General features: G+C 46.9%; 2 protein-coding genes across 2 annotated transcripts; both read right to left on the minus strand.

Moving 5' to 3' along the window:
- Positions 1-14,164: 14,164 nt before the first annotated feature.
- On the minus strand, positions 14,165-28,394 carry UBAP1L (ubiquitin associated protein 1 like; the record flags this gene model as incomplete). Its single annotated transcript, XM_080808837.1, has 5 exons — positions 14,165-14,675; positions 15,635-15,736; positions 20,493-20,699; positions 22,521-23,159; positions 28,275-28,394. The coding sequence occupies 5 exons, from the start codon at positions 28,392-28,394 to the stop codon at positions 14,541-14,543; spliced, it is 1,203 nt and encodes a 400-aa protein (XP_080664963.1). The 3' UTR covers positions 14,165-14,540.
- Positions 28,395-37,330: 8,936 nt separating this feature from the next.
- On the minus strand, positions 37,331-50,687 carry PDCD7 (programmed cell death 7). The gene is made up of 5 exons (XM_080808180.1): positions 49,690-50,687; positions 47,398-47,536; positions 40,555-40,791; positions 40,185-40,272; positions 37,331-38,463 (listed from the first exon to the last, which is right to left on the minus strand). Exons 1-5 carry the CDS (start codon positions 50,563-50,565, stop codon positions 38,340-38,342), a joined length of 1,464 nt encoding a protein of 487 aa, XP_080664306.1. The 5' UTR covers positions 50,566-50,687; the 3' UTR covers positions 37,331-38,339.
- Positions 50,688-56,835: the final 6,148 nt, after the last annotated feature.

Here is a 56,835-nt window from a genome sequence, read left to right on the forward strand (position 1 = left end):
CCTGAGTTCTCTTGCCTTAGGATCTAGCTGGGATTCTATTGGCTAGCTGCCTGAGGATGCTAATGACTTGTGAAGGCCCTGAGAGGGGGTTTTGCATTTTCACAGATTTCCCTCCCTCTCATGAAGTGTCGGGGAGGTTTTCATAATGCAGCCCACCCTCTCTGACCTTACAGGTCAGACTCTGTTGTTCCTCTCACAGTCCACCACCCTCGGCAAGCATGGTCACCATGTCTGTTTGTAGGTGAGAAACCAGCAGAAAGCTGAAATGAGTCACCCAAAGTCATGTAGCCCGTCAAGTGGAAGAGCGAGGACCCGGAAACAAAACTTGGGATTCTCAGCCTCTCATATCCTGGCACCTAGACGTGACCACTGAGTGAAGGTATGGTTTGGGAGGCCAAACCAGGTACGAGGCAGGTGCTGGGGAGGGGAGGGGAGGGGAGGGGAGGGGGCAAATATACAAATATACAGAGACACTTAGGGGTTACTAAACCCAGAAGGCAGGGTTTAAAAATCTCTCCATCCCAGCCCACTGGCCCACTCTGAGAAGTCTATCCTTCCAGAGAGATGCAGACACACACACACACACACACACACACACACACACAAACACACACACATTACTGCAACAAGGAGCATTTTCTTGAGCCTCCATGGCAGCCTTGTAGCCCAACTCTCTGGGCTCCCTCCAGTCCTCCACACAATTTCTCCTTGCCCCCTATTCTGGAAGCCTTGCACCCCAAGCTTCCCTCTTGCTGGAAACTATTCTGTTGTGGTTCGTTCTTTCTTTCTTTCTTTCTTTCTTTTTTTTAAAGATTTTATTTATTTATTTGACAGACAGAGATCATAAGTAGACAGAGAGGCGGGCAGAGAGAGAGATGGGGAAGCAGGCTCTCCGCTGAGCAGAGGGCACAATGTGGGGCTCAATCCCAGGACCCTGGGATCATGACCTGAGCTGAAGGCAGAGGCTTTAACCCACTGAACCACCCAGACACTCCTCTGTTGTGGTTCTATAGCTTGCCTGACAGAGACAGAAGGAGAAGCCAGAACTTCCCACACTCCACCCAGAGCCTACTTGCCTGCTTGCTTCCTTTCAGTCTGCTCATGTGGCAGCCAGAGCCATCGTAATGAAGAGCCCAGCCAGACCTCATCGCTTCTCCATTCAGAGACTTGGGTCGTTCATTGCACTTGAGTGAAAGCCTCAGTCCTTTCGGGATCCCCTGCCCCATTTCCTCCCTCAGTTCTTCTCTCACCACTCTCCCCCTGGGCTCATTGCTGTTCTTCAAACACACCATGCACACTCCAACCTCAGGACCTTTGCACAGGTACCTGTGTACCTGTGCCAGGCACACCTCCCTCACTTAGCCCCCTGGCTGACTGCCAACCTCCTACAGGCCTTTGCTCAGATGTCACCTTCATTCTGAGGACTTTCCTAACTGCCCCCCATCCCTTAAAATCTACCCTCCTCTTCTCTGCATTTCCTACTCCCTTATTTTCCTCCATAACATTTAGCATCATCTATCATGCTATACTTTTACTTCTTTAGTGTCTGTTTCCTCCTACTAAAACTTGAGCTCCACGAAGGCAGAGATTTTTGTTCACCAGGACCCAGAATAGTGACTAGAATATAGTAGGGGCTTACTTTTTTTTTTTTTTTTTTTAAGATTTTACTTATTTGACACAGAGAGAGCAAAAGCAGGGTGGAGTGGCAGGCAGAGGGAGCGAGAGAAGCAGGCTTCTCGCTAGGCAGAAAACCAGAGGAGATGGGACTCCATCCCAGGACCCTGGGATCATGACCTGAGCGGAAGGTAGACACTTAACCAACTGAGCCACTCAGGCACCCCAGGGCTTAATTATTTAATGAATGAATGGTGCTCAATGTATGTCAAAAGAAGGAATGAATGAATTGATCTACAGAGGAAAAACTCATGGGGCTGTCGGATTTAGAGGAGTTCAGGCAGGGGGTGGGGCTGCACAGGTGACCAGGGAAGACTTTCAGGGGGAGGTGATGAGCTGTGGGGTCCCTAGTACTTCTAGGGAAGAGTGGGATCTGAGAACAGCAGCTCACAGGTCACTTCTCTGCCTTCAGTAGAGGGGAGGAGACTGGAGTTGGAAGCGCTAATCATCCTGTGAAGAATCGCTCCTCTTGGTGGCTGAATACGCACAGGGCCCTCTGTTTATTTATCTTTGGGCTCAAGCAGCTGGGCCTCTTTTTCACCCTAATTGCTCTGCTTCAGGCTGCTGTCATTTGCCAGGAATAAGGGTGGCATGTTAATTGTGCTAGTAGGAGACACAGATGTCAGCAGAAAGGCCTCTTGTGAGCACCTGATCACAGCATGGAATGCAGGACCCCCAAGGAGGGGTCTCTCCGGGCTCATCCCCACACGATTCGGCCCCAGCTGGAGTGGGAAGCATGCAAAGGAGGAGCCCCTCTCTCTGGTGGCTCGCTTCAGCAACTAACAAAAGGTAAAGGAGGCCTTTCGTGGGTCTGCAGAGTCTTGGACCAGGGTATAAACATTCTGTGCAACCCCTCCTTTGCATGGCTGGAGGGGGGAGGGAAGTTCTGGGGGATTGGGGAGAGGGGAGGCAAGTAACTTACCTAGAGACACACAGCAATGCTACACACCACCCTGAGCTAAAGCCCACACCTCTGGAATCCTCTTCCTGGCACACCATGCTGCATCTCTGTGCTGCCCCTTAGGACACCGGGAGGGTGTTTCCCCACAATGACCTGCCCTCCCTGATTCCAGACCTCCAACCTTACTGTTCCCAATAAGTCTCCCCCTCTGGTGTCCCATTGTTTTCAGCACCCTGCTTTCATTCAGCTGACAGAGGCGAAGGAATTGAGCTCTAATGGTTGCATCTGGGCACCTGGGCCCTTCAAATCTCTGTCTCTCACACCATTTGATAACCCTAAGCGCAACCTGATACCATTGGCCCGGTATACTTCTCTTTTCAGTATCCTGTTTCCATTCTAACAGCAGCCTTCCGCAGATGTGCAGATGTGCGTAACCCCACAGTCCTGACTGTAGGGGCGCAGGGAGGGAGCTCGCTAGTGGGTCGGGGCAGAAGGAAGGGACCGAGGCTCTGCAGAGGGCCAGCTCTGTCTGCCAGGCAGCCAGCTCATCTTGGAGTCCAACCCGGGGCTCTGACACTAACTGCTCTGGGACCACAGCTAAGTAGCTTGAGCTTGCTGAAATGAAAGTGTCTCCAGTCCAGACAAGGAGGACAATCCCTGCCGCAGAGGATTGTTAGGAGAGCGAAGTAGGAACCTAGGGGCCAGCATGCAGTAAGCCCACCTTCCATGTTCCCTTCTCCACCCCCTTGCTTTCTTGGGACCCCGTCTGGGAGACAGGCAGGGTTGGGAAGAGCTGAGTACTGTCCAGCAGTCTGTGCACTTATCACTCAGTGAGGACGCAGGGCTGGTTTTGGCATCAGGGGACCTGGGTTAATCCTCCAGCTCCATCACCTGCCAGCTGAGTCCTCTGGGCAAAGTTGGTTTCTTTATAAAACGTTCATCATGGTAAGACTTACGGGATAGAGTTGCTGTGCAGACAGATTATGTGAGGTAGGCTAGTAGCTTTCGCATTAGGGAGGGAGGTTGGAACTTGAATGGAAAGAGCCTTGAATGCCGGGCTAACTTGGGCCTTATTCTGTAGGAAGTGTGGATCCACAGGAGGTGTTTGAGGTGGTGAATATGGAAGCCAGATATCCCATTTCTTGAATGCCAGTACCAAGCCCCTCATCCTGCCCTGTGCTTCAGGACTCCTGTCTGGCCTTGCAGATCCACTGTCCCTTTCTCATAGTCTATAGCCCAGGAGGCTGCCCTTGGGGGTCATATCCCTGAGCTCCCTTGACTCCAGGTCAGATGGGAGACACTAGCAGAAGGTAGGGGGTAGAGAGGAGTGGGTCGTCAGGGGGTTTTGTTCCTGGCTCCCTCCCTGCAGGGCTGCCCCTGACTGATCTTTTCCCCTCTGCTGATCAAAGTCACAGCTCCTCTTAGGTGACCACCTCCCCTCACTCTCCAGGCCTAGGAGCGGTGAGAGTGTCTGTGTCATTGACCTTGCACTCTCCCTGTAGTAGCCTTTCAGCCTTTGTAAATAGTCCTTGGTGACCCAATGTGAATGTGCCATCTCTTTCCTGTTGAGATACGTGCCCTGTCACCTCTGGCCCTCATCTCTCTGGGCATCCGTCATGGAGTGGCTACATTTGAGCACAGCAAAGCATACTGGAAAATGTCCATCTCAGTGCCTTGGCCTGATTACACAGTGATGGGAACCAGAAGAACATCTTACCAGAAGGGGTGGTGCCTCCAGGGTCCGGAAGCTAGGGCCTTGCCTCCTGAGCCACTTGAATTTGAGGGGAAAAAACTGACCTTTAGAAACTCTCTAAGGAGTGGCTGGGAACGGAAACAGAACCAGATGCATGAGCTTCAGAGCACAGCTTCTGCGGTCCCCTCCCAAGGGAGGAACCAGGCAAGTCCCCAGTGCCAGCCTCTAGGTAGAGTCTGGATCTCTATGGCCCTGGCCAGACCTGATCTTTACCAGGTTTAAACAAGGGGTCCTGCAGGATACAGAAGGGGAGCCCTGGAGATCCTCACCCCACACCCATCCCTGCCATCCATTTGCTGGGTGAGATTGTCTTGGTTGTATGACCTCTCTGAGTCCCACTTTGTATCTGTCATTGAAGATGTTAGTCCATCTGGTGTATGTGCTTGTTGTGTGGTGAGGTGAGGGAGTGTGTGTGCCAGGCCCACGGTGAGGAGAACCCAGATGCTCCAGCTTCCAGCTCAGACTTCCTGGATTCTAACTCTAGCACTAGTACCTTCTGACCACATGGCCCTGGGCAGCTGTTAACTTCTCTGAGCCTCAGACGGCGTCTGTTGATGAGGACTGTGGGGAGTTAAGTGAGATAGGACGCAGAAGGAGCTTAGGACGGTGTAAAGCCCCCAGCAAATGTCAATAAACCAGAAAGCCTTCTGCCCTTAGGCCAGGGCAGCAGATTGTTTTGCCAGTAGTAGTTGGTCTGGCTTCAGGTGGAAGAGGTAATCAACGACTACATGGTATGGTTGGGATTCCCAAAGAGGGGCTCTGGGCCTTGAGAGCATCTGCCACCATTGTCTCCGGGATATAATCCCTTGACCTGGAGTCATCTTGGGGACATAGGCTGGGAAAGGTGGAGGGGCAGGCATGTGAGACCTCTCAGCCACATTCTGAAATGTGTTAGCCCAACGATGCTTGGCCCAGCACCTGTAACTCGAGGTCCTGGACCCTGGGGAAGTCCACACACTTAGCTTCAGAAACAGTGACCTAGCTTGAACTCAGAAAACAGTCCTGGACTGCTGCTACATCATCCCCTTGGTCACCTGTCCCCACCTAGCCTGGAGTTGGGATGGAGAGACGGGGGTGGTGGCTTCCTTGACCTGTGCCCACTCCTCTCCTCAGAACACAGCCTGGTCTACCACAGAGAGTGCGGTCTCTGCTTCTGGCCTGTGGGATGGTGACCCATGCTTGTCTCTGCTTAGTTCTGCTGCCATCTAAAAGGGACCACGTGCTCCCCAAAAGAGGACATCAGGGGGTCACGAACCAACTTGGACCACTATTCCTTCCTGGGAGACTAGCAGGCCTTGCACAGATTAACACCGGCACCCTCCCAGCAGTTACCAGGCTCCACATGTGGTCCTTCCAGGCTCTGAGAAGCAGGGCACTGAGGAATGGGAACTGGCTGCCTTTGTCCCTTGAAATCACCACACTGACGGTGTTCTCCCAAGACCCAGAGCTTCCCTTAATACTGTCTGGGGAGCACTTCCCCTGGCACTTCAGTGAAACCAGTGTGGAAGTCAGTTACCTTTCAGCAGGGGCCACCCCTCTGTGGGCTTACTTTCATGGGTTTCCCTCCTTTCCTTCCTTCCTCTGTCTTCATTCAACAAATGCTTTGGAGCACGTTCCAGCTGGGCCAGGCATCCAGGTCAGAGAGACAAGCCAGGTTCAGGGCCGGTGCCCAGTTCTTCACAGAGGAATGAAGGAGGCAGCCCCTTCGGCAGTTACAGGACCACAAGGTAAGCCCCCTGATGGAGATAAGCCCCTCCATGAGAACCGTCCTCCCACTTTACAGTCTTAGACCTTTGATGAGGTTCCCTGAGCAACGGGACACTCTCTGCCCAGTGTGGCCGCTGCCTTTAATCAGGTTCTCTCGTTGCATCCATCAGGGTATTGTGGCCATCAGCAAGGGCAGCCACCCTCGACCAAGTTCAAGAGGACAGGATTCTATCAGGAGGTCTTGGGGCAGCCCCAGGCTCCATGGGAAGGCCAGAGCTCCTGGCTGGGGAGGGACAGGAGCTTAGCTGCGGCAAGGGTCCCTAGCAGAAGAAGCTGCTTATGGCCAGCCCTCTGGAGCTACAGCCCGAATGAGGATGCTCAGGCTTCCAAGGTCACACTGCAGACTCAGCCTGGCCCTGTGTGGGTGACATCCCCACCCTCTGGTCAGGGGAGGACAGGGCATCTCAACTGACAACACACTAAGAAGGCCCACAGCCAGGGGAGGAAAGTCTTCCAAGTCACAGGGGGTCACTTAAGAAAAATAGGGGGTGGCCTTGTGGCCTCAGAATAGAATGGAATAGGTGCAAGGAAATGGAGAAGGCGCCGTCCAGCACGCTGGAGCGACCACTGTGGTCTCAGTTGTGCTAGGTTGTGCCCCCTCCTACATACCTCAGCTAGGCTCATGCTCCTGCAGCCTGGGGGTCACCCCTCTGCCTGGAGGCTGCCCACACTGCCTCAGCACCAGTCTCCCGGAGGATCCCCATCTCCCTTCTCTTCCTTGTGCTCAGCACAAGGCCTGCTGAGGCTCATGGGATTGTTTGGCCGCTGAGGGTACTCAGAGTCTGGGATTAAGCCATGGCCTGGGGCTGGTCTGTCCTGGGTCCAGGGCCTCCTGGCTTCCATCCTTCCGCCTTCACCCAACACCCAGTTAATGTCTCTGCAAAGGCTTAAAACATCCCTTTAATGACAATAAATAAATAAATAAATAAATAAATAAAATCATAGGTTAAAAATCTTGAGCAATAAAACAGTGGATGACGCCGTGTGGGCAACTTCCCAGAGGACACAGAACACACACGTCTCCTGAGCGGGTGGCCTTATAAGGACAGGTTCAGGAAGAGAATGGGCAGGAGGCAGCGCCTCTCGCCAGGAGAGGAAGAGGCTGGGGTGGGGGTGATGCCCCACTGCTGGGTTGGGAGCAGAGACAGCAGGGGTACTGGCCAGGACCCAGTTCCACAGGGGGAGCTGGCAAAGTGCTATCTCCAGAGGCCTCCATTGGCCCAAAGCCTGCCCGTCCTGCCTTCACTGCCATTGTCACCAGCACAGGCGCTGGCCTGCTCTCAGCCAGCTGCCATGCTGACTGGCCAGCTCAGCAGGGTGACCCTCCTGCCCCAGGAGAGGCCATTTCTCATTCTTCTTCCCACCTTCCCTGACCCGTGGGTCCAGCAGGCCTGACACCCAGCTGGTATGCAACAAAGTTTTGTTGGATGAAATAATTAGTAAGTGAATGGTTCCTTGGTGGTAGCTTGAGCTCATCAGCTGGATGTAGCACCTAGAAATGGGGGCTGTGTCTTCTCAGAGGCTAGCACAGGGCTAAATGCATGGGAGACACTTCACGGATTTGGTGGTTGAGTGGGCCCTCTCTTAAGTAGAATCGAGTGATCAGTTCTTGCCCTACTCAGGATCACCCTTGTCCCCAGCACGCAGACATACACACCCCACACATCCTCCATATGATGCCTCTGGCAGGGGTTTCACTGCCCCCGAGGACAGTGGGTGCGTGCGTGTAAGAGAGAGTTTCTGGGAGGGTCTGGCAACAAAGCCCCGGCCCTTAGGATGGAGAGTGAGGAGAGGCGTGGACCAGGAGGTCCCATGCTGGGTGTGGGGGGCTCTGGAAACCTACCCATCCTTCATTAGCTCATTTCCAGAGCTCCCTAAAGCCCCATATGCTCCTTGCAGCCAGAGTCATACAAGTGACCTGAGTTGATGGTCAGATGAGGTGAAGAGCTGGGAGGGTCACCCCTTCCGTTTGCCAGCTTTTACTGGGCCTATAACCCCATCATTCAAGAGCCACTGTTCATGAGTTAAGCCTTACCCTCTCCCCAGCTCGTCTTTTAACAGGCAAAGAGTGTTCCCTGCGGGGGTCGACAAAGAAATCCTCTAATCACCAGGTAAGATGGGAGGACAGGGCAGCTAGAGGTCAGCCTGGGGAAAGGGGCCGGGAGGAAGTGTGGAGGGAAAGGGACTAAGAGTGGAGCACCCTCCACTTGACCCTTGGAGGCCAACTGTCACCTGAGGGTGCATCCCCTCCCCCACACCCCCGCCCTGCCCAGAGCTGAAGGGTCAGGGCTGAGAGGAGGCTCTGGCAGCCCCTCAGCTGACACCGTTCCTGGTGCCAGGAGAATGTTGTCAGCTGCAGAAGGCTGAGTCCAGTTGAAGCAAGAGCCCCAGAGGCTCCTACCAGAGGTGGGAGAGGACTGGAGCCAGCTGTCTCAGCTTGAGCCCGGTGAGCCCCCGGCCTTGCCCGAGACCCTGACCTCTGGGGAAGGCTTGGTCCGTGGTCATTCTGTTCCAAAATAGAAATGTCCCTTGTATTAAGAGTAATGCAAAACACAACAGAACTTCTTTATGTGACTGCTTGAAATTCCACCATTAGTCATGTATTATTTTGGGTTACGCATTGCCCCTCTGTGGTACGTTGAATAATGGTCCCCTGAAGACATCCATGTCCTAATCCTTGGAATTATGTTACCTTACATGGTAAAAAGGACTTTGCACATGTGCTTAAGTTAAGGATTTTTAGATGGGAGATTATCCTGGATTAGCCAGGTGGGTCTGATGTAATCACAAAAGGTCCTTTTAAGAAGGAGGCTGAGGGTCAGCCAGCTAGAGGGCAACGTGCACATCCCCCTGGAATGAGAGCAAAGAACTTGAGATTTCAGCCTGAAAGTTTATGAGACCCCACCTCCCTATCCCCTCCACTCCCATCAGAGTCAGGACGCCTTCAATCTGTTGGCACTGAGCCTCTGAAGGAACATGGTGGGGACATAGAAGAGACAGGATATAGGGCAAAGAAGTGACAGCAAGAACCAAGGCAGAACTTGCTTCCTTCTGCATCCCTGGGCCAGGCCTCGGTCTGCCCCCTGGTGCCCTGGCTTCACCATCCTCCTGGCCTCCTCTTCGAGGGCCACCTTGTTTAGACCCTGCCTTCAGGTAGCTAAGTGTGTCATTGCTTCTGTTTCAGGGGACCACCAATACAGTCACCTGACCCTTAGTATTAGCTGTAATGATTGTCCTTTTCTCAGGATACTCCCAGAAGCCTCTGTTGTGGCTTCCTTAAACCCTGCTGACCACAGAGGCTGAGTTACAGGGATGGGAGGGTGGGGAGGAAGGGGGAGATTCTCCCATTTTTTCAGAGTTTGATTATAAACGCTAGAGCTTTGTTAACCTTAACAACGATGAGGGGGATGAGAGGATGATCAGAGGAAAGGTAGCAGTGTTTATAGGACCAAGGCAGGGTATAAATCTATATAAATAAACACCATACCACAAGCATCCTGTGTGCTAGCTCATTCAGTCATCCCTTTTGGGAAGTTTCAGTATCCATGTGTTATAGATAAGGAACTGAGGCACAGAGAGAGGATGTGACCTTCAAAAGGTTACACACACACACACACACACACACACACACACACAGGTCACACAGCTAGTTAATGATAAGGCTATAGTTTCAGCTCGGATCTAACTTCAGATCCCGGGCCTTTAACTACCACACTGTTCTATGACCTAAAAATATTTTAAATTTACACCGTGTCCATTGATGTCCCATTTCATTTTTGTTATTTTTTAAAGATTTATTTATTTATTTGACAGAGGGAGATCACAAGTAGGCAGAGAAGCAGGCAGAGAGAGAGAGAGGAGGAAGCAGGCTCCCCGCTAAGCAAAGAGCCTGAAGCGGGGCTCCATCCCAGGACGCTGGGATCACGACCTGAGCCGAAAGCAGAGGCTTTAACCCACTGAGCCACCCAGGCACCCCAATGCCCCATTTTAAATCAAGCAATAGTTTCCTAGGAATGGGAAGTTAGGTGCAGGTGGGAGAGGAATGGGAAGAGCCGCATGGGGAAGAAGCCTCCCAGCTGGTCACCTCTGATCAAGGGGACTTACTAAGTGGCCGACCAAGGCCAGATTACCTTAATCAAAACACACAGAGCTTTGGATTTAATGTTGCTTTTTAGAAATTGAACTTGAATTTTATTCTTTTTCAAATGCAGTTTTATTTTTGACCGACTTTATGCCGCCTTGCCAATGTTCTCAAATAGTTTTGCATTGCCTGCAAGTTACTCAAAGCAAGTTTTAGGGCCAAAGCATATTTTTTATGTGATTTCAAGTTGGCAGGCATCGAGGCTTAGTGGAAGGCAGCCAGGGGCTGGACAGACCTGAGGAATCCTAGGTTCTGGTCCCAAACTTGCTGTTTAGGTCAGGATAGGCCTGCAGAAGTCCTCACTAAACATTCAAGCAACATGTCTGGTTTGAAGCCATGAAAAACATGGAAGATTTTAGTCTTCTCAAGGCCTCAGGTCCAGGTCCAGTCCTGCTCGCTGGGTAGAGAAGGTTGAGCAGTCTTGATTCTGTGGTAATTGCTCTAGGTCTTTGCATAAGGCCAGCTGGGAAGGGCAAGGGCACTGGTGTCTTGGCTCTGCCTCTGCTTACCTGAGTCACGGGCAGCTCCAGCAACTGGTCTCCTCAATCTCTGGGGTCCTCCAGAGGACAGGCTTACAGTGACTGGAGACAACTCTGGTCCCAAACTGCCTGCTCCACAAATGAGGAAAGACTGACAGGCTGTCAGAGCAGGAGGCCCTGAGGGTTACACATACTGGCTGTGGGCCCAATATATTGAACAAGAATCTCCAGAGGGGGCACCTGGGTGGCTCAGTGGGTTAGGCCGCTGCCTTCGGCTCGGGTCATGATCTCGGCATCCTGGGATCGAGTCCCACATCGGGCTCCTTGCTTGGCGGGGAGCCTGCTTCTCCCTCTGCCTCTGCCTATGCTCGCTCACTCTCTCTCCCTCTCTCTCTCTGACAAATAAGTAAATTAAAAAAAAAAAAAAAAAAAGAATCTCCAGAGGATGGGGCATCTGGGTGGCTCAGTCAGTTAAGCATCAGCCTTTGGCTGGGAGTTATGATCACAGGGTCCTGGGATGGAGCCCCACATTGGGTTCCCTGTCAGTGGGGAGTCTTCTTCTCCCTCTGTCCCTTTCTCCTAATCCTCCGCCGCACCAGCCCTGCGCATGAGCATACTTTCTCTCTCTCAAAAAATAAATAAAATCTTAAAAAAAAAAAAAAAAGAATCCCCAGAGGTACTGGCATAAAAACAGACACACAGATCAACTGAACAGAAGAGAGAGCCCAGAAATAAACCCACACATATATAGTCAATTAATTTATAATAAAGGAGCCAAGAATATACAATGGGCGAAGGACAGTCTCTTTAATAAATAGTGTTAGGAAAACGGGACTGCCACATACAGAAGAATGAAACTCATCTGCCTTCTTACAGCATACACAAACATTAACTGAAAACGGGTTGAACAGAGAATGGAAGACCTGAAGCCATAAACCTCCTAGAAGACAAAATAGGTGGTGGGCTCCTTGACATAGGTCTTGGCGATGATTTTTTGAATCTGACACCAAAAGCAAAAGCAACAAAAGCAAAACAAAACAAAACAAAACAAAACAACAAGTGGAAAATAAGAAGATTCTTCATAGCAAAAGAAATCATCAACAAAATGAAAAGGCAACTACTGAATGGGAGAAATATTTGTGAATCATATATCTGATAAGGGGCTAATATCCAAAATATATAAGGAACTCATATAACCCAACAACAACAACAACAGATTAATAGACACTTTTATTTTTTCTTTCTTTTTTAAGACTTTATTTTATTTATTTGAGAGTCAGTGTGTGTGCATGCGCACACAGGTGGGGGGAAGGGCAGAAGGAGGGGACAAGCAGACTCCCCGCCAAGCTGGGAGCCCTATGCAGGACTCCATTCCAGGACCCCAAGATCACGACCTGAACTGAAGTCAGAGGCTTAATCAACTGAGCCACCCAGGTGCCCTGAATAGACATTTTTTCAAAGAAGACATATAGATAGCCAACAGGTACATGAAAATACGCTCAAGAGCATTATTCCTCAGGGAAATGCAAATCAAAACCACAAGGAATATGACCTCCACCTGTCAGAATGGCTATCATCAAAAAGACAAGAGATAACAAGTATTGGCGAGGATGTGGAGAAAAATCCTTGTGCACTGTTGGTGGGAATGTAAATTGGTGCGGCCACTGTGGAAAACCATAGGGAGGTTCCTTAAACAATTAAAAATAGACCTAACAGATGATGTAGCAATTCCACTCTGAGTGTTTATTTAAAAGAAAACAAAAACACTCACTCAGAATAATAGATGCTCCCCCAAGTTCACTGCAGCATTATCTACAATAGCCAAGACATGGAAACAACCTAAATGTCAACAGATGGATGAATCAATAAAGAAACTGTGGTTTCCATATGCAATGGAATATTATCCTGCCATAAAAGGAATGAAACTTTGCCATTTCAGACAACATGGATGGACCTCAAGGGTGTTATGCTAAGTGAAATAAGTCAGACAGAGAAAGACAAATGCCATATGATTTCTCTTAAATGTGGAATCTGAAAAAAACAAAAAAGGCAAAAACCCAAGCTGATAGATAGCAGAGACCAGATTAGTGGTTGGGAGAAATGGGTGGATGTGAACAACAACAAAACCAGTTAAAAAACGAGATTTTTAAAAATCCCCAGAGAGCTCCTTATAAAAACAAAATAGATCCCTGGGGCTGCCAAGCTGGACTTTCTAAATCAGATCACCCCGGAGGAGGGCCTGGGCCTCTTTAACAAACTGTCAGGGGATTCTTATCGATAGTAGCCAAGTCCAGTCTCTCCACTTTTCTCAGGGAAACTGAGTCCCAAAGAGGCCTTGAGCCAGTCAGCAGCAGAAACAAAATAAGAAATTAGGTCTTCTGAACCACAGTTAGATGTTCTTTCCACACTAACTAGGAGCCCACAGGACTGAAAAGAACGGCCCACCACTTATTTTAATATTCTTAAAATCAAAGTTACTCATGCCTATAGTTTAAAGAGTCAAATACAGGTAGTTTTACAAGGGTTTTATGAAAAAACACAGTTCCTTGTCTATGCTTCCCCATATGCCCCTCCACAGAGGCAATGACTTTCAACTCTTTCCGCTAATTGTTTTCATATTGAAAGAGACCAGAATGTCACCCCAAAATATGCCTCTTTGACATAAAAATCATTTTGAGTTGAAGGTGATTAAGAAGCAACAAATGCAGGAAAAAAATCTCCTTCTACCCTCCCCCACATTTTGCCTAAAGGCAAGGTATAAACTCTCCTTTTCTGGAGACAGGTTCTTATCAGCCCACACAAGCTCCAGAGGAATCTGCCAACAAACCTACTCAGCTGGTTCTCTTCCTTGTATTTACACCGCCCCCCACCCCAACAGCTTCCATCTCTGGAACCTCAAAACCAGTTTCCTTTGTCCTGTCATTTCTGTACAAATTGACTGTTCTTTGTTGAAGATACTATACAAGCCAGAGTTCTAACTGCTGCTTTGAGTTACTTTTCATTGAGGTTTCCCCCACATGATGTAGAAATGCCACATGCCTTAATAAACTGTTTTTCTCGGGGCACCTGGGTGGCTCAGTCATTAAACATTTGCCTTCTGCTCAGGTCATGATCCTAGTGTCCTGAAATTGAGCCCCGCATCGGGCTCCCTGTTCAGCGGGAAGCCTGCTTCTCCCTCACCCCCTGCTTGTTATTCCCTCTCTCACTGTGTCTCTCTCTGTCAAATAAATAAAATAAAAACCTAAAAAAATAAAATAAAATGTTTTTCTCTTCTTAATTGGTCTTTTCCATGAGGAGCCCCAGCTGCAAACCTACAATGGGTGAAGTCTGGCCTCCCCTACAGTATTTACCTCCACCTTTGGCATTGTTTGTATGAGCGTGTGTCACTCTTGTGTGATCTTTTTTTTTTTTTTTCAAAGTTTATTTATGTATTTAAAAAAAATTTTTTTAAGATTTTATTTATCTATTTGAAGAGATCACAAGTAAGCAGAGAAGCAGGCAGAGAGAGAGGGGGAAGCAGGCTCCCTGCTGAGCAGAGAGCCCAATGCGGGGCTCGATCCCTGGACCCTGAGATCATGACCTGAGCCGAAGGCAGAGGCTTAACGCACTGAGCCACCCAGGCGCCCCTATTTGTGTATTTTTTTTAAGTAATCTCAACACCCAACGTGGGGCTCAAATTCACAAACCTGAGATCAAGAGCCACATACTCCTCCAACTTAGCCAGCCAGGTTTCCCCTCTTATGTAGTTTTACTAATCCAGTTACTATGGATTGCTAGGTCTGGCCCAGGACTGGGATGCACAGGCATTGTGGAATGTGCCAGTGCTCATTGGGCACAGGCCACCAGCTCCTCCAGCGCTTGCTCACTGCGGTTGCCGTGGACCAGCAGCACTTCCTTGATCCGGTCCTGCTGGAAGCCCATGTCACTGAATTGTTCCCAGAGGCGCAGGAACTCCCCTGCCTGAGGAAGGGGAATAAGAGAGAGTGCTGGGGACACTGCCAGGCCAGTCACCTCCTGTGGAGTGTTCTCCCTGGTACCTACTGTATCTACTCCCACAAAGCTATGGACTCCCCAAGCCAGGTAAGCCTGGTCCTGGGAAGCACCTGCTTTTTCTTCCTATACCTTGGGGTGACATGAGCCTGGACCTCCCTTCCTGTGCCAAGGAAGGAGGCTCTGGCCTGACAACTGGCTCCATCCTGGCTTTACTCCTCCACTCCAGCTCATTCCTGACTCACTGTGCTTGGAGACTGGGGCAGAAAACAGGAGGCTGCATACTGGTGCCCAGAGGAAGCACAGCCTGGGGTCTCTACCCAAGCCCCAAACCCTGCCAAAGTTTCACACCATGCAGCCTCTGCCTTCCTTCCTCCTCTGGTCCCAATACCTGAGAAGTCCCTGCTTCTCCTCCCTTCTTCCCAACCCCTTGGCATCCCCTGCAGCCCTCTGTCCTTGCCTCAGCCTCTGTGGAGAAGCACTCAGCAGAGCCACAGCCAGCAGCACCCCGAGGACAGGTCATGTGCGCTGGGCACTCAGAATATACCACTGGGTCCACAGCTGCCTGCCTTCTGGGTTTCCAGGTAGCCAGCAAACTGCCTGAGCAGAGTTTATGCATCTTTGTGCTGTACGTGGCTCCTCTCTAGTTGTCTGACAGAGTGGGCCTTCAACAATATTTGTGTATTAATTTGGCTAAATAATGTGAAAGTCTTGCCACCTGTTTCCCTCCCCATCCCATCTTCTCCCCTTTCCCACGCTTCACCTCCCTGGGCTGTCTCCTCCTCCCCAGGGCTCAGCAAGCAGGCTGTCTCCTGATGGCCCCAAGGCTCTGGCTCTAGCACAAGTGTGCCCCTGCACACTAGGCTTATGTGTGGACCCCTGCCCTTCTCCTCCCCCCACCCCGGGCCTGGGCAGGTGGCCCTGCTGACCTGGCTCTCGGAGAACTGGAACATCTCCATAGCCTCTTCCACCAGCCCCTCCTCGTAGCCTTGCCGCAGCAGCCGGTCACAGGCACTAAGATAGCTGAGAAACTGTGGGGGGTGGAGGGAATGGTGCAGTAAGAGCAGTGGCAGGGGCAGCAGGCATGGGATAAAGAAAGCACCCTGGCAACCTCAGCCAGGCCTGAGCTCAGACCAGGCTGACAAGTCAACCGCCACACACTCACGAAATGGCCCCAGAGACCCTGTGAGCCAACAGAAGAGGGACAGAGGTCTCCCCTGGAGACCCAGGGGTGGGTGGACAGCAAGTTCTTAACCAATTGTCCCCAACCAGGGGCTGTAATCTAGGAAAAGGGTTGTCAGGGTGAGATAAGCATTCCCAGACCCTAAGCAGGAAGTGGGACTGGCTGGAAGCACGGGGGCCTCACCCACCACCCATCCCAGTCTGTTCACCCTCCCTAGTGAGCACCCACCTGTGAGAAGCAGCCTCCTCAGCATCCACACCTGGGCAGCCCCACCCCATCCCTAGACACATACATGTCTGCTCTTCAGGCCCACATTAGCTCTGGTGCCAGAGAGGGGAGGAGGACAGAGGAAATACCGCAGGGCTGGGAAACCTGTTCAGGTCACTCTGTGCTTAGTCACCAGGAGCTGCTTTTGCCCTCAGGATGAAGTACTGCCTCCTTACCAGAGCCCAAAGGCCTGCCCCTCTGCCCGTGTCAGCGGGCTCAGCTCCCCTCTCAGCAATCCCAGGCCTCTGCCCATCTCGCTCCCTTGGTCAAGGCCAGCCTCAGCCCTCTTCCCTGGGGAGCCTCTGCCCTGGTCTCCACTGGGGGCCTTGCCTGCTGTTTCCATAGCCCTGTGCTTCCCCCGTCACAGCGTGTCCAACTCCAGTTATTCTCCTCTCTCAGCGAGGGAAGGGTTGTTTCAGTCTTGATCACCACTGTGTCCCCAGCACCCAGCATGGCAGGCAGAAGGACCTCAATAATATATGCCATGTTTCTAAGATGAATTAAGAACTACCTTCAAGGGGCGCCTGGGTGGCTCAGTGGGTTAAAGCCTCTGCCTTCGGCTCAGGTCATGATCTCAGGGTCCTGGGATCGAGCCCCGCATCGGGCTCTCCGCTCGGCGGGGAGCCTGCTTCCTCCTCTCTCTCTCTCTGCCTGCCTCTCTGCCTGCTTGTGATCTCTCCCTGTCAGATAAATAAATAAAATCTTTAAAAAAAAAAAAAAAAAAAAAAAAAAAGAACTACCTTCAAGGAGCTCACTGCTTGGGGGGGGGGGCGGGAGAGGGGGGTGAACCAGATAGAGGAAATCTTGAGTGCCAGGCAAATCAAAGCAACACTTATAGAAAGCCACTGCCAAAGGAAGGTTCCAGACCATAAGAATTATGGATATAGGTGGAGAAGAACAGGGAGGTTTCTGCAGACCTTCAGAGATGGATCATACGGATGAGTGCTTTCTAACTGCTTTAGCTTCTAAGCTGTCCAAGCATCAGGAGACGTCAACAATAATGAGAAGATCAAGCTGCTCTTGGAGAACTGGGGGCAGGAGCAAGGGAGCCAGGAGTCTGGTGCTCCCGCCTCAGGATGCCTGGACCTTGCTCTGAGCATGTTTTGTAAATCACCCAGCCAAGCTCTCCTTGTTCAGTGCAAGAAGCAGGCCCAAGCAGGGTGGGCAGGTTGCCCAGGGACCCAGGACTAAGACCTAGATCACCTGACCTCTTGGTTTTGTCCGTCAGGGGCCCAGTGCTAGAGGAGGTTTTCTGAGCTGCCTTGAAAGTGAACAGGATTTCCGAAGGTGAAAAGAAGAGCAAGTCAAGCATGGATGGTGGCTGCTCCTTGGTCCCTTGGTTCAAAAACAGCAAAGGTTCTTGGCCTTGGTGCTGACTGCAGCTACCTGGGAGCTCTAACATGACTACCCATAAGCCACGGATGGTTGTCTCCAGAGGCTCAGATGTAATTGGTCTGGGAGGCAATCTGCGCACTGGGATTTGTATGGCTCCCCAGCTAATTCTGTGCAGCCATGGCTGAGAACCACTGACTCAAGGGACAGCTGACCTCAACCCATACCAGCAGACCCCGTGGCAGGCTGGATATCAGAACCACCTTCAGATCCTTAACACAATAGGCCTTTCGGTGCACTCCGGATCCGCCGACTGGGATTCTCCAGAGTAGGTCCTGGGAATCTACAGTTATAGAGATTCTGCTGCTTGGTCAGCTTTTGGGCCTATGAGACTATAGAAGCCACCAGGTCTGCCTCAGGCCCCAGGATGGGTAAGGATGTCACTTCACACCCCAGGATGGGGGCCTCAGCACTCATTGAGTATAAATGCATATCCCCCTCCTCCATTCTGTAAAGAGGGGAAGCACCCTGAGGTGCCTGGAGTCCCATACCAAGTCTGGGCCTGGCCTGTGGATGCTCACACATGCCACCTACGTTGTCCTATAGGCAGCCAGTGGGCACACCAGTCTTCATGGAAGGAAGGAAGGACAAAGCTTATCTTTTATATCTCCTCCTTTCTCCCTAGCTCTTCTAACTGCTCTGTCTCTGTCACCTGATGCTTGCCTTCCTGGGCCATCTGTCAATAATTTCTAGCCAAAAAGGTTTATTATAGTGTATATCCTTTAAGGGGGGAAGGACTCTGAACCCAAGGAGTTGCTCAGTTAGTGGTGGGACTTCACAGAATAGAGGGAAATTATCACTTGGTGGGGGAGGACAGATGGAGTCATCCAGTGGCCCTTCAGGCCCACACCTTAGGGCTTGGCTTCTGACTGACGACCACGGAAGAAGGCCACCCAGAGATCTGGCTGGCCAGGCAGGTGGTCAGTGCATATCTGGAAACACAATGTTCCTGATGCAATGGGATTCTTTTAGCCCAGCCATGGGGAAGCCAGTGCCTCCTGCTGGCTCCGACTCTTCCTCAGACCCCCCACAGTGATGGTCTGAGGCCTCAGCCTTGTCACAGGAGCTAAAGGGACTGGGCGACATGTCAGAGCCCCCACCGTGGCCATGGTCCCTCAGAGTCCTCCTGGCCAGCTTCTTGGCCCAGGTCCTAGCTTTCAGCAGTGGCTAAAGGTGGGGGCAATCTTAGATCTACTCTTAAATCTCAGATCAGTCTTGGGTGCTTCCCTGGAAGGTTCTCGCCCAGTAAATGAGAGGAAAGTACCAGACAACAAAGATTCAGAGTCAAACCAGCCTGGCCTCAACCCGGGCTCTTCCACCGATCGGTTATATGAACTTCCCTGGCCTCAGTTTCCTCATCTGCAAAGTGGGGAGGGACAGTAGTAGCAACCTTGCAGAACTGAGAAGACCTAATCAAATATTCTCAGATTGAGGGCCTGGCACAAAGAAGGTGTTGGATGAATGTCAGCAGCCACATTGGAAGTTTTCCTCCAGGACAAGGCATGGACTGATGAAGCCAGAGGAGAACAGAAGCAGGGGTGGGTGGGGAAGGTGGCCACGTGCATTCGCCCACCTCCTCAACCTGGCAGCACCACGTCCAGCTTCAGCTCCGGTCTGAGAGTCACTCTCCTTCCATCCCTCCCTTATCCAGGAACAGGCAGCTCTGGACCTCAGGGACCCAACATATGACAGCCGTCAGACATTACGGAGAGAGTATCCAAACCCTCTGATGGTGACGGAGCAGAGATAGAAGAAAGGAAGAAGTGCCAACTTCCCTGGGACCTTTTGGTATGTGCAGCTCAGCTTTCCAACCGAAAGAGTTCCCATGTGCAGAAAACAATGGGAAGCAAGATGTGACCTTCAGGTGGGAGAAGGGGGGATCAGGGAGTGGCGTTCCATGTCACCTCCTGCCCCTACTCATAATCCTTCCATGCCTCCCTTTTGTTAGTGGGTCATTTATAAACTTCTCAGCTCAGCCTTCAAGGCACCCTCAATCTGCCCTCACTCTCCCTTCCCTGTCCTGTCTCTCACCAGCCTGCATCATGCACTCTGTACTCCAGAGAGACCGGCTGGATCAGGGCCTCCCAAACCCTGCCCCGTTGCCTCCACTCCTTTGCTCAAACTGTTCCTCCTGCCTGGAATATCCTCCCTTCTGCTTCCTTCAGATTCAGAGCTTATTCATCCTTAAAGTCCAGCTCAAGATGTGGTACCTCCGTGAGCCTTTGCTGATCACTGGAACCTCCTTGTGCTCGATTAAGGATGGACATAAATTCTTTGCAGCCCCTTCACCAAGAGGAGGTTCCCCCCATAGCTGCTAGCTCCATCTGAACACCTAGGAGGTACCCAGTAAATACTGTGGACTAGATGGAGTGGATGGATGGGTAGATCAAAAGAGAAAGCAATGGATATGAATATGGATAAACTGCTCATTGAGGGAAGTGGTTAGAGCTCTGCCATCCCTATGGTAGCCAGCAGCCACATCTAGCTATTTTAATTTAAATTAATTACAATTAAGTAAAACAAAAAGTTCAGTTTCTTAGTCACACTAGCCATATTTCAAGTAGCCACATAAGGCCAGTGTCTACTGTATTGAACAACCCAGGTATAAAACATCTGTCTCATTGCAGAAAGTTCTACTGGGTATCTCTGGAGAGATTACTGGCTGCCCAAAGCTTCAGCCCCCTGTGCTTGGGGCAGAGACTGGGACAGGAGAAGAATATTAAAACTCTCCAAACGGGCATGGGGACTCCTGATAAACCCTTATGGAGAAAATGGCATCAGGGTCCAGAAACTTGCTCATAACCCTCAACAACTAATGCCAGGCTAAGGTTCTGCTTCTAAAGAAAAGGAAACAAAACTTTTTCAAGTTAAAGATAAAAACTACTTGGCCACACACCTGGCTCCAGACCCACAGCCCCCCAGCTCAGGGGCCCTCCTTCACCTACCTGGCTCAGGCTCTGCCGCCCTGTCTTCTGCAGAGCCGTGATGGCCCTATGCAGGGGATACCCCAGGGTGACCACGGGCCCGATGAGGTCTTGCTCCTCCTGGCTCAGGGCAGACAGCAGGTCAGCAGAAGTGGGGTGTGATCTGCGGGTGCTGAGATGCTCAGGCACTCCGCCAAGAGGCGGCAGGCAGGTGTAGGGGCTGAGGGACTGAAATAGAGACAGGCTGGGTGTGTCAGTTGCCTCTGGAGGTGATACCTGGCACGGCAGGACGTTCTCCCGCAGGAGAAATATGATAGGTCCATCCCTATTATCCCATCTCACAGACATTGAAATTGAGGTTCAGAGAAGTTAATGACTGGGGAAGCAACACACATTTGGGTGGAACCTGAGCCCTGCTCAGAATCACACTCAGGGTTCTTTACCCCACACCTTAGTGAGGGGAAGCAGGGCTGGATCTTCTTCCTTCTTCAGGTTGGCTGGGGTGAGGTTTGGCAGGGCGTGGAGCAGGGTAGGGACTGGGCACACTGGCCCTAGAGCAAGGAGGGTGGCTTGAAGGCATTTCAGTGGGTTTGGCCAGCATCACCCTTCACCCATTCCCCATGAAGAAGCACCCACCTGCCCACCCTAACCAGACTGCCCTGTCCCCTTCTCCCCAGGGAAAGACCAGCTGCTGCCCTGGCTCCTGGGAAAGATCGTATATGTGTGACATGAATTGTCCACCCATCCCTAACTTTTAAGGGGTTCTCCTGCCATGAGCTTTCCCTAGGGTCTGCATTTGACCCCCAAACTGGAAGACATCCAAATCTTAAGGTCACTCTTGTGACCTTAAAAATGATTCTTAGCTGTTCTCTGCCTCAGTTTTCTCCTCTGCAGAACAAGGACGTTTGTGGATAGAGTTACATTTAATCTGGACCAGGAAAGAGCCATCCTGGTATCAACGTCTCGTCCTTGATATGGCGCTGCCTGTCCAGTTTACAGAGCCTGTGCTCTGCGTTTGCTCTAAGTAACTGTGTGTGGTAAAGTGGCCCAGGGAGAGCTCAGGGCAGTTCAGTGACTCTCCAGAGGTCACACACCCATGAGTGGGAAGAGTCAGACCTCTCGTCTGTCTTTTGGATTTAAATTTCACCTGGGCCTTATTCTGTTGCATCTCTCGGCCCGACAGTAGGGCAGCTAGGGGACAGAAAGCTGTGTCCCATTGTGCCCTTTAGCTCTCATTCCTGACCCACTCCATCTGCTCCAGATCCAGGCTTTATGGAGTTTGGTACTTAACATAATTTGGGCCTCTTAAAAAAGGCACATTAGATATAAAGCCTTGGAAGAGGCAAAGTGAGGGGTTTGAGGCTTAAGCTTCACTGGTTTCACTTTAAATTCACTTCTACTCCTGGTTCTTTCAGGAGCACATCCTCTGTCCTGAAGCCTTCCCAGTCGTCAAAAACTGTCCCCTCTCTCTCAGCACCTGATCCCTCCCACTACACAGAGCGGCCTTGTCCCACCTCTCTCTGGCCAGCTCTCCCTCAGTCAAGGTCTCTTCCAAGTCCGTGCGCAGCAGGAAGTAACTGCTCGGGGAGTAACCTTTGATTGAGCCTCCAGCTTACCCATCCCACCGGAAGCCTCACTGGGCGGGAAGCCTTAGATTTGAGTCACATTCATTCATTCAACGGACATCCCCGGAGCACCCCCTAGGGGCCAATCTGCTGCTGGGTGCCCTGGAAACAAAAATGAAGGCCCTCCAATCCCTGCCCTAAAAAAATTCATACTGCATGGGAAGAGACAGATACTGGATGATTACAATTATTGTGACGTGGGTCCCAACAGAAGGAAAACAGACACAGCAGAAAACAGGGACTGGGGGCTTCTGAGCAGGGACTCGTCTAGGCCAAGGGCCACAGGAAGGACAGCATGGTACTGGGCCAGATGAGAACAGGTAAAGGCAGGAAGAAGGAGAGCAGAGAGGAGGGAATGAGGGCTGCGGACCAGGCTGGGACCCCAGACTACTGGGGGCCTTGCTGCTGAGCTGGGGTTCCTTACCGCGACCGTGGGCTTGTGGCTCCGCAATGGGGGCATGGCGCCGGCCGTGGAGGGCCGCGGGGGCGGTGCGGGGGCGCTGGGGAGCGTGGGCGCAGGGCCCGCGGGCAGCACCGGGCCCGGACTCGGCGCGGGGCTGGGGCAGAGGCTCAGCGCCCGGTGGCGGATGCGGTGCAGGAGGGCGCGGGGGCGAGCGGACAGCCGGCCCTCTGAGAACCGCCGCCGTGCCCCGGCCAGCTCCGACTTCACGCCCCGCAGCAAGTCCAGCGAGCACCGGGGATGGCCCGGGCCAGCGCTCGCCGGGGAGCTGGACAGGGGGGTGCAGGAACCTGGCTCTTCCTCGTTGGCAGAGGCGGCTTCTTCCTCTACGTGGGCTTCCCCCTGGTTCTCTTCCACCTCCTCCTCTTCCTCCTCTTCCTTGACCTCCTTCTTCTCCTCCTCCTGATCTAGCTGCAGCTGGGGTCTGGCCTCCGGGCCGGTGTCTGCATCTGGTGCGGGCACTGGCTCAGATTCTGAGCCGACCAGCAAGAGCCAGGCCGGAGGGGCCGATGCCATTCCCAGGGCGTCGCATTGGACCCGGCAGGGTCCCCGGATGACAGCCTCCACCCAGAAGAGCACCCTCCTCTCCAGGCTGAAGTCGTGCTGCAAGAAGAAGGGGAGGTGAGGCTCTTGGGCCCAAAGCAAGGCCAAGGGCCCACCCCTACCCTGCCTGCTTTGTGCAGCCAAAAATTTGCCAGGCCTGGGCAGCTTCTGGTTCTGAACTCCAGGCACTTATTACCACCCACCCTCAGCCCCAGTTTTAGCAAGCACTGGGGTTGATGGATAGCAGTAACAATTGAATGGGTTAACTCTGCCTGAAGGACATAATGAGGAATTAGGTTAGCACAATGAAACAGTCCCTTTGCCATTAGGTAATTGAAACCCCAAATCCCAAGTCCCTTAGCCATTCAGTATGTAATTGAACAATAGCAAATTTAAAAAAAAATTCTCCAAAAAACCTTGTTTTTAGCAAAGAAACTTTCACTTGAACCCAGCACCATTTGCCAGTGAGCACTCAGCCCTGGAGGCCCACTCAGCACACAAACCTCTCTATGGATAATACCTGCCCCTTCCCCTTTGTTGCCATCAGAGGTTACTCTGAAGCCCGGGAAACATAAAAATCACTAATCTCTGTTAAACTCCACTAAGTATGTTATAGTGTTATTTCTCTTTGCAGAATACGAAAATGAGGCTCAGAATCTTTAAATTGCTAGAGGTCAGATTGGTGTCGAGCAGTTTGAGCTGGGATTCCTCTGTCCACCTGACAGTAGTGTTTTCTCGACTACATATCAGGCTACCTGAATAAGCAGTCTGGAGTTCACATAAATAATCTAACTTGAGAATTTAGAAATGAGTCAAAAATAAATTATTTATCTGCTGCCTACCTTTAAAAATAAGAGCCAGAAATACAAAATTCCGTTAAAAAATGTAAAATTGTTCAAAAGGCTCTTTCAGTGCTCTGCGATGGTCAATGAAGGAAGAACGAAGCTGGGGGAAGTGGTATTTGTGGGGGGAAGGAGAGGCAGAAAGACAGGTACTCAGACACATAGATCACAGGTACTGTCCCCTTCTCTCCTGACATGACTCCAGGTTGAGGAGAGGAGCCTAACTAGGCTGTTCTAGCATTGCTCCCTGACTGAGGTAAGGGATTGTGTCTTATTCCTCTCTGCATCGCCAGGGCCCAGGCAGGCCTGACACAGGGTGGACATTTGTAAGTATGTGTGGAATAAACAGTTGGATGAAGAGATTGTAGCAAAACAGGCAGGTTGTGAAGGACAGAGGAGGGAAAAAGACCACGTGAAGGGTGATGAGGCAGACGTGGAGAGAAAGAGACTAAGGCGGTTTCAAGACAGCTGACGGGACTCGGGATGAAACGATACCAAGACCCAACATCAATACCAACACTTAATGATTTATGGAACTAAGCAAGATGATTCTGAAGTTCATATGAAAAACAAAGAATGGAAGTGCCAGAAGACTCTGGGCACAAAGTGGTAAATAGGGGGAGGGAACTGGCTCTACTGGCTGTTTAATCATATTATAAAATGTCAATAATTGAAACTATGGTATTGGTACAGATGCAGGCATAATATAGGAAGTCCAGAAATAGACCTTAATATCCATGGGGCTTTAGTAAGCAATAAAGGTGGCATCTCAAACAATGGGAAAAAGAGGGACTAGCCAATAAATTATGTTGGCTGGCTTGAAGAAAATAAAGTTGGATCCATTCTCACATTATACAAAAGAATTAATTCCAAAAGGACCAAAAATTCAAATGTATATATGAAACTATTAAAGTACTAGGAAAAAACAGAAGAGACGTCCTCAAGTGGGGAAAGCCTTTCCCGAAGCCATAAAAGTACAGATACACACATGTGCAAAATCTGCATGCAAATATACCGCAAGCAAGGTCAAAGACAAATGGCAAAGTAGGGGAAAAACAGCACTCACATAAGAGACAAAGGGCTAAATTTACGAATATAGGAAGTGTTAGAAATAGATTGGAAAAAGATCAACAGTTCAATGGGAAAGGAACAAAAGATATGGATAGTCCACGGAAAAAAGCCACACAGATGTCTTCTAAACACATGAAGAATTGCTTAACCTCACTCATGATAAGAGAAAGGCAAATCACAACTACCCTGAGATACCATCCGCCTACCCCTCAGCAAAGACCCGAAGTCTGAGGACACTCTGTTGGAGAGTGTGGGGGGCATGTGGCCTCCTGTAGAGTGCTGGCTGGGATGGAAATCAGTATGACTCCTATGGAGGGAAATTTGGAAAAATGCTTAAAGAAATTCAAAAGGACACATGCATATCGTCATTCCCGACAGCACTGTTTATCATGGCAAGAGACTGGGAAGAACCCAAGTGTCCATCAAGAGGGCACCCATTCAAGAAAGTAGGATATAGCCACGTAATGCAATGCTACACAGTGAAAAATGAAACTGAAGAAGCTTTTTATGTACCGATACAGAAAGATCTTAAAATATATGCGGCACAAAAGTCAAGAAGAACAGTGTATTTAAAATGCTACCGTTGGTGTAAAAAGGGAGGAAATAGCTGTACTTGCTTGTCTCTATACACATAAACATCCCCGGAAGAATACAGAGAAAATGAGGAACAGATATCCCCAGTGCGGGTGTGGAGCAGGGGAACTGGGTCAATGGGAAGGTGTCAGTGGGCGGCTGTTTGCTCTCCCAAGGCCTTCAAGCTTCCTGTGGGCCATGCTGCCCACACCCCCTGCTTCTGTGGGTAAACTGTTATTTGAACACAGCTGTACCCACCCACTCCTTTCCAGAATTATGGCTTTTTCCCTACAGCAGCAGAGTTGAGTAATTGCCAGTTTTTACTACCTGGTCTTTTATAGAAAATGTTTGTTAACCCCTGCTCTATACAATTTTGTAATCTTTTTCTTTTTCTTTTTTTTCATTTTTAAACTATGTGGATGTATTTTTTCACTAAGAATATATATATATATATAGATTTATTTATTTATTTATTTATTTATATTTTATAATATTTATAATATTTATTATTTAATATTTATTATTTATATTTTATATATTTTATATTTATTTATATTTTATTTATTTATTTATATTTATAGATTTTTTTTTTTGGTTAGGGCAATTCACTCTAATTAAAGGGAAAACTGCGAAACAATAAAAACACAGAGTTGCCAAGGCTTTAAGTATGGAAGGAAGGGTGAAGGCAGCAGGGAGTTGGGGCGGACATGGGCTTTGGGGTCTGACAGACAAGTGTTGGAATCCTGGCTGTGTCACTCGCAAGTACATCAGTTGGGTGGGAGCTTTGGTTCCCTGTGCCATGGAGTAGGAACACATGCCTGCTAAAAGGGTTATCATAAATATAAGAGAGAAGAGTGAATGTACACAGAGCACCTAAGCAGGGGCTAATGGTAGCTGTGGTGGTTACTTTTTCCCTTTAGACCACTGTAGGCTCACCTGGTAATCCAAGCACTACCTAGACCATTGTTGTTATGGGAAATTGTATTCCAGGTTCTAAACACTGGGAATATAGCCCGATGAACTCAAGAGGACTTAGCAGGAGAGGCTATAAACCATACCTGGAGTCTTCGTGCTTCTCGGTATGTTAGATTGGCCCGACAGTGGAAGACATGGAGGCCCAGGAAGGGAGATAGGCTCCGGGGAGCACAGATACCCTCGCTGAGAGTAGGGGGCAGAGCCAGGCTCAGCACCTGGGCGAGGACACCAGACATGGACTCGGCACGGCAGAAAGTTTCCCAGTTCTGCTTCTAAGAGAAGTAACTTTCAGGATAGCCTCTTCTCGGCTTGGTCTGAGCTCAGCAGGGAGGGGAAAGCTGTGATAATCCACCTTGGCTGGAGCTTCATCAAGCGAATTCCTCTTCCCTATGACACAGGCCCACAGGGCAGGCTGCCTGGGAAAAGTCAGAGCTCCCGCCCCATAGACTATTGGTCCCCGGATACTGGGCTCTGGGTTTTACAGAGTGTATTTCCCCTCTGGAGACCTTGGTCCTAAGGTAAAGCAAAACGGCACCAAGTCTCCTGCTCCTGGGCCCCCGAGCCACTCAAGCCCCTTCCTCCTTCGTGGATGGTACTTTCTGCACCTGACTTCCTACAACCCAGTTTTCTGCCTCAGAACATCACCTGTCCAGCGTCTCATGCTCCAATCCTGCTCTGAGCTAATACGCAATGATTCGGAGTTAAGACCTGGGTTTTAGTCTTGCCATCACCACTAACTTTGGACAAATGACTTTCCTTCTCTGGACTTCAGGTTCCTCATGTGCAAAATGAGTGAGGGCCGCCCTAGAGCCTCTGAGTTTTTTTTACCAAGTACCCTGCAGACAGTGAAGAAGGCACACAAGACTCTGAGAGGCCCAACACCAGTTCCGCAGTTTTGGGCAATCTCATTCTTCCATTTGTAAAAATTCATGTGAATTCTGCATCCTCTCTCGTGATCTGTCTTATAATACAAATGCAATAGGTTTCCCCCTAAACCTTCAAGTAAATGGGACTCTCCTGGAAGTTAGATCCTCGTGTTTCTCTTGAGGGTGTGCGATACCACCGCATACACTGGGTGCATATCCCCACGTGTGAGCTGTGGGGCGTGGGGCTTTATAGGGCACCTCCGGGGGAGAGGTGCTTTGGGTCTATGGAATAGTAACCCCTTTTAATGTGTCCCATGTAACTGTTTGCATTTTAACAGAGGATTCTGGAGATAGTGTCTTGTCCACAGGAGTGATTCTAAATGGTAGAATTTTGACCATGGCAGCAGGCCGCCAGGGAAAAGAGGAATTGGAATATCTTTGCAAAGACTCTCAGTCACTTCCTATTGGCAGTTTCCTGTTATTCTAAGCTTAAAATAAAACCCAGCAAATAATCCCTATCATCAGGCCACTAGCCTTCTTCGTGAAAAACCTTTTCCCCTTGGGTTTTTTCCCAAACTTTCTAGAACATACCAGAGATGGGCTTGCTGCCATTTATGTATGTATGTATGTATGTATGTATGTAGGCTCCACACCTAGGGTGAAGTCCAACGAGGGACTTGAACTCACACCCCTGAGATCAAGACCTGAGCTGAGATCAAGAGTTGGAGACTTAACTGACTGAGCCACCCAGGTTCCCTGGCCTTGCTGCCCTTTAAAATCAAGGAACAAGGCCCATGAGTCTCAGCATCAGATCTAGAGGAGCAGAATGGACAGACAGATACACTTACCATAGAACCCAGCAGAAGCTCCCTGCAGGCTGGGACGCTGAGCTCTGGCCCAGGAAGGGACTTTGTGCCTATCACAAAGCCATTGGGCACCTTGAAGGGGACGCTGTCAAGGGCATTCATTCTGTCAGAGGAGTGTGGCGATGGCTGAGCAGGGCTGGGGCAGGCTGCCTGGTGGCAGGGAGAGAGCACAGTCCCGAGGCTTGGTCTCAGATGACCTCACCACTCTCTTGAGTGCTGACTTAGGTGAGCCCCACACAGCGGGGAAAGAAAAGGTAAAGTGGCTGGTACTGCACAGGGAGGAAATAAATAAAAGCGAGAGTATTCAAACTGACAGGAATTGACTATTTCATGCTTAAGTTTTGTTCTAAACCATTGTTTCCCAAAATGTGGCCTACAAAACTGGTTCTAAAGTGTGTCATCAAAAGAGTTTCCAGTCAAACATGTAAGGAAAAAAATGTCAAATTACACAAACTCTTCCAGAAAAGAATTATTTCCTGACTCATTTTGATTTCAGCACCACCTTGATACCAAATCTGATAAAATTAAAGGCCAATCTCTCAGGAACATAACTGCAAAAATCTCAACAAAAATAATTATGGATAGGAAAATACAACACTGCCAGCTTGAGGATTGAGTTTATTTCAGGAATGAGAGACTGGCTTAATATTCTAAAATCAATCAGTGGGAATAAAGATAAATGTCAATAAAGATGAAAAAATATATGATTATCTTTGTAGAGGCAGAAAAAGCACTTCATAAAACCAATACCCGTTCATGATTTTAAGAAAAAAAAAATTAGCAACTTAGGAAGAGAAAGGACTCTCCCTAACTTAATCAAGAATATTACCAAAATATCTAAAGCAAACATCCCACTTAATGGTGAAATACTGAAAGATATCCCCAAGATCGGAATTGAGACAAGGATGTCCCCATCATCTCTTCTGTTCAACATTGCACTGGAGGTACTAGCCTGTGCAAAAGGAGAAGGAAAAAAAAACAAGGACTGGAAAGAAATAAAACTACCATTATCTATGGATGGCATATGTGGAAAATTCAAAGGAATCTATGAATAAAACTCTTAGAATTAATAAGTGGATTTAGCAATGTCCTTGGATTACAAGATCAATATATGAGAACCAATTATATATACAAAGTATGTAAATGTTGTCTTTTAAAAATGTCATTAGAGGGGGCGCCTGGGTGGCTCAGTTGGTTAAGCAACTGCCTTCGACTCGGGTCATGATCCCAAGTCCTGGGATCAAGCCCCACATCGGGCTCCCTGTTCAGTGGGGAGCCTGCTTCTCCTTCTCCCTCTGCTGTTCTGCCTGCTTGTGCTCTCTCGCTCTCTGTCAAATAAATAAATTAAAAAAAATAACTTTAAAAAATGTCATTAGAGAATGAAATTTTAAATAAGATACCATTTCATATTATTAATCAACCATCTAGGACACGACCTAACATAAGATATATAAAACCTCTACACAGAAAACTATAAAATATGATATTTAATGGAGGAACATGCCACGTTCATGGGTTATTAAGACTCAATATAACAAAGATAGCAATTCTCCCTGAATTGATTTATAGATTCCATGTATCAAAATTCCATCATGTTTTTTAGGATCAATTGGCAAACTAACTCTAAAATTTAAATGAAATTCAAAGGACCAAGAAAAGCCAAGACAATCTTGAAGAAGAAGCAACACAATTGGAAGATTTATACTATCAGATAGCAACACTTACTTTAAAGTTACAGGGATTAAGTCAGTGTGGTACTAACACGAGGACTTACAAAAAGTCCAGTAAAACAGAAAAGAAAGTCCAGAAACAGATCCATACATATACAGATCCTTAACTTGTGACAAAATTGGTCCTGCAGAGCATAAGGAAAATAAGGGTCTTTTCAGTAAATGGCACACTGGATATCCACCTAGAAAAAAAAAATCATGACCTGTACTTCACATCATACATATAAATCAGTTCCAGGTAGACTGTAGATCTAAATGTGAAAGGTAAAATAAAGCTTGAAGATAAGACAGGAGAATATATTCATGGCTTTAGGTAAACATTTCTTAGGCAGGTTGCAGAAAAGACAACCATGAAGCAAAACACTGATAAATTGGGTTACATTAAAGAACTTCCACTCACCAGAAGATGTCAGTAAGAGAGTAAAACAACAATGAAACAAAACAGAAACAAAAACAAAGACACACAAGCAAACAACATAAATCAGAATGGGAAGAGATATTTGCAGCATGTATATCTGACCAAGGATTCATACCTGATAGACACAAAGCAATAAAGAAAAAAAAAAAGACCTAGTACAAAAATAGGCAAGAGATGTTAAGAGGCACATCATGAAAGAAGACATCCAAATAAACCTCAAAGTTGTTTAACATCATTAGCCATTGGGGAAATGCAAAACAAAACAATGAGATACCAACACACACACACACACACACACACACACACACACACACACACACATACACACATTATTAAAATAAAAAAAAGAAGAAAAAGCCTGACAATATCAAGGGTTGATGAGGATGTGGACATCTGGAACTCTCCTGCACTGTTGGTGAGAAAGTCAATTAGCATTAGTCAACAGTATCTACTACTAAAGCTGAAATCTAAGAATTAAAAATTCATTCACACATAGACTCTGGGCCTTTAGTCTAAGATCAAGTACGTGTCTGCTAGTTTAATAATGTTCACAACCACCAGGGATTTGTAATGTATTCTAAATCAGATTAAATAAAGATTCTGACCACAGTCTGGCATTTTGCAAACAATCAGGGTTTATCAGGGAGCCACACCAGGGAGTATCTCTGGCTTAACACAATGTCATCCCTACCAGGATGTTGCAAAGCCCTGTTGCGAGGGGTCACTGGGTCATCCCCATGCCCACAGGGGAACATCATGTGAGGAGGCAGAGTAAGTAATCTGAGTGCAGAGAGGTCAAATGAGGCCAGATGGGCAAATACTTTAATTCCCTCATCTCCGCTGTCTGCCCACTCTTGTCTGGGTCTTACCGTATGTTAAGCCTCAAGCCCCATGCCAGGAGACAGTTTCCCAGCACACTGGGAGCAGTTCTTTATGCTACAGGATCAGACAAGTCGCAGAGTGATCAGTAAGTTATCTGCCCCATCAGCCTGTTCCAACTGGAGACCTCTAAGGATAGGGAGTTGTAGGGGACATAGGAAAGTTAGCAAGTTTTGGCATTCTCAGATTGACAGTCATCTCTACTAAACAGAAAATGAGAGGTACAGATCGTGAAGTGATGATAGTCTTCAAAGCAAAGAAAGTATTCTAGGTCTTATCGGGGTCAGGGGAGCTTCAGCAAGGATGGGACCTTCAGGGTAGGGCAGGAAAAGGTAGAGTGGAGAGGGTAACTCCAGCTTGAGACAGGGAACAGAGGCAGGGCAGAGTGAGGGGGAGACCACCCGTGTGACTCAAGTAGATAGTTTTGCTGGGAAGCAGCCTGCAGTTACTGAAGACTGGGGTAGAGCTGGGAAGGGCCCTGAATACTGACTCCATTCAGTAGACAGTGGAGAAAGCCCTGAAGGCTCTAAAGGTGTGGGCTGAAGGTAGGGGAGCAGGGATGCTGGCAAAGCCAGTCTGTGCATGCTTCAGCAGGCTGCATAATCCAGGACCTCTCCGTGGGTCTGTGCTCATTGGGCTGAGTCAGAGCTAGAAGCGAGAGGCAGGGCAAGTGGAGGCTGTGGTAACTGGTCTATGTGGAGCCCAGGCGCTGACATTGTTACTATTTTTTAAAGATCTCCACTGTACTCTCTAAATGACTTCATCCTGGTCCATAGTGTCAATAACCTATGTGCCGATGACTCACATATTAAATTCTCCAGTTGTTCTCCGAGATCGAACTCATAATAACTGCCTACAAGGCATCTCTTCCAAGACTGTCCTCAAGGATGCCTCAGACTCTACATACCCAAAGTGAACTCCTGATTTTCCCCTCCTCCAAACTGTTCCTCCTCCTCCAGGTTTCCTTGTCTCAAGGGATGTCGAAGGTATACAAACTGAGAACTCATGCCTGACACTTTCTTCTTCACCACAACCCATCTCAATTCCCTGCCATGTTTTCTCCCTTAAATCTCTGGAATCCAGCCATTTCATGCTATCTCCACTGCTAACAAGGGAGTCCAAGCCCCCATTATCTCTCACTTGGTTAACCGGTGTCCATGTATCCTCTTATGCCCTAATATTATAAGTCTGTTTCATATACTGGGACAAAAGTGATCATTTCAAAACAGAACACTAAGCCAGTTTCCTGCTTAAAAGTTCCCAGCTGCTCTCAGAATAAAACCCAAACTCCTGATACGGGCTTCCAAAGCCCTGCAGTGTCTGGCCGCTACTACCTCCCCTCCTTACTCTTGCTATGCTAATCTTCAATTGTTTTGGTCTCTTGGCCCAACACAGGCCTTTTGCATATGTTATTCCAAATCTCTGTCTTCTTCTTGTCTCCTCTGTACTAGTTTATAGCTGTTCATTCTTCATAGCTCAGCTGAAACATCATTTCCTCAAAAGCTTTTCCTGATCCAACCCCCAAACTTGGATAGGATCTACCCAGTACAGTGGCTTTTAAGATTTTTTATTGTGACCCATAGTATGAAATACATTTGGCTTTGTGACCCAGCATAGACATATGTAAACTGAGTAACAATTCCTATTGCTACTGTATATTTTCTATTTCACCTAAATGCATTACAAAACTCAATTTGAAAAAAACGGGGGGCGGGGGCTACTCTTACAGGACCATACCTTTCCTTCAGAGCACTCAGCACATTTTTTACGATAGTTGGATCAATTAACTGGATATTAATCTACCCCCCTCAAAACCAGTATGGGGTCTTGGTATTTTGCTCACTTTGTAGTACATATCACAATTATAACTAATCATCTGTATAGTTAAGCATCTCTACTCTAGATTCTAACTCCAAGAGAGCAGGAATTCTGTCTTTTTGCTCTTTTTTGTCTTCAGCATTTAATGTCGTTCCTGGCAAACGGTAAAAACGGTTTCCCAAGTACACAGTTCAAGTCCTGGTATCCATATTCTGGCAAGCACTGAGCTGAGAGGAGCCTACCGCTCTGCAAAGTTATGCACCCTAGCACCAACTGCCTTAGAAACGGATCCTTGCTTCAGAGACTATGAGAAACTCAGTTTATTCCAACAGGCAAATGTAACCTACATTGGAAACAGATTCTTCATAGGTAGCCAGATGCGCTAAGTCAGGAACTACTGAATGGGCGTACCCAAAAGTTAATAGTTAGGCATATATGCCTGGCTCAGAAGAGCACGTGGCTCTTGTTGGTCCAGGGGCATGAGTTTGAGCCCCAGGTTGGTGTAGTGATTACTCAAATAATAAACTTAAAAAAAAAAGTTAACAGTTATGGGGCACCTGGGTGGCTCAGTGGTTATGCATCTGCCTTGGGTTTGGGTCATGATCACAGGGTCCTGAGATCGAGCCCTGCATCAGGCTCCCTGCTCAGCGGGAAGCCTACTTCTCTCTCTCCCACTCCCCATGCTCGTCCCTCTCTCGCTGTCTCTGTCAAATAAGTATTTAAAAAAAAAAAAAAAGTTAACATTATACAGGAATAGTTTATTGGTTGTTAAGCGTTAAAAGAAAAAAAAGATTTAGTTGGGAATGCCTCATGTAATCTCTAGTCCCTAAAATATATCACTGCTAGTACTTCGTAGCACTCACATTCCTTCTATAAATTCTATGTTATTATTTGAATGGAAGAAGACATACTTTGTACTTACCTTGTGATTCCCAGGATAACTTCCCTGTGGATAAAACAGGTAGAAGTGAACTGCTACAACAGAGGATGTAATCCCCAGCTAAGCTTCCTGATACACCCTTGCACAAGTCACGTGGACACAGGAACATGAATGGGTTTAGTGATTACATTCCTTGGCTTGTAGCAAATCCTTTGACGTCATAAACTCAGCCACTAGGGCCGAACACTCTTAGTATTTTACATATAACTAATCTCTTTATTTTCTAATGTTCCTTGTATTTTTTTTTAAAGATTTTATTTATTTATTTATTTGACAGACAGAGATCACAAGTAGGCAGAGAGGCAGGCAGGGGGTGGGGGCGGGGACCAGGCTCCCCGCTGAGCAGAGAGCCCGATACGGAGCTCGATACGGAGCTCGATCCCAGAACCCTGAGATCATGACCTGAGCCAAAGGCAGAGGTTTAACCCACTGAGCCTCCCAGGCACCCCTAATGTTCCTTGTATTTCTTAAAAACAAATGGTTTTTGTTAAGAGTATCTCACAAATCCAGGGTCTCCTCTACCGGGAAAGAAGACAAAATATTCTTATATACAGGACATAATGAATCAACACATTTCTTGTTAATCTTTGAATGAGTTTATTTCTCTATTTTCATTAATTTATGTTCAATATAAAAAGAATATAGGTATAAAAAAGAGGCAGGATTTAGAAAAAGTCTGCCAGCCCAACAGGACTGTAATTCCTAGTTCTGGCTGATAAGCAAAAAAACCAACTAACAAGAATCAGCAAGAACTTGGCGTACAAATACCTTCTCCACTTAACAGGAACCAGGGGTCACTAGAGAAATGACTGCTTCCTGGTTTGGGAAAGGAAATGTGCAAGACAGACTGGGAACAGAACACTGGAATTGAGTGGGAATTTAGGAACTGAGTTAAAAGGGCTGCCACTGACCAAAGGTGAGGCAATTAATGAAGAAAATAGTAACAATGGGTTGGAAGACAAATTATGTTTAGATCTGAGTTTATAATACTTTAAATTCACTGGTCACCTTTGAAGGATGCTAGGGGACCAGCTCGTTACTTTGAAAATTAGTTTAAAAAAAAAAGTACTTATTTGCCTTTCCTGTACAGATTGTATCCTAGGGTAACCGAATGGTTGATGAGGGGATGTTTCTCTTTTTTAGAAGCATTCCAGCGGGGGTGTCTGGGTGGCTCAGCTCTGCCTTTGGCTCAGGTCATGGTCCGGGGATGGAGCCCCACATGAGGCTTCTTGCTCAGCCATGAGCCTGCTTCTCCCTCTGCCTGCAGCTCCTCATGCTGTGCTGACAAATAAATAAGGTCTTTAAAAAAAGTATTTCGGGGCACCTGGGTGGCTCAGTGGGTTAAAGCCTCTACCTTCGGCTCAGGTCATGATCCCAGGGTCCTGGGATCAAGCCCCACATCGGGCTCTTTGCTCAGCGGGGAGCTTGCTTCCCTTCCTCTCTCTCTGCCTGCCTCTCTGCCTACTTGTGATCTGTCTGTCGAATAAATAAAATATTTTTTAAAAAAGGTATTTCATAGGCCCTAGGAAATATTCTTTTCAGAAAATTCCAATCTATATGTGGTCAAGAAATGTGTACACTCTTGAACAGTGCTTTCCAGTACAAATATGTCATCCATATATGTAACTGTACATCTCAATTCAAACTCTCAATTTCAAGTGCCCAATAGTCATACATGTCTGCCCTATTGGACAGGACATCTCTCACCACTAAATTATAGGAAATATGGAAACGGAGGAACATGCTGTCACAAGGATGCAATTAGCAAAATCTGACTGGAAACTCTTCAGGAAAAAAATGACCCAATTTCTTCAAGTAATTGCAAGGGATGGGGTGCCTGAGTGGCTCAGTGGGTTAAAGCCTCTGCCTTCAGCTCGGGTCATGGTCCCAGGGTCCTGGGATCGAGCCCTGAGTCAGGCTCTCTGCTCGGCGGGGAACCTGCTTCCTGCCCGCCCCCTCTCTGCCTGCCTCTCTGCCTACTTGTGATCTCAAGTAAATAAATATAATATTTTAAAAAAAATTGCAAGAGAGAGACAGAGAGTACAAGAATACACAGGAAGACAGACAGACCAAAGGATTATCAGAAACTTAGGAGACATCATCAACCAGTAACAACATATGGATTGCACCTAGATCTTAATTTGAACAAAATGTAAATCACATTAGGAGATCTGAATACTGACTGGGTATTTGATGATATTAAGGAGTCATTCATTTCTTCTAGTGCAATAATGGCACTATGGTTAAGTTTTAAAAAATACCTTTTAGAGCTACACATACTAAATACTTATGACTATGTCTGGGATTTGCTTCAAAATAATCCAGAGTGGTGGGGATATAGATAAAACAAGATTGGCTACAAGTTAGAAGGTATTTGAAGCCATATGAGGGGTAGATAGAAAAAATAATACTATTCTCTTTACTACTGAATGTTGGAAATTTTCCACGATAAATTAAAAAACACTGTGGTTAAAGATTACCATGACACTGTCCATATTTTCAGAAGTATAATTCGTTAAAGACACTATTATCTTTCTTTCTAAACCCATTTAGAACCAGAGGCTGTAGCCACTACCACCACACAAGGCGATAAGCCAGGAAGAACTTACAAAACAAAACCAACCAAAAGACAGAAATAACGTTTACTTTATTAAAACTTTGAGGAAGCTGAATGAGGAAGGAGGAGATGGTTTTTTCCACCTGGGGTTAAATGCCCCTTGGGTTCTGCTGAGTTTTCCTGAATCTCTGCCTCACGCTTGTGCGCCTCTCAATGTAGATGTTTTAGTGACAAGGCTGCCTGGACACTGAACACATCATACAATTCATCTTTTATTTCTACTCTTTCTGCATCTCATCAGAGAGCAAAAGGACACACAGGCCTATGGGGTTATGTGAGGCTAATCGCATTAGATTTTAAGGTTTATGAGCTTAGGCATACACTTGGATGGCCTTCAAATCCTACCTGTTAACTCTGAAATGCAAAATATATAAATTTAACAGTGCAGATTTAACCAAAACGAACAAAGGTGTCAGCATCTTGCACCCCAGAGCTTCCAACTACATGAAACCATTTCCTAAGCTGGTGTCCTTTCCTGCTTACCCTGAGTTGGATTCCACTAAGTTTGGTGCTTGAGGTTCACCTCCCTATACCAAATGTCTATTTCACAAATTTGCATTTTGGGGAGAGAATGTGTTTTGTCAATGTGAAAGTGCATGTAGTGATTTGGTAGGCAACAAATCTGGGGGCAAAGGCTCAAACTAAAAAATAAAAATGGTATTTATTCAGCTTTTTGGAAATATAAATAACACAATAGATGACAAAGAACAAAATGAAATAAACCCTTGACATGTTATATGATCGATCATTTCCAGGCACAACAGTATTTATTAATGACTATCATAAAATTAATTTGATTTTTATCTGTTTTCCTCCCAGCTTTAACTACATGGGTGCTTCTGGAAGCTTGAGTTTCTAAGAAAACTCCACAGCTATACCAGCCCCTATAATGTGACTGAGTGAGGTTATGGTCCCACTCCCATAGGGAAATAAATGTCTATCATTGGGGATACCAAACCTCTAGACCTCCGGAAACTTAAAAACCAGGTGTTTTTATTAGGATCCTTCTAACATAGGAAAATGCAGCCGTTATCCATTAAAACACAATCCGATATGGGTAGAGGTTTTCCAAGTTCTCCGCAGGACCACCAGACGATTCCACCAAGCTTTTCTGGCAGCTTCGCCTGCAGCCTGCGGCCTCTCTAGAGTCACAAACCAAAGATAAGGCATTTCTGACCTTTCTTCCTAGAAGTCAGAGAGTTCTCTGGGTAGGGAGATTACGGAGGTTTTGCATCAAGCCTGCCTTCACACTCAGTACCGGGGGAAAGGCTGCTGAGTCTACCCAGTGCATGCCTGTGTTGAGCGTACTTACCCATCACACACAAGGCAGTTGAGAGTAAATGAACAAGTCACTCTGGACCAAGCCCCTTCAAAACAGAGGCAAATTTGGTGAACCAAGGCCACTGCCTGTTGTAATAACCCCAGTTCACCTAGGTCCTTTCCTGAAGAACCATATTAATCTCCTGATTCAAGAGGCATCTCTGGCCAAGACAGAGCACACAAGGAAAACGTAACTTCTGGGTAGGGCAATGCCATATGGAGTTTGGAGGTTGTGGTTTAGTCTACAGCACAAGAAGATGGTGGCATCACTCGTTTTTAGAGCTGGAAAGAGCCATGACTGGACCACAATCCTGGAGCATCTTTACTAATGCAGCTTAATGGCCGTTGCCCAGATGTCGTTGCTGGGGAGCGGGGGAAGGACCCATCCTTGGGGAACGGAGTTGCCTTTGGGATGATCAGATGGCACCAGGTACTGATCCCAATCATGCCTTAATAAGAACATTGTAGAACAACAGTTTATTTCTGTTTTATTCCAAGCAACATGTTCAGCAACTAAATACTGTATTTCAGGACTTAGCTTTCAAATGACTGATGTACTAGTCTGCTAAAGAACTTGATTTCTAGGCATTATGCAAAAGATCATATTTCTTAAATGTACATATAAAGGACAAAAAACTGCAAAGAACTTACAATCTTATGGATAACCAAATAATGAATATACAGTTGATCCTCATTATTTGCAGGTTCCGTATCTGCAAATTTGCCCATTCACAAAAATTCATTTGCAACCACACAATCGTTACTCATGGGGCTTTCGTGGTCACTTGCCAACATGCACAGAGCAGTGAAAAATCTGAGTCCCTGACAGGCACATTCCCAACTGAAGTTGAACAAGGTGACGCCATCTTCTTGTTTTCAACCTCACACTGTAAAGAAGTATCCTTTCTGCAGTCTCTTTAGTACCACATTTTCCACATATTTGTGCTTTTACTGGTGCCTTTGCTATTTAAGATGGCCCCCAGGTACACTGCTACAGTGCTAGCTAGCGTGAGAAAGCTGGGGTATGCCTTACGGAGAATACGTGTGTGCTAGAGAAGCTATGTTGAGGCAGGAGTTACAATGCTGCTAGCTAGGAGTTCAATGTTAATGAATTGACAATATATATTAAATAACATGTTTTTAAAAAGAAATCCACATAAAATGATGTTATGTATTGACTGGTTGATGGAAAAGGTTGTGGCTTCAGGCTGACAGGAACCTAACCCCGTATTTCCCCGAGGGGTAGCAGTCTAGTATTCTCTAATTCACTACCTGCAGCTTTACAGAACATAACTACCGTGAATAATGAGAATCAACTATACTTATGTTCAGAAGCTAAAACTTGTATGTTAACCAGAAATACGCTTTTCCCAGAACACGAACTTGGTATGCTCCAAAGCATCATTAAAGCTCTGGAAGGAACCTGAGAGATCACTTAGTTCAGTGATTTTTAAATCAGGCTTTCAAGACTGCAAGGCCCCCAAGCAGGTGTTCTGGGGAATCTAGACAACAACAAAGCGCCTCCAGTCAATAACAGATTTGAACTGCCTAAGGAACCCGCTCATTCCAACTATTTTACAAATGGATTTCTCAGAAGACTGTCTCTGTGAAGGCACTACTGCTCAAGTCTGAAGGCCACATTCTAGTCCACCATTTGCATTTTGTAGGTGAGGAAAGTGAGACCCAAGAGCGCTGAAAACTTGACCCAGCTCATTAGTAACTGCAGATTAAGATGCGACTCCTTCTTCCTAGCTCTCCTGGCTCTGACCTGTGGAACTCACAGGCCGGTATGGCACTTAAACAGTCTCCACAGGCAAGTGGGCAGGTAGGGTTTCCTGCCCTTGGTCTACTTAGCAGCAGCAGAGAATTAGGAAAAGGAAGCCAATGCTTTAATACAACAGTTACAGCATGAGACAATACTTGTTGGGCAAATTACAACCTGAGTTTCAGTTTCTTCACCTGTTAAAACAGAGACATCTACTTCTCAAGAACTGAGGACTAAAGGCATGTGTGGCATCCTTAGAACCCGGAAACTTTACATAAACCCATAAGGAATTAAAAAAAAAAGAGAGAGCCAGCAAGCGATATAGCAACAGACCTCGACAACACAAGCACCTCAAGGGCTACTTGCTACCCAGGGGGAAGGCAACATGGAGAGTGTCCCTCTGACCTTATCTGGATGAGGGCTGGCAGGGAGTGCTCTGCTTGGAGGTAATACTGTCGGAAGGGCTGCAAGAGGTGAGCGAGTGGGAACTCATCTGCAAAAGAAAGGCATGTTACCGCATCATCATACTTCATATTCACAGTGTATTTCTCCATGCAAGCTGACTGAGCCTGTGACTATGACAGTACGACAATGTGGTTGAATATTTCATCTTTATCCGTGATTTCCAGTACACAGTTTAGGATTTCAAATCTTGCAGGTGCCATTAGCTGTCTACAACTTCTTAGCTTACATTGAATTCATCCATGAGGAAAAAAAAGAAAAAAGGTGCCAATCGAGTATTTTCCTTTTCTCCTCTGGTTACAGAGGAACTTACCTGGATCCCCAAATAACTTGGACTCAATTTCACGCTTCTGAAGTAAAATCTTCTCTTTTTCTTTCCTCTGTTTCTTTTCTAGTTCTCTTTTCCTCTCTTCCTCTTGTTCTCCTTCCAACATGACTCTGAGGGCTCTCTCTTCAGCTTCATACAATTCAGAGCGTTTTTTAATTAGTTTTCTTAGTCGCTGAAGATGATGCTCGAAAGTCTCATCTGCTGAGGCTGGGGGACAGACACCTAGGCAGAGATCCAAATAGTATTTTAGAGATAACTGTTTATCCCCAAATCAGCATTCCAATGAGCAGACTCAAAGCCCCATTTAGGTTGCCATCTGCAACGACCTGGATGGAACTAGAGGGCATTATGCTAAGCGAAATAAGTCTATCTGAGATAGACAATTATCGTGTGACCTCACTGATACGAGGAATTTGAGAAACAAGACAGAGGATCCTAGGGGAAGGGAGGGAAAAAAGGAACAAGATGAAACCAGAGAGGGAGACAAACCATAAGAGACTCTTAATCTCAGGAAACAAACTGAGGGTCGCTGGAGTGGAGGGGGTGGCTGGGTGATGGACAATGCGGAGGCTATGTGCTATGGTGAGTGCTGTGAATTGTGTAAGACTCATGAACAACAGACCTGTACCCCTGAAACAAATAATACATTATGTGTTAATAATTAAAAAAAAAAAAGCCCTACTTACACTATGAATTTGCTCAGAATCTGTAAATTCTAACCAATTTTCAAGGTTCAATTTGATTCTGAGTCTCCAATTAGTCTGACCCCACCTTGGCTGACTTTCCTTAACTCCTCTCTATGGATCATTCCACTTAACCTGATTTTATTTATTTCTAATGGTTTTGATCCTTTGGTTGGGCAATGATCTCACTAAAGAGAGGATCTCTCAGGGCCTGGGTGGCTCAGTCGTTAAGCGGCTGCCTTCAGGTCAGGTCATGATCCCAGGGTCCTCGGGCTCCCTGCTTGGTGGGAAACCTGCTTCTCCCTCTCCCATTCCCCCTGCTTGTGTTCCCTCTCTCACTGTGTCTGTCAAATAAATAAATAAAATCTTAAAAAAGAGAGAGAGAGAGAGAGAGAGAGAGAGAGAGAGGGTCTATCTTACACTTCTTCATTCTGATATTCCCATAGCACAGGCTCCCAGACCAACCAATAAACAACTCTCCTGTTGACAGAGCCTGAAGTTCTGGGAGAACACACTTGGATAATGAGGAAGAAATACACATAACCAATCACACTGACCTCATAGTCTACTGCTTAGTGTAGGATGACCAAATATTTCAGTTTGTTCAGTTTTAGTATTGAAAGCCCAGCATCCTGGGAAACCTGGGATGGTTAGTCACCCTGATTTAAATGTGAGGTCAGCTAATAGGACAGGCAACATAGCTAGTGCCATAATTGGGAAAATTTGATTACAGACCAGTTAATAGGTGATATCAAAGGATTATTACTAATTTTGTTATGTATGATAACTGTACTATAGTTGACTATGGGTATTTTATTTAAGTGTTCTATTTTTGTGCACGAGTGAAAAAAATTTTTTTAAAGATTTTTTATTTATTGAGAGAGAGAGAGAGAGAGAGAAAATGAGTGGGGTGAGGGTTACAGGGAGCAGCAGACTCGCCACTGAGCAGGGAGCCCAATGTGGGGCTCAATCCCAGGACCCCGGGATCATGACCTGAACCAAAGGCAGATCCTTAAATGACTCCTGATTTTGGCTAAGGTCATGAAATCAAGCCCCAGGTCACTCTCCCCGGTTAGTAGAGAGTCTGCTTCTCCCTCTCTTTCTGCTCCTCCCCTGGCTTGTGCTCTCTCAAATAAATAAATAAAATCTTTTAAAAAAATTTCCTAAGGAAACGTTTTAAAATTTAATGAACACTCGAGTGGGTCACAGTTGTGCACTCACTACCACTGGCCCTGAGACAGAGAAGCTGCTGGTGATTCATCCTGGAGTGATGTGGGTGTGGGCCATCCACAAAGATTTTAAAGGCAAATGTATTTATTATGGAAGCATCTTAACAAGGCCAGATTCAAGGAAGATAAAAATTCGCACACCACATACATAGTCAACAATTTTTATTTCCCCTGTTGAGCCTGCAGTCATTTTTGTTCATCCGTACATTAGCAACATCACACAGTTCAACACAGTATGTGCAATTTCTACATCTCCATTTCAATTCTCTACCTTCTTTTCCAGTCTTTATCATTACTGAATGTCTCTATTCTGTATCATCAAATCAATGTACCATAATTTACTTAACAAGCTCCCTATTCCTGGACACTTAGGCTGTTCCAAAAGTCCTATTATCATATACTGTTACAATCAATGCTCTGGGACATGTCACTTTTTTCCTTCTAAGGATTCTTTCTCTAGGATAAATCCTCAAGAGAAGAAATGTTTATGAGTACTTCCAGGAGCACCTAAATGTGGTACTAAACTGCTTCCTAAAAGAGCTGACTGATTCAGGCCTTTGAAGGTCTGACTGTTTTCTCCTTCAACCATCACCACTAAGTGGTTGTGGAATTCATTCTCCTATCCTCACCTGAAAGGCTAACATTTCTCCAGGTCATTTTCTCCTAACTGCTTTGCTTGAACAGGTTTCCAATCACTCATTACCAACTACAGAAACTCTACATCTCAAATCCATCTTCTACGAAGTTGGTAAACTATTTTCCAAATACACACAAAATTCTTATGGACTGAGCTCAAGCTGTCACTACTGTTTCATAATAATTTCATGATTGTTTAATTTCTTTACCTAGATCAGGAATTGGTAAACTTTTTCTGTAAAGGGCCAACAGACAGTACTACAGTCTGCCAGTACAGCCAAAATATAGACATTCCCTCAGTCCCCAAGTGCCCCCAGACCCCATGAGGACTGGTGGCCTGCTCCCATCTCAGGCTGCTGGGTCTGCACCACGAATCCATACCTCCATCAACCTTTCATTGATCACTTCTAATCAGCATGACACAGATTGAGAAATGGCAATCCTCACCCACTCTTTCTCTTGACCCCGTGTACTAACACAGTTCAGGTTCCCTTCACCCCTCCCACTCACTCCTCTGGTTCTTGCAGGACCTAGATACCAATGCCTTTTTTTCCCTTCAGTCCCCTACACCTTAGGGCCTAGTCCAGTCTTTGAATCTTGGCATGATGAGAAAAAAGCTGCTACCTCTAAAGTCTTAAGCATGATTCGTCTCTTCTCTGACTAGGTCTTTCTACCCTCTCAGTGCACTTATGTCCTCCTCCCTGGAGACTGTTGGCTTCACTAAAACCTCCAACTGAATGTATCCAAATCTACCTCGCCTTCTACTCATCCTCACCAAACTTGTGGTCAATCTTTAAGATTTTATTTATTGGGGCGCCTGGGTGGCTCAGTGGGTTAAAGCCTCTGCCTTCAGCTCAGGTCATGATCCCAGAGTCCTGGGATCGAGCCCCGCATCGGGCTCTCTGCTCAGCGGGAAGCCTGCTTCCCTTCCTCTCTCTCTGCCTGCCTCTCTGCCTACTTGTGATCTCTGTCTGTCAAATAAATAAATAAAAATCTTAAAAAAAAAAGCGATATAAATTCATTTTAAAAAAAAGATTCTATTTATTTATTTGATAGACAGAGATCACAAGTGGGCAGAGTGGCAGGCAGAGAGAGGGGGCAAAGCAGGCTCCCCGCCAAGCAGAAAGCCCGATGCGGGGCTCGATCCCAGGACCTTGGGATCATGACCTGAGCAGAAGGCAGAGGCTTAACCCACTGAGCCACCCAGGTGCCCCACTTGTGGTCAGTTTTAAAGCAAAACCCTAACAGCCCTGTGCTCATCTGCCAGTCGCAGAGCACTCCTGGGAGAAGTCATCTGATTATGTGATCCAGCGCCAGTACTCAACTACATCAGCTGCGCCCGTAGCAACTCCCTACAACCATACTCCCAGTGGTCTCTAGTTGGCTTATACTCATTCTTCACAGCAGTTATTTCAAACCTTTATTGCTCTCCTAAAGCCTTCCTTCTCTATGGTCTCTGAGCAAACCATCTATCCTATCTCAGTGAAAACAGGCTAGTAGGCAGGAAATCTCTTAACATTCAGGCCCCATTTCACTAATCTGCATGACTACCCATCCTTGTCTCCTTCATTTTCATTCCAGTGGAAGACAGATCCTTCTAAGGGCTCCTGGGTGGCTCAGTCAGTTAAGTGTATGCCTTCGGATCAGGTCATGATCCCATGGTCCTGGGATCGAGCCCCATGTCGGGCTCCCTGCTCAGCGGAGAACCTGCTTCTCCCTCTCCCTCTGCTGCTCCCCCTACTTTACTCTCTCTCTGTTCAAATAAATGGAAAAATAAAATCTTTAACAAAGATGGCTCCTTCTACACTTAAGTTAATCCCTCTGCCTGGGATCAGAGTCTCCCTACCTCCTGCAGGACCTTGAGCCATCAACTATCCCTCCTGCTTCTCTCTGAACCCCTCCCTCTATTCACTCCTTTGCTCGGCAATGAAACGTGTTCAAATTTTCCCCATGACCCTAAGATTACCACACCACCCCTCTACGCTGTCATATACTGATATTCCTCTCTCCTTTCTTCACAGGCAAACCTTTTAATAAGATAAACTCACTGTTTGCTTTTCTTACCTTCTATTTCCTCTTTAATCTAGTCTAGTCTGGCTTCTACCAATACCGTTCTGCTGAAATGCACCCAGCATAGTTCACTGATCATCTATTGGGTACTAATATCCATGGATTTTCCTCAATCTTTAGGTACCATCACTACTCCTTCTTACAGGTGAGGAAACCAAGGCAAAGAGATGTCTGGGTAACCTGCTCAAGATAACACATTCTCTCTGGGCATTTGCCACTTTTCAGGAGGGAGGCGACCTACCTTCTCCTATCTCTGACCTCTCTTGTGGCCACACCTTTATCCATCTGGATTTTGACATTCCCTAGGATTTTGTCTTTTTGGCCCTCACCTCGCACTGTACAACTTCCTGAAGATCATGCCTATTTGTGGCTACATGCTGATGACCTCTTCTCCAGGATGTACCACAGGCACCTCAAACTTACCATGTCCCACACTGAACTCGCCAAACCCAAGTCTGTTCCTCCTCCCATGGCTGAGTTCCCCAAGTTATTTATTTATACACTCCCTCTCTCCTTTATTCATATATTTTAAACCCATTTACTTTTCTCCAACCCACCATCTGACCCTTAGTTCACACTCCCATATTATCCATGGTCAGACTACTGAACAGTCTTCTCAGTCTCTCTCCTCTTCTCCCTCCATCCTAGATGCTCCAAAACTTTCTCTGCTCCACCAGCACTAATCACCACTGTCATTTCACTTTCTGCTTAAAACTTTCAATGGCTCCCCTCAGCTTTCAGCATAGGTGAGCAGTCTAGTCTGGCCCCTAAGACACTTTGCAATGTGGCCCTGTTTACATACCCAGCCTCATTCTCTGAGCCCTTACTTAGAGATACACACACCTTGAAGGAAAAATTTTAAGTATATAATGGAACCAGCAGCTAGTTACCAAATCATTTTACATTCAAGTCCATTGACTCCAGGGCTTTTTTAAAAAATAGATCACAATTCCTCCAAAATCCCCTCCCCATCTTTTGGACCAAAGTGAGGAAGACTAATAGTGAGAAATTATGCTAGGAAATTTACTTGGCAAAAGTTTACTGACCGCTCACCTCACAGAGGGCATGGAGCAAGAGAATATTAAATAAAAGCCCTCAGGTTTTCATTCCCCAAGGAAGAGGTAAGGGTAGACACCATAGATGCAAACTCCCCTTCGACTCATGGGGTCATCTGCTTCCGAGGCCTGAATCTGAATCAGTTACTCTGAAGGCTGGCATGCAGAAGCTAACCACTTAGCTAGTGAATGTGCTTGGCTGAATCCACAATGGTCATATCCCAATGAAACTTTATTACGGGCCTGACTCACAGGTTCCATTTATATTTTAAAACACACAGGGGAAGTCATCTGCTATCATAGTACTTGCTAATTTATGTGTTCTCAAATATCCCTGGTGAATATCAATGGCCTACAGTCTACTAAATAAGACAGCATGTGGTCCAAACCAGGTGCAAGTAAGGAAGAGGTCACCTCAGCCCAAATCAGGGAAGGATGGAGAATGTTGCATGTGTATTTAGTTCTGAAGGACAGTGAGAGCTTAAAATGGAAAAGATGGAACTGAGGGCCCTCTGCACGAACAGACTGGCAAGAGCAAAGATTGAGACAGGCAAACGTTCAAAGCACAACTAGGGATCTTCTAGAAAACCAGTGCTCCCTCTAGAGGTAAGAGGAGATGATTGAGGTTTTATGATCCAAAAGCATGTAAGCTGAGGACATCATACAGTCTGCAAGGCACTCCTTGCCCTGTCCAACCATTCACACCTCTTCAAATATCAATGTTTCAGGTTGGAAACATATCTGAAGGAGCATGCCAAGTTTTCAACACCTCCTGATGAACCTAGTAAAGGTAGGATAGCTTTTGGCTTGGTACATGGGCAAAGGTGACGACCAGCCATGCCAACCTCACTCAGAAAAGCGTGGCCAGGAATGCCTGGGGTAGGTATGATGAGTCAAAGGAAAGGCAGTGTATGGATTCCCACACCTGTTTCTCTTTTCAACCTTGGCAACCAAGGGGTAAACAAAGTCTGAGGCTTCCTGCTTCAAAAGTTCTGAGGTACTGCTGACAAGCTTTATTACTCTACTGGGTGAAAATAAAAAATTATCAAATATTTTTCCTTAAAAAATGGCAGGGGGAGGGCGATAGGGTAAAGAAAGGGACAGTGCAGGGCAACAGAGGAATGAATACAAGTAGAAATCCAAAGCCACGGTTACCCTTTCTTGCTGCTGCCTCTTTCCTGAGTTTCCTCAATTTCTCCAAGGCCCGAAGAATGTCCACCATTCTTTTGGTGTCTGCTTGCTTTTTCCTCACTTCAGATAAGACACCATCAGCAGCAGCTTTAAGTTCCTGCTCCTGGAAAAGAGAGTCCACGAGACAGACTTAGTTTTTGGAACAACCCTACAGCAGAGAACAGCTGCCTAGCAGTGAGCTTTTAGAAGATCAGACAGTTGCACGGCTAAGAGTTTCTACTGATCTCCCTCCCAATTTCCTAGACTGGACACTATTCCTCTCCTGCATTGTTCCAGCCAAGGGATTATCTTCTCTGCAGTTTCCATGCGGGTTCTGATCTTTGTTTCTTCCTTGGAATTTGTTCAAATGTAGTCCAACGAACACCTGCACCAATTTTAGGTTGGAAGTTCTCTTATTAAAAATGTGGACTCCTGGGGCACCTGGGTGGCTCAGTGGGTTAAGCCTCTGCCTTTGGCTCGGGTCATGATCCCAGGGTCCTGGGATCGAGCCCCGAGTTGGGTTCTCTGCTCAGTGAGGAGCCTGCTTCCCTTCCTCTCTCTCTGCCTGCTTCTCTGCCTACCTGTGATCTCTGTCAAATAAATAAATAAATATTTTTAAAAAAATGTGGACTCCTGAACCCAAAGATTCAGACCAGGTGGGAAGATAAGGAATGGGTTAGAAAGGCCCAGGACTCCACAATTCTGTCAGTGACACACAACATGCGTAGCTTGTACTCCAGTGTTCTTAAGTGCCTAGGATTTTTTGACATGAGAGCCTTTCAAACACTGAAGACCCTATCCTACTCTTCTTAAGTTGGTTCACATGTAGACAAAATGACTGGTTCCTCAAACCACCACTCACAGGACCTGGTCTCCAATCCCCTCAGTGTGGATGGTAAGAAAGATCCTTTTGCCTAAAGCTCTCTTCCCATCTATCAAATAAATGCCTGTAATTTCACCATTACAACCACACCATACTGTTCCCCTCTTCTGCTTCTATTAACTTCTCTATCTGGAACTACACCTGTTGCTCTCACTTGGCTTTGACATCTCCTTTAAGACTCAGTTCAGATGTCACAGTATCATCTACAGAGTCTTCCCTTATACCATTCCCAAAACTGGATACTCCTTCTCTGGGTTCCTACAACACCTACAGGTGAAACCCTAACACATACCATGCTGTATAGACATGGTCCCCATGAGGCTCTAAGCCCCTCAAGGACAAGCACTATATCCTATTCACCCCTATCACCATCACCAGGTCTGGCACATAATGGGGCCATACTAAACGTCTGCAGAACTGATGCAAACTCCTTTAGATTATGGTGCTGCTTCCATGTATTCTCCTTTAAAACACAGATACTCGTGGAGGTGTGAAGACAAAGCTCGCCATCACATTTCAGGGGGGAGTCATTTCAGATTCTAGGGCAGTAACAGACACAAGGAGGAAGAGGGAGGAAACCCTAGCTGGTTGTAGAGAGTGAAGGGAGTGGGGGAAACACCTAGAGGCACCCAGAAGTAATGAGAATGCCTTAAACAAGTATCTGACCAATTTCCATTTCACCGTGGCCCCTACAGAAGACAAACAGGCTTTGAAAGGAGACAACATAGGCTCAAATCAGGAGTAAAACTGCTAAAAACCAGCTGTGTGATTGTTGGCAAGTTAGCTTCTCTATGCCTCAATTTTCTAATCTGTAAAATGGCGAGAATACGGTTTACCTCTCATGGTTGTTACAGGAATTAAAAATCTGGCATATGCAAGGGCTTTAGCAGAGTTTCTAGTATGCAGTAAGTGCTCAAAACACCACTGTTAAACCTGGGGATATGTGGTTTAAAATTCCTAAACAAAGGAATCTTGGGAAAGGCATCACTACTGCCCCATTAGCCAATTAGGGTAAGGCACCAAGTGCTCTATATTTTGTATTAAAATCAGCAGACCAATATAAGAAACAGGAACCCAGATTTTTGTTCGCCTTGAACGTTAGTTAATTAGAACATTGTAGCAGGAGACAGGACGTCTGTCACCCCTGCAACGCCACTGCGTAATCCCAGACCTTGTTTACAGGACTCGCAGTGCACCTAGATCCTTTGTGTTTGTACTACACGTCATTTACATGCAATCAACGTGAAGATAGAAGGTCGGAAAGCCTGGCTACCTTTTTATTTTAAGGATGAAGAAAAGGAGGCTTAAACATCGGAAACGACAGCGCAAAGCCTCACGGCCCTTCAGGTTCCAAACATCACTACCCCCAGCCACCGCGCAGCTGCGGCTCTTACCCGCTTTTTCTCCTCCACCTCCTGCACGCACTTGACCCTCCAAAGGTCAATCTCCTGTTCGCGCTCCACTGCTCGCGCGGCCTCAGCCTCCCGCTCGGCTTCGCGTTCCCGGGCCCTCTCCCGAAGCCGCAGGCGGCGGCGCCGGACCCTCTCCAACCTCCGCCGCGCCTCACCCACATAGGCGGCCTGGGTCAGCAGCTGTAGTCTTTCGGCGAGTTGGGCGCGCAACGGCGCGGCCTGGGCATGCAGCAGCACCCAGGCCGCGCCATCGGCCTCGGCCTCGCGCAGGGCCTGGCCCAGGGCGCGCAGCCGTCGCACCAGGTGCAGAGCCCCACGCAACTGTGCGCGCACTTCGCCCAGGCTGGGTCCGGCGGGCGCGCGCGGAGGCACCGGGCAGCCGGCCCGCCGCGGGGATCCGAACACCGCTTCTAGCCACTGCCGGTCGCGCAGGCGCTGCAGGGCCGCATCCCCAAGCACGTCGGACGGCGGCGGCGCCTCAGGCCAGTGCGGGCTCCAGGGCGGCCCCGGGCCTGGCGGCGGCGGCCGCGACCGCTCGCCACCGTCGGTCCCCGGGAAGGGCCGGCACTGGGGCGGCGGCGGAGGCAGCGGCGGTGGCGGCACCGGGTAGAAGACGCCGCCGCCGCCGCTACCGCCACCGCCGCGAGAGGCTTCCCCGGGGGCCCGGGGCTGCAGAGCCAGCGGGGGCTGGAGGAAGGGAGCGGAGGCCCCCAGAAAGGGGCCGGGCCGCTGGGGAAGAGGCGGCGGGAAAGCCGGGGAGGGCAGCGGCGGTGGCGGACAGCCGAAGGGAGCGGGAGGCGGCGGCTGCGGAGGCGGAGGGCCCGCGCGCCCTGGGGCGAAGTAGGGCGGCAGAGCCATATCCACCACGGAGGGAGTCTGAGCAGTGACAGGAATTTGAGTGGTTCCCCTAGAAAGAGTGTCTTCCGGGGAGGAAGTGACGTAGTACACGCGCGACGCCAGCAGGATGCGCGCGGCCCCGAGAGCCCCACGCGTGTGTGGGCATTCCTTCAGTTCTTCAGTTTCTAAATACTGATCTTGAGCATTCTAGGTGCGGAGCCAGCTGCACTGCAAACATTGTAACTAACAGATACAGTTTCCCGCGTGAAACTACCTGTAAAGAAAACATATTAATTAAGTAGTTGTGCAAACAAATGCAGAAGTGCAGCGGTGAATGGAAGTACTGTCAAAGAGGAAAACACCGGGCAAGAAGAGCTTATAGATTTTGACTTAGTCAAAGAAGTTAGGGGAGACTGTCCTAAGGATTTCAGCCTGACAAGTAGGAGTTGGAGAGAAGCACAGTTCAGATAGGAACAGCATTTGTAAAAACTCTTAATAGTAGGTCTAGTCGGGGAACTGAAAGAGTGCCAGTATGGAGGTGATGTGATGTTGGGGTCCTGGAGCTAATAACAGTCAAGAAAGAATTCTTGAGACGTCTTGGGTGCACAGAAGATGGTTTTATGAAAGCATGGGGACAGGACCCATGGGCAGGAAGAGCTGCACTGGGATTGGTTATATACTTTGTAAGGACCTACTTAGCAAGAGGCTTTCATTAAAGTTAAACTGTCCCTGCTCCCCTTCCCCCAGGGGATTTACTTAAAAACAAGTCCCGGAAACCAGCTACAGGTAAGAAAGCCCAGATACAAGGGTGGGTCAGGCCAGGTGGAAACATCCGATCAGTGGGGGGATGCATACTGTCTCCCTGGCTACCAAGGAGTATGGGCCCCGCCCTTTGGGAGCCTTTTGGGCACCAATCCCAACCAAGGTGATAGGCTGGGTCAAATGTCTACTAGGGTAAATTGTAACTCAGTTGGTCACCTAGCATCACTGTGGAGTTTCCTGTGTGTGTTACAATCTTATTGGTCACCTGTGCATGGCCTTTGCCCTTAAAAGCTAGACTGAAACAGAGAAGGGTTGCCCTGTCTTGTAAGAGGTGCATCCCCGGACGTTGGGTTAGATTCTTGATGCTTGGCATGAAATAAAGCTTTGCTTGACCTTCACTTTATATCAGTCTCCTTCTTTAATCACGGACCCGTTATTGGGACATAACACTTTTAAGTTGGAATGGGGGTAGAAACAAAGGAAATTTCCAAAAAGGTGTTCATATGTTAAAATATACTTAGAGGATCCTGGAGGTCAGGCTATGGTCAAGCTAAGGTTGTTTTTCTCCTCTAGCAAAGTATTAACTTTAAGATAATTAAGAGTTGGGGTGCCTGAGTGGCTCAGTTGGTTAAACAACTACTTTCGGCGCAGGTCACCATCCCGGAGTCTCGGGATCAAATCCCGCATCAGGCTCCCAGCTCCATGGGGAGTCTGCTTCTCCCTCTGACTTCCTTGCCTCTCATGCTCTCTCTCACTGTTTCTCTCGCAAATAAATAAATAAATTTTTAAAAAAAGATAATTGGGAGTTTCTGGAGGAATGTCCTACTCTGCTTGTCAATGGGCTGCAAATTGTAAGGAAATTAATTTGATCTATGTTTCCTTTTGCCTTTGTTCTTCATGTCTGATGCAGTCTAGAAAGCCTGGAGGGAGCCTGGGAGGACAGAGTATAGGTTTCCAGGATCTCCTATCTTAAAAACAATGGGAAACCACTGGAGGGTTTTAAGGTGGAGGGGAAGAAAAGGCCATGCTGCAATATTAGGTATTTAAAATTAAACTATTCTGAGATAATTGTATATTCGTGTGCAGTTGTAAGAAATAATACAGGAAGATCTTTTGTACTCTTCACCCAGTTTCTCCCAATGGAAATATCTTGCCAAAGTGTGGTACAATATTACATCCCTGACACTGACATTGATACAGTCAAGATACAGAACATTTCCATATCATTGCTTCTAGGATCCCTTTTATAGCTACACTTAACTTCCCTTCCTTAACCTTAGGCAACAACTAACCTGTACTCCTTTATGTAACTTAGTCCTTTCAAGAATGTTATATAAATGGAATCATATAGTACATAACCTTTTGGGATTCTGTTTTTACTCAGCATAATTCTCTGAAGATTCATGCAGGTTGTATCAGTAGTGTTTCTTTTTATTGCAATAAAAGTGTGCAAAAAAGATGTGAATAAAACAAAACCACTTTTTAAAACCATTCACATATTGAAGGATATTTGGGTTGTTTCCACTTTGGGGTTATCATGAAGAAAGCTGCTATAAACATTTGTATATGGGTTTTTATGTAAATATAAATCTTTGTTTCTTTGGGATAAATGCCCAAGAGTGCAACTGCAGGGTCATGTTGTTGCAGGTTTTTTTTCTCTGATGGCGCCTGTGGTTCTTGGTCACACCGCTTCAAAGAATGAAGAGGTAGACCAGACAGTGGTGGGCAGCAAAGCAAGGTTTAAATTTTATTTGCACTTCCTTAATGGCTAGTTATGTTGTACATATTTTCATTATGTTTATTTGCCATCTGTATACCTTCTTCACTGAAATGTCTGATCCTATCTTTTGCCTATTTCCTAATTGGATTGTTTTTCTGTTGATATTTTACAGTTGTCCCTGTATTCTAGATACAAATCCATTGATATCTGGCCTACAAATATTTTCTCCCAGTTTATAGCTTGTCAATCCTCTTAACAGGGCAGGGTTTTTTGTTTTTGCTTTTAAATAGAACAAAGTTCTTTTTTTTTTAAAAGGTTTTATTTATTTTACAGAGAGATCACAAGTAGGCAGAGAGGCAGGCAGAGAGAGGGGGGGAAGCAGACTCCCTGCTGAACAGAGAGCCCGATGCGGGGCTCGATTCCAGGACCCCGAGATCATGACCTGACCCGAAGGCAGAGGCTTAACCCACTGAGCCACCCAGGTGCTCCTAGAACAAAGTTCTTAATTTTAATGAAGTCCAACTTACCAGTGTTTGCTTTTTTGGATCAAGCTTTTGGAGCCAGATCAAGAACTCTTTACTTAGCTCTACATCCTAAAAATTTTCTCCTGTGCTTTCTCTAGAAGTTTTGTAGGTTTACATTTAACTCTGTGATCCATTCTGAGTTAATTTTTGCGTAAGGTGTGAAACTTAAGGTTTCACTTGAAACCTGAGGTTCTCCCTCCACCACCTTCCTCACTGTGGCTGTCCAATTGCTGAAACATCACATTAGATCTTTACTTTTGAAAGCAGTAATAGAGGACTCCATGGGTAAGAGTCCCGATACACACTGATGAAGGATCAGAACGCAAGCCAAGGACAAAGTACAACTGACACCCTACAAACCCCACCGCCCCCACTCCCAGGTGAAATTTGTGTCACATTCCTCAGGCACTCCTGGCTGCCCTAAAACGAAGGGAAGGGAAAAACAAATGGTTAGCTAATAGAGACCATAGTTGCAAGACATGTCTCCATCAGTTTACCAACGTCTTAGTGATTTACAAGGAAAAGCATTTTTTTAAGTAGTTTTGTCTTTTTTTTTTTTTTTTAAGATTTTACTTATTTATTTGACAGAGATCACAAGTAGGCAGAGAGGCAGGCAGAGAGAGAGTGGGGAGCAGGCTCCCTGCTGAGCAGAGAGCCCCATGCGGGGCTCCCAGAACCCTGGAATCATGACCTGAGCAGAAGGCAGAGGCTTTAACCCACTGAGCCACCAGGCGCCCCAAGGAAAAGCATTCTTATCATTAACCTAGCTTTTGGAAACCCATAGACTCAACTGCCTGCAGCCCTAACATCACCCTTCCTCCATAGTGATGTGAAAACAAAGGTAAAAGGGAATGTAAATAAAATAAAATTTCCTTATAACCTGAAGCCCACTGACAAATACTGAGGCAGGCAGAGTATAACATTCCTCTAGGAAACTCCCAACTAACTTTTTTAAATTTTTTAAATTATTTTTTATTAACATATAATACTATTTGTCTGTCACTCATCAGTCTTACACAATTCACAGCACTCACCATAGCACATACCCTCCCAGTGTCCATCACCCAGCCACCCCATCTGTCCCACCCCCCTCCACTCCAGCACCCTTCAGTTTGTTTCCTGAGATTAAGTCTCTTATGGTTTGTCCCCCTCTCTGGTTTCATCTTGTTTCATTTTTACCTCCCTTCCCCTATGATCCTCTGTCTTGTTTCTCAAATTCCTCATATCACTGAGATCATATGATAATTGTCTTTCTCTAACTGACTTATTTCACTTAGGATAATACCCTCTAGTTCCATCGACGTTACAAATGGCATTTCATTTTTTGATGGCTGCAATATATATATATATATATATATATATATATACACACACACACCCCACATATTTTACATACATACATACATACCACGTTTTCTCTATCCATTCATCTGTCGATGGACATCTGGGCTCTTTCCATAGTTTGGCTGTTGTGGACACTGCTGCTATAAACATTGGGGTGCATATACACCTTCGGATCACTACATTTGTATTTTTGAGGTAAATATCCAGTAGTGCAATTGCTGGATCATAGGGTAGCTCTATTTTCAACTTTTTGAGGAACCTCCATACTGTTTTCCGGAGTGGCTGCGCCAGCTTGTATTCCCACCAACAGTGTAGGAGGGCTCCCCTTTCCCTGCATCCTCCCCAACATCTGTCCAGGATACTCCCAACTATCTTAATGTTAATGCTTTGCTAGAGGGAAAAACCATTTTAGCTTTGCAATAGCCAGGCCTCCAGTACCCAGAGAGTCTTCTTTAGCATATCAAAGTCCTTTTGGACACTTCTCTTTCCTTACCTCCCCCAACTCCCAAGTATTTAATTAGCCATTCCTCACAAACCCAGTGCTGGAGCACTTTCTGCCCACGGGTCCTGGCCCTGTACTTCATTAATAAAATCACCTTTTTGCATCAAAGATGTCTCAAGAATTCTCTTGGCCCTTGGCTTCAGACCTCACCAGCATCCCAAAACTACATCATATACCCAAGAGCCAATCAATGCCTGACCCCACAACCCAATTTCTCGGAAATTTTAAATAACATTTTACTTGTATCATTTTAAATACTGTACATAAAAGCCTTCATTTTTTTAATCTTAAATTTATTATGTAAGATAACATAATTTCTAGATACTCAGTTGTCAATACTGACATGGGAAACAAAGACAAAAGAAAAATGTCCTTACTACCTATAGCCTATTGACAAGTCCTTAACGCAGACAGAGTGAAATTCCTCTAGGAACTCAGCTGCCTCCGTGCTAATACCTGGCTAAGGACAAAAGGCAATTTCAATTTTAGCCCAACTCCCCAGGATCCTGCAAGTCTACTTTAACATATAAAAATACCTTTGGAAATTTCGCAAGATACACGTTGGCAATCATCCTCCAAGCATATGACCTATTGGTACACATCTGAAGGGTCTCACACCTAAGGTTTTATTAGACAGTAATAAGTGACTTTTCCCAACAATAGCTAGCCCCAAGGTCCTGAAAACCTTGCTTCAAACTCTTTATAGAGACTTCCCCTATCCCTAACCCCACCCCCACCAACTTCAAAGTATATAATGGGCCACTCCTCATGACCTCAGTGCAGGTTTTTCTGTTCATGGGTCCTGTCCCCATGCTTTAATAAAACTGTCTTTTTGCACCAAAGTTATCTCAAGAATTCTTTTTTGACCATTGGCTTTGAACCATAACATCTTTTGTACATCAAATACCATTGATTACTAAATATTCTTTTCCTAATTTGAAGTGTCACCTTTTCCAATACTCAACTGCTATATTTTCATATATATACTTCCGGTTTTCCTTTTCCATTTATGCACTAGTACACACTTAAGTTTTTAAAGCTTTTATATATATGTTTTTTTTTTTTCCCCTCTCTTTAAGATTTACTTGACAGACACACTGAGAGAGGGAACACAAACAGGAGTGGAAGAGGGAGAAGCAGGCTTCTCTCTGAGCAGTAAGCCCAATGTGGGGCTCAATCCCAACCATGACCTGAGTCAAAGGCAGACGCTTAACAAGTGAGACACCCAGGTGCCCCATTATTCATACTTTTAATGAATTTTTTAAAACAGAAGCAGCAGCACCCTCATTTTTTTAAAAGCATTTTTAGAGGAGAGGGAGATAAAGAGAGCATGAGCATGGGGAGGGGGCAGAGGGAGAGGGACAAGCAGATTCCTCACTGAGCAGAGAGCCCAAAGTGGGGCTGGATCCCACGACCCTGAGATCATAAACCAAGATGAA

Source organism: Martes martes (genome assembly GCF_963455335.1).
Source record: "Martes martes genome assembly, chromosome: 7".
NCBI classification, from domain to species: Eukaryota; Metazoa; Chordata; class Mammalia; order Carnivora; family Mustelidae; genus Martes; species Martes martes.

Excerpts from the sequence above, each read along its gene's own strand:
- PDCD7 (XM_080808180.1), bottom strand. The coding sequence starts at position 50,565 with ATGGCTCTGCCGCCCTACTTCGCCCCAGGGCGCGCGGGCCCTCCGCCT. Across the intron at positions 40,273-40,554 it reads CAAGTTATTTGGGGATCCAG|ATGAGTTCCCACTCGCTCAC; the intron begins GTAAGTTCCTCT and ends TTTCTTTTGCAG. Across the intron at positions 38,464-40,184 it reads CCAGCCCTCATCCAGATAAG|GCATGATTGGGATCAGTACC; the intron begins GTCAGAGGGACA and ends GTTCTTATTAAG.